Source organism: Brienomyrus brachyistius, unplaced genomic scaffold, assembly GCF_023856365.1.
Source record: "Brienomyrus brachyistius isolate T26 unplaced genomic scaffold, BBRACH_0.4 scaffold59, whole genome shotgun sequence".
Classification (NCBI taxonomy): Eukaryota; Metazoa; Chordata; class Actinopteri; order Osteoglossiformes; family Mormyridae; genus Brienomyrus; species Brienomyrus brachyistius.
The window spans coordinates 451,380-517,508 of record NW_026042334.1 but is presented as its reverse complement, the minus strand read 5'-3'; the positions used below and the strand labels follow the sequence as shown (position 1 = coordinate 517,508).

Here is a 66,129-nt window from a genome sequence, read left to right as displayed (position 1 = left end):
TGGCAGATGGATTGGAGTGCAAGGTGGTGAAGTTACAGGAGTTACAGGACCAGCCAGTACCCATGACCGAGACAACTAGAATGAACCTATCTCCCCCCGGACCCACCCTAACGACATCACCTTTACAGAAGGCCAGAGGGGATTGTGGGAACCGACCGTAGCAAAACAAGTGCATTGGGAGGAAAATTACCATTTTAACAATGTTGGTTCAAGTTCAAGGCGGAGTTCACAAAGAAATTATACTGAACCAGTGTGTGCCACTGTGTAACCATGACGTCCCATTCCCCACCGTCGCCTTTAAGACAAACAGAAGTGAATTCTTTCGATTATACCATTCATCAAATGACAGGGACAAAAACCCTGTTTGAGCAGCCTCAGCCCTTACAGTAACAGGGTCCCATATGCGCCTTCCCTGTGCTTCTCCATTACCAGTGGAAAAAAAATAACTATCCCATCCCTAATGAATAGGATCGTCTCATTAGTGAGTAGGCCATCTACCCAGAATTCCCTGGAGTAACCAGCTGTAAACAGCACATCTTACGGAAGGCTTGGATTGAACAACAGGCTCTTAGGAGACCCTTGGAAGGTGCGGAGAGTGACTCTGTGCAGTAAGGTGATTAATAGCCAGACATCCTTTGAATCAGAAGGAGAAGTCGTCACTGGCCATCGCTCTGGGCGTGTGCTGACTTGAGGGGGATGTGAGAGCCACATCACTCAGCACGGCCTCTAAGAACCCAGCCCGCGAGCATTCATGGTGAGGTGAGGTGTTGTGACCACATTCCCCCCCCCCCCCCCCCATGCTCTTCAGACATGGTTTATTCATTTATGACGGGTATCCTTAAGCCAGCTTATCCTGGGGTTCAGGAGTGGTGGACACAGGGATGCAGAAACGAAGGTTTCCCCTAGTGGATGCAAAAATATGAACAATTTCCCAAATCCCATGCTGTTCCAGGTTAGGCTGCCACTAATGCAATATGGGGAGCTGCACAATTCAGGCCTCTTGGTGTGTGTCAGTTGTTCTCAATCCTGTTTCTGCCCCCCCCCCCGCCAGAATGTTTTCATTCCAACCCTGCCTTAAGTCAGGCTAATAATGAATGCGGCAGGTTGAAAGCAGTGTGGGTTGGAATAAAAACAGGATTGAGAACTATTAGAGTATGTGAACCAAACACTTGGTACAATGCTAACGCAAGCAGGGGGTTACAGATCATACAGTACAAGGCAGTGCTTCTCAACCTAGATCTCAGGGACCCCCAGACTCCCACCTCCCACCGGCACCAAACAAACAAGACCACCTAATGCAGCCACTCCTCACTGCTTCAGTTAGCAAACAGTCACAAAAATAGCAGCAATAACCAAGTTCATTTTCCAACCAAAGCATGCGTTTATGACTACAATCTGTGCAGCTGGCAACAATGCATGAGCGAGACAAACCACTGAAGTGATGGATAGAAGAAATTGAGTATGGTTGCAAGCAGCTGCGGTCATGCTTAGGCAACTGTGATTTTCACCATTCTGCGTAATGACCTGGTTACTGGAACAGAACTCCATTGGTAAATGTGGAGAGGCTTTTCCTGAATTAAACAAAACAGCAAATACCTGAAGCAAACTAACCAGAACAATCCAAACAATCAAGAATACTGAATGCCTGGTTTGCTTTGGGAGCTGGGAGGGAGCACAGATGAGGACCCTCTAAGGCTCCCGAGGACTGAGGTAACAAACACTGATCTAAAAAGTGTCGGAGGACCACAGCTGAGTTTCCGGGCCCCACAGATAGGATGTCGAGCTGCATAAGCTCCCTTATGGTTGCCTCTCAGAGTCAGAGAGCAGTTTGGCATGGCTCTGTAAGTTTCAGAAACTCTGACGGAACACCAGCTTAAAGGAACAGGCCCAGAAATGCAGGTGAGTATTCTGATAACCCTTTATTGCCGCCAGCGTGTGTGTTTGTGACTAAGCTTTGATGCGTGTCCATATAAGCTTATGCGCATGCACAATGCGCATGCACAATGCGCATGCACAATGCGCATGCACAATGCGCATGCACACGTTAATCATGGAAACCGCACCAGCCCCTGGGAGGCTATCCAGTTACCATGCTTTGGCGAGGGGGGCGGGGCCTCGGCACGTTACGGTGCGGAAAAGTAACAGGCGCGTCGGGGGCAGCCACGCATCGCTGGACAGCTGCAGCCTCGCAGACGAAACCTAACCTTTCTGCCCCCTCACTGTGGAAATAACCCACCGTTCATCCCGGACTCATAGCGAGGGACACAGCTGTCGAATGCAGCCTGAACGGGAGTTATCCGGCGATTATTAAAAGGCCAGGAACGAGAGCACTTGCTGTTCTCTCTCTCCACCTAAACCAACTCCCATTTTTAATCATTCAAAAAGTTATGCGACTGATCCTCTGACCTATTTGGTGGAGAATTCCAGAAGACTGAGTAACTAGTTCATCAAAGACTAAACAAGAATGAAAAAAGAAATAATAAAATCAGGCCAGATATAATTAAGCCCGCCGCATACCCATTTTATGAATTTGGTCTTAATATTGCCATTTTGCATTTACTGAACACTGCTTGGGAAATCGCATTTCATTATTTTTTGAAAATATCACAAGGCTCATTTGATTCTAAGATTAAATAAGTTGGTCCCCTTCCTCGGTGAAATACAACATGAAAGAATCACATCCCAAAATTTTGCCTGCACTTAAGTAATATTAAAATGACCTTAAGTTCTGAAGTCGTACTAAAAGCTGCCCTTTGTGTCCTTTCAAAGTCAAAGTCTTTTTACCGTTTAGAGCTTAAAATATAAGCACTGGCCGTAACTTCACCGGATATTATTGACTATAAAAAGGTCATTTGCTCCAAGAAATTATTTTAAAGGGTCTCTCGCCAAAGGGTCATATTTCCATGTAACATACTACAGTGAACATCCACATGACATCATACCAGCCCCAAAGTTGACCCCATTTTTTTCCTTTAATCAAAGTAATACTCGCGATATTTATGAAAGTATCCATTACAGAACCGCAGTCACTGTACAGACCATAACAATGTGGTTGCCGACAGAAACCATACACGTCCACGCTCTGCAACCTCGAAAAGGTGGGTTGGTGTTATAAATAAATCTATTGAAGTTACATTTATAGCATGCATTGTTTTTATATAGTTATCCACAATGATTTCTGCCAGAATAATCCATCAGGGCTCCACATGATTAATATTGCATTTCCTTCAGTGCATAACCCATTCACTGAGCCAAATCAATTGTCTAGTGACTTCTCACATTACCGCACTATAGAGAGAGGGCATAGTTAGTAACCATGCCATTACTCAAACTTCTCAAACCTGAGGGTTTCTGTGACATCACCGCCCATCCATGTTTCTAGAAGCAGATGCCCCAGTGTCTGCAAGCCCTAATTCAAATCGAAAAAGGGATATTTGAAGGACGGGACCAATTTCTATTGTCTCATTTACATAATCTTTCATTGGGGCACATCTTTCATTTCTTTCCTGCCTGTAGGCGACAATGACAAGATGAAAGAACATCCAACAATTCAGGCAGGGTCGTATTCTGCCCACTTTACCTTAAAACCCTGGGTGGGACACTTCTCCTACCTGTGTCATCTCTTTATCGCTACGTTGAAGTGGAATATAGCGTAGGAGGCTTTCATGACCCGCCCATACCAATGGTGAAAATACTATGACATAATGTAATGGCGTGACCTGCAGGGCAGTTAAAATATCACGTTAAAAAAACTGCCCCACCCTCTGTAGTGGAGGATCATATGTTCCATGCATGACGTCTCCCATACTGATGGATAATCTCACTCGCATGCATCCACATCTCACAAAGAAGACACTTAGGAAACCAGACATGAAACGCATCACGTCACCCTGATCTCCGCAGCAGCACTGGGCGATCTGAGAATCCATATGAGATCCTATCGTCAGGATCACAGACGTGTACAGCTTGGCTTCGATTTGGATCTAGTTTGCAAAAGATAACATTCTGCTCCTTATTTCAGCAAGAGAGTCCTCTTCTAATCCTCTGCTAGCACATGTGGAGATACGATGCTGTGGTGAATTTTCGATTATGGGCAAATATGAAATGTGAAAGCATCACGGAAAACGGTCATGTGCATCAAAATGTCACAAGTGCAAAAAAATTAATTTCAAGATTTTATTGTCATGTGACCCGACGGAATTCTTAATCCAACTTGCAAGGGAGGGAACACAAAACGCAATACAGAAGAGAAATTTCAGTGATATAAAAGTTGAGATCATGCAAGACATTTATTGAGCACAAGAGAAAAATCGGTATCTTAAAACATCAAGAAATATTCATCTTGACGCAGATGTGAAACAAGAAGTTGTATTTGGGTGGAAAGAAATTGAACATGAGTAGAATTACGGGACTCCGGCACAATGCTGCATAAAACAAAAAGTAAATTAGTATCATACGAGGACTTTGTTTTAGTGGAAGTTGACTCTTCCACATTTAAAAACCTGCATAATTAAATATACATGCCCATGAATAGCGAGGAAAAATCTATTAGACCCACTGGACATTGTTGTACTGTGACTACAGCTTGAGTTTCTTTGCGTAATAATTTATTAGAGACAACACTATCATGCCCCCCCCCCACACCCCATGGTCATCGCAGAGCGCAAGACAGTGACCGTTTCGAAAACTTTGATTCTTTATTAAATAGTTTTTCCATATTTGTAAACTTCTTAAAAAGTATAAAATGTCCTCAACACCCATGAGGAATGAATCGTTTTGCATCCGGCTTCGTGCAAAATGGAAATAAAGACACGAGCGTAAAAATTGTCGCTTAATTCAATCTTAGACATCGAGATGCAAAATAACATCCCGTATCAGATGTTTTCAGTTAATGTTGTTAGTGTTACAGCCAGAGAACATTAAAAAGCCCCATAACACATAATAATATATAATAATAAGCAGCCATTCAAGTCAACAAAATGACCTGTTGAAAAGAACTGATGTTGTCGTCCTGGGACAGAACACCTGTCTCTACATGACAAGCAGGTTTCATGTCCATAAAAGGAAGTCAGAGGGCTGGTTTACTACCATGTGCCCAACCTGCACCCTCCCAAACAGAGCTAGTGAAACCCTATAGCTCTCTTACAGAGAGCTAACAACATATGCCAAACTTACAAACCAAAAACCCAGGCCAACAGAAACAGGTTTTAACTGCTGCAGCCAGTCAGTTTTCTCTGTATTTAAATGGGATTAAGGGAGGAAGACCTTTGTAAGAGAGAGGGAATAACACAGGGGTAGGGAACCTGATCCATGGAGAGCCGGTGCGGGTTTTTCGGATGGCCTCTCAGTCAGCCAATAATAAAGCAGCGATTCTCAACTCCAGTCCTTGGAATCCACTGTTATTGGCTGACTGAGAGGCCATCATAAAAACCCGCACCGGCTCTCCATGGATCAGGTTCCCTACCCCTGGAATAACATATAGAAAAAGTGAGGGTAAGTATCTAAAATAGAAGGTTGTACAATCTCCAAAATAAATTCCCTTCAGGGGACACATGTCCCAATTTCACTCTCTGAACATGAACAATGGAAATAAAAGCAATCCCCTGAATGTAGAAAGTGCAAACATGGAGGTAGAAGTTAATACAAGCTTGGAGAACAGCCAATCAGTCTGCAGACCAAAAGATGATGTAGTCTGGTAATGAGCCAATCACTAAACATAAATTAGCATGGCGTGCAAGTGAAGTCTATGTTGGCATGTACAGATGTTGCTATTTGAAGGACTACTTAGCATAAACACTAGAAATAATACTAGTAATACTTCAACTGTGCCTCACAGAACAAGGAGGAGGAGTATAGCAAGCGTATCTAATGATTAATAAAGATCTACACAAGCATAGCAGTTGGAAGAAGCAATGACAGGCTTGTACTCATGAGACACTAGTTATCCTTTGATTATTGCAGACAAAAGAAGTTATACCAAGACTCAGATGGATAGCTAGTTCCTGTCTACCTGAACCCTTTGTTTGGTTAACATGTCATGGTTGTGGGGGGGGGGGGGTCCACTCAGACCTCAGCCTACCCTGCAAGACCCCCCTCCCCCCGTAAACTTCCATGCGATCCTTCCCTTAGTTGACAACATTTGCGGTTCATATTAACAGTGACAGGCACTTAAAACAGATTCAAGTACAAGAAGAATCAGTGAGGCCAGCTGCTGAAGCCTTTTTTTCTCCCATGAAAAGCATAAAATCGTTCCTTTCCTCTGAGAAATTAAAAGCCATCAAGCACTTTTGAAATTATCCATCCATTTTCAAATCCTAACTTACCCAGACAGGGTAAAAGTGATCCTGAGGTTATCGCGGGAAGGCACGTCACCCTAACTTGGGATAAATGCCAATCTGTTGCACGCTGCAAAACAGACTAGCTCACACACTTCACAGTCAGCAATTCACCCAGACTGCTCATCCGTGAAGCGTGGGAGGGAGATGGTCTAGTCAGAGCAAACTCTGCACACACTGAGCCAAGTCCGCATTCAAACTAGCAACCCCGGAGGTGCAAGGTGACAAGGCTATCCATCCACATGCTAAAACCACCTTTTAGGTCTGCTTATCTAGTGATGCACGCAAGTAAAAAATACAGCCCTATTTACCGAAGCTATACGTCTCAGCGTTTAGTGACATCAAACCATCAATTTGCAATAAGGCGAATACATTTGCTGAGAATATCAAATATTCAAGAAAGTCAAATGCATTGATACAAATACACTGTACAAGTGCACCCCACGTAAAACCCAAGTTACTTACGAAACAAATGGTATACTTTAAAGAGTTTAAAGTCTGGTTCTGATAAGTGTAGGACTAAACGTCACAAGTAAAACAAATCAGAAACACAGTATTAATGAACAGAAAGCCAACCATGTCACATACTTTATTAAGCCAATTAGTATATCCACGTGATGTCAGCTAGAATTAATTTCAGCACCATCTCTATACTGTTTACGTTTTATATCTTTAATAATTCAGATACTGTTGGTAAAACCTTCTAAGTACGTTCATAGAGAAACTCGAGAACAAATTCATTCAGAATAAAATTGAAAAAGTCCACCTTAATAATGTTTCGATCTGGGATGAAGTGTTAGGAAGCATGCAGGGTAACTGTGACACTTCCAAAGTTCCTACAGCAGCAGACGACTTTGGGCACCAAGTTTTCAAATGCCAGGACTGTTACTGCTATTCATAACCCGTAGCCTTAAATCCCTGTAGTAAAGAATATTCCCTTGTCATTATTATTCCTATCCAAATGAGTGTTTTGCAGAACACTTACCAAACTGCATTGCATATCCTTAGTCCAGGTAGAGCTGTTATTTTCTGGTAGGACTTTTTATTACTACAAACAGCCGTATTGGCATAGGACAGTAAGCAGGTTCTCGCCCTACCTGGCCGGGGAGCCCGACTTGGTCCGCAGCTGCTGCAGAGATCGTATGGAGATGCTCTTCAGCAAACTGTCCGCCGCCGACTGCTCCAGTTTGAGCTGCGGGATGATGTGCCCCGTGTTCGCAAATGCCATTTTCCACTTCAAATATACACGCACACAAGACAAAATAAAAGCTGGAATAACAAAAGAGTGCAGTTCACAACGCGCAAGGTGTGGGGGTTATTACAATATGTTTTATATATGACGTATCCTCTTGCCCTTGCAAACCCCACCGGCGCTCCTAGACTCGCCGTACGGTCTTTACGCTTGGATGCACCGCATCGCGGTTAATGGAGTAACGGCGTCTCACGCCCATCCGTGTGACGGGGAGCGGCGCCTGCACTTCTTTCTGACGGGGCGCGATATATGTCTTATTCAACAACCATGGACCACTCATCAGATACATTTTCGTATAGGTTTTATGCGAGTGTCGAAGGGGCGCTATCGCACCCATACGCCCACCCATAAACACGCATACAGTTTGCTCCTGAATGGGCTCCGTCAGGTTTCGAAACGCCGTCCCATTGGAACAATAAACTACACGATCACCAATGTCAGCAAACATTTTATTTATAGCACATTAAGCAAGCCCCTCTGCAGCTATATAATCCGTGCGCCTATTATTCATCCATAGTCAATGTCAATTATTTAAATGAAAACGGCCCGCGCTTGGTCATCATTTACCGAAGAATCAATTAGCAATCCGCTGATGAACTGGCTGAAGTCAGGATGGCCAAAAGAAATATCTTTGGACATCATAATGATTGGGATAGTAACCTAACGCCTATTTGGAGTTCCCATCAATGGCTTTCCCAATATACAGACTTATTCATTAGTGGGTTTAACTTAAATAGAGTGAGATCAGGTGATTGTAGGAATCGTTTGATGTACCGTAAGATTTCAGATTGGTTCAGTGGGCTTCCTTCCATTTTCGTTTTAATGCAATTTCTGTACATTGTGACAATCGTCTAATAGAGGGTGGCGGTAAAAAGCACTGGCGTTTTCAATGAAAATGTCTTCAGAGCATCTGTAGCACTTTCATGGATAAACGCCTGGATGGAGACCGCTGTGATTATTCAGTTTTAAGGAGCAAAGTGGTTCAGATTCCGGGTCTATGTGAAGTCAACAGCTGAACAACCTAATAATCCTCACGGTAGCTGTGAACGCTTTTGTCTCGACGGGAGCTCGCGGAAATAATGTCAAGTGTTGGCTAAAAATAGCATTCCATTAACCTCCCAGTTTGAATTAATGGCTGTGCATTAATTAGTCTAGTCAGCCGAGAGTGAAATGTAGCCAGTTTATCTATGAGCCACAAGGCAACACTTGTTTTTCTGTGAGAATATCATCCATTGAGGGGGGACGTGAATACCCCCAGCTATGGGTGTCAGATCAGAAATATACGTTAGAGATTAGGAAATTACGATTCTCTACGGCGAATCAATTCTTTTGGCTTTTCCTTGGATATTTTCTATATATTATTTTTGTTTGTGAAATCATAATTTTAATGTTTTACTTTATATATTCATATGTTATACTTAATGTTAATTAAGTTATATATGTCGACTGAACCCTTTAGACCATTGTACATCATTACACCAGAGGGAGGCGAGAGAGAGCGTATGTTCGCTGAACTCGCTTGTGAACGATGAACCGCTCATTTACGGAACTGAAACAACCAGTGAGGCGACTGAGATCATGTCGGGCCCTTAAAAGTTTCGTTAAAAAATAAGTAATGGATCGAGAACAGCTCAAGAAACTATTTACTGCAGTGTGGGGTGCTCATCGCACGATGAATAGTGTTCAATAGTGTTGTTGTTCTAATTATTATTAGAGTCACACCCCGCGGAGTACGGCTGCCCCCTTTTTATATTATCATATTAATGTTAAAGAAAATACTTTACTTACGCGGAATAAGTATATTGACATATCAGGCCTGCTGCAATGATTTATATGTTGTATAAAAGGGATCTGATTGTAAAAGAAACGTTATCAATATGGCGTGAGACTCTTTTCTGTCAACATGCTGAATCTGGGATTTTCATGTATCTTATTTTATTCCGGGTCACATGATTTTTTTTTATTCTGATACCATAAGCTCCCATGTTGCCTGAATTAGGCAATTTGTACTTGTCTTTTTCTATGGTTTTAACCTTACGCATTAAAGGCTTGTGGTCACCACTAGAGGGCAGGATTTCATCACGAATGTATTTAGCCGAATAAATACATTTCCGGAACAGTATTTATTTTTAGTTCAACTCAACTTATATCTGCAGAGCTTAAAAGGGAAATTGTCTACACGGATTCATTGCGTACTTAAAACAAAAGGGAAAAAGCACCATAGTCTTCTTAACGTCAGGCGATGCTTGAGCTTTCTTCTTGCGGGGTCTGTGTTTCTGCGCACCAACCTGCTGGCAGTGCAGAATACGGCAACCCAGTGTTGCTCTGGGTGTTTTCCTCCGTTATTTTGCTGTACTGCCATGCGGCAAATGCTGCTTGTACTCAGCAAATGCGTGCTAAAGGCTGTGCTCTGCGTTATCGATTTTGTTTTTCAAAGGACAGGGCAGAGGAAGGGAGACAGGACTAATGATGCGGAGGGAGCCGGAGGTATAGGCGTTATATACATTATGTGCTTGGGGTTAGGGGGTTTGGGCAGGGGGCAGGCAGTTACTGTACACGGGTTGGTCGACGTGCAACCAAACGGCACGTAATTATGTGGAGCCAGAGAGCTGCAATGTACTAATTGAGGGATGAAAAAAGTTAACATTATATAACGCAGTAGGGAAATGTCATACAACTGGGAGGTCTTTTCATTACAGAATGGTTAAAATATACACTTCCCCCCTCTTAATTACCACTTTGGCATGTTTTAAAATTCACAAGTGCTTTTTTTGTATAAATCTGCGCTAGCATGATGCAAATATTGGTATTTAATGGAAGCCATTACTCTTTGTAATACATCACGCAGTTTGTACCACAAAGATTAAAGTACAAATATTGTACTTCAAATACTTTGTACTACAAAGTTCTGTGTGCCGTTGTGAAAATTTGAAATAAGTTTATCTTACAAAGTTGTAATCCCAACTTCAGGGGTTTAGGAGGCTGTGCCTGTGATCAGAAGGTCACTGGTTCAAATCCTAGGTTTGACAGAGTGATGTAACCTTTGAGGTATTCAACAAAGCCCTTAACCCCCAATTGCTCATGTGGACTGTTTGACTCCGCCTTCTTCTTTGTATAAAATGTAATAGTAATTTATCTTTAAAACAGGACATAAGACCCAATCTTGGTATACACATTCAGGGGCAGCATTATGGACTCAGTAACTAGCTCCAGTGAGAAACCACTGCTATGTGGGGCTGAGGTGCTGCTGGGAAACCTCGGTTCATCATGCCCATAAGACTGGCAAAGCAGTATTTACACAAAGGTTATCCTTTGTCACATGATCAACTTCGAAAAGGCACGTGACTGCAACACCTGCATCAGCCCGACTGAAGCAAGACGACGTCTCATGCTGAGTAACTCATCATTTAATGTTTTATTAGAAATTAAACAATAATAATTCAGAAATCGTAAAAATATACAATTTTACTTGTGAAGGGCATATTTACATGTCTTTCTCCCGTTAAACAAACACACTGGTTTTACAAATAAACAGAATGGATGGACAGCAATGCGACTGGCGAGAAATGAGTAAAAGTAAATGGTGGCTGGTAGTTCCCTTTATTATGCTGTGGCAGACCTCGTCTCTGCTAGCACATCCAGACAGTGTGTCACAGGCAAAACTAGATCAATCCCAATATGAGCGCAGCGTGTGGAAGTGCAAATTACATGTATTTAACACAAAAAAGAAATCAAAATATATGCTGAACGTTTCCATATGTGATATTTACAGTTATTGCCTATATATATACATACACTCAGTGGCCACTTCATTAGGTGTATCTGAATAGTACCGGGTAGGATTAGCAGTGATGGGGCCCCAGAGGTTTGACGCCCCCTGTTGGCCACAAACCATCAGTACACTAGGAGGGAGCAAAATCGCTTTTTTTTAGTGGGGTCCTAGAGAGAAGAAACCTGCCCTTGGGTAGAATCTGCTTCTGCACCCAGAACCGCTTCAAGGGTACATAAGTTGTATATTAAAAGAAGCCTTTCCACACACCACTTTCGTATTGACCTGTTATTTTTGCACTCGTTGCTTTAATGAGGCTGGCTCTTCCTCTCTGACCTCTCTTATTAACGAGGTATTCTCAGCCATAGAAATGCCATTGACTGGACGTTTTAGTTCATCACACCGTTCTCTGCAAACTCTAGATGATGCAGAGTGTGAAAATCACAGGAGGGTGGCTGATTCTGAGATGCTGGAGTCACCTCGACTGGCTACTTGGAAAAACAGGCTGTTTCTCCGCACCTAATAAACCGGTCACTGAATGTATATATTAGCATTGAGGCAAATAATCCCTTTACATAATTATGTGTAGCATGCAAACCGTCCCATCCACCACGTTTCCCTGTTGAGGTGAATTTTCCCTTGCTGTGTAAGTAGTGCTACATAGTGACTGCACAGTGTCAGAGACAAGGTAGCTGATCCGAGGTCAGTCGCTGGTCAAAGCGTCTGCAAGGACATAAACGTAGCTGCATGGATCTGACGTGACGTTTCTTCAGTCTGGAGTGGGCTTGTTCTGAATCCCCAGCTCAGATTTGGAACCCTGTTCAGTCAGAAGACTTCCAAGCAAAAAAAAGGGCCTTTTAAAGATCACTAATATGTTTTTTCCTAAATTTTTTTATAGGGGGAAAAACTGGCAGATGCTGTTACTGGCTCTGAAGAAAAGCAGCGTAGTGGAAGATTTTTAAAATTGGTGGGTATCCCTTTTCTGCTGTTGGAGAGAGCCAAGGTACAGCGTAGCGTGGAATTGGATGGAAGTGGATCTATTGTTCCGTGTTTTTTTTTCTCTTCTTCAAAGGCCAGCTAATGGAAGGGGGGGGGGAGGGGAAGTCTTAAGGTCGCCAGCCGCTTCCGCTTAATAATACCCCTCCTATCTCTAGCCACCCCTTTTTGGCTTCACAAAACTCGCCGGCAAATCAGTTTGGAAAATCTGTCATCCGTATTCAGCTGTTTTCAAAGTGACCTGTGATTTATTCAATCCGTCCGTGACATTTTCCCAGAGCCGGTCGGGTTAACCTGCACGCTCTAGGCTATCGCGGCAGGGCCATTTCCAGTATTTGACCCCGCAGACTTTCGGGGCATAGGGAAGCCGTCCTTAATCGCTTTGTCGTTTGCTGCCCTGTATCTGCTGTCACTCATGGACAAAGCCCGGCAGGGATATAGACGGAGGGGGCGGGGTTACAGGTCAGCCAGAAAGCTGATTCGTTTCTGGAGTGCCCCAGTCATGTCACTCACTGATTCAAAACATATTATTGGCTAATGATAAGCTTGGCCCCTCTAAATAAATTATGCCTCCCACCTTAAAAAAAATCATAGAATTGCCCTTGGAGCCAGACTGCTGGAGTTCTGCTGACAGTCACCTCGCACTCTTTAGAACTGTGATGCTGTCTGATGTTCTTCATTTCACTAGCGTTCTGTTTGTCCTGGGTGTCTATTGGGCGGATTTAGCTTCCAAAGGCCCGTGAGACCAGCCCGCGGAAAAGCACAGGATGTGTGACACCCCCCCAACCCTCTTCCTACCTTTTGTCACCCTCGTGCATCTCCTCGACCTCACCCACGAGCCATGAGCCTCACATGCGCGAGCTCCGCCTGCAAAACTGAATCGATTTATTTATTTTTTTTTTAAAAAAAGGCACATTAGACAGAAAAATGAAAACAGACAGGCCAAACATCGGCCCCCTTGCCATTTCGTAAAGGTTACACCTGGACGTTTTGTTTGTTTTCGTCTGCAGGGAAAGTGCCTTGACAGGCGGGAGTGTAGGCATAGCCTGAAAGTGCTAATGCCGTAGAAACAATATTGGTCTTCTAGGTCATAAGACCAACTCTTTCACTGGATATTGGCTCCATAATCCCTCTGCTACTCTTCCTCTTATGCTAAAAGACATCATTTCAGTATGCCTAGCCTTATGTACAATATTAAACAATGCTAACTACATAATACAGATTTTCCCTGACAGGGTTATTGCATGGATACTCAATCCATCTATCTACGACTTTTCTATTTACAGAGGACCAGCTCGTTCCCGAGCTTCTTCAGGTGTTATTTTTGGAATAAAAGCTCCCAAAGATTTTTCTTTTTTTCCATTGCTGGGCACGGAAAAGGAATCGGTCGAAAGAAAGAGGGACTTCAAAGGCACACGATATGGGCGACTCTTCCTTGTTTATCACTTGCGTCCGTGTAGCTCGTGCTCAGCCTGGGTGAGAAAAACTGAAAACTGTTTCAAAAAACCAACAGGATGAGTAAGAAGTCAACGTGACACGGGATGAATCTGCTCCGTGATTCCCATGCGAGTGAACATTGTCCTTGATCAGGTTTGAATAGCTGTTCAGTCTTGGTTTAAAAACCGACCAATCTCATCTACTGTCCTCCTTTTTCCACTCACAGTCATAGCCTTTTGACACAATTTGGTTTCAATAAAATCACATAAAAAAAGCAGGAAAATAAAGAAACAAAATCAACCGTGGGCCAACGGCAACCTTGAGGTGCTTCTCTGGGCAGCAACAAGTAGCTTCACGGCATCCTGCAGCCTCTAGTGTCAAACGTGACGGCAGAAAAACAACAAGACTCAACAAAAGCAATATAAAGCTCTTGGTTAACTTGATGTTTCCTCGTTAAGGATGATCCACCCTTGGCTTTTCAAATGGCGTTTCAGGGGGTCTTCTGACGACCAGGATGTAACACATGACGTCAGGCGAGCCAAAGGTAGGTTCCGGAACATTCGCCGGTGACACCCGGGAGGAGAGGGACGTCCGTCGAGGTACCATCATGAGTCCTGTGACGGGAGTGTCCATCTCTCCATTTCTGGAGAAACTGTCCTCATGGATGAAATTCCAACGTCAGCTATGAGTCAACTGCTTCCGATGTCGGCGTGATTCATCGCGTACGGGGGCCCTGCAGCCACTGCCAGGTCTCCGCGGGACACTCAAAGTGCTGCCATGCAGCTCGGCTACGGCGGCATGCGAGGCAGCGTTTCCTCCCGGACTCCGTTTTCTGCATAGCAACTCCCTGCCACTGCTGCCGCCCCCCCACCAACTCTTTGATGCGATGCAATGTGGCATCTGTGGTGCATGCTGGGAACTGCCGATTGGGTGTGTGGGTGAGACCGTGGCTGCGGATGACAGAGGATTGCGGTGTAGCTCCCCCCCCTCCCTCGCTGGTCAGTATGAGTTTGACTTCACCCCTGCCACCTCCTCATCCCGCTCCCCAGAATCCCGATTTTCGCCCTTCCGGTGGGATCTGTGTGGATGATTTGCTCAAATATCTGAGTCTCTTTCCTTAAAAAAAAAAAAAAAAAAACCTCGACACTTCCAGCTCGCTGTACACTGTACACTCCATGCCTTCAGAATTAAAATTAGAAAAACATATCGCCTTCGAACGGACATAAAAAGGTGCATTCATCCATTTTCTTTTTTATTTCATTTAAGAGGGGCAAGCACTTCATAGTTATTCCGTTTAGGTAGGCATTCACGAAAACATTTATTAATGTGTTTAAACGATATCTGCTTTTTTTTGTTGCATTCAGTTGTTTCTGTAGAGAAAGTATTTTTTTCCTGGTTTTAGGAGTATAAGGAGTGCTAGGTGGCGCCGTAGAGCAGAATGGGGCTTCTTGAGTGATGTCACTTCCTCCTACACAGTCTGGAAGGCCTTGCTTTGGGCGGGGATCATGACCGGGGTGACGCTCAGATTCCTGGAGGTGAACTTGGGGGTGTCGGGCTCCAGCGTCTTGGTCTCCACCTGTGTGTATGCAGGAGGGGGCTGGCTGAAGCCGGGGGGCTGTCCGTTCTCCTTCAAGGCTGCCACGGCTGGGGGACGGGGGCGGTGCCCGCGGGGGGCGGTGCTGTGCACCATGGACTGCGTGGAGGAGGTCCCAGACCGGGAGCTTCCCGATCGGGAGGAGGACAGCGAGTTGGGCTTCATCAGCTTGGCCTTGGGTGCCTCAGCGTCCTCCCTGCATGAGACATGGAGGACGGACCCTCAGTGTCAAAATTTTACTAAATCCAAAACAGAGAAATGCAACTAATCGATACAAATCTCTAGGTTCACTTAGTCTGCCTGGTCCTCATTTCGACTAAGCTTCTATGCCTGTCCTTAACAGGCGAGATGGACCCTGATGCTATCATGGGTTGGCTTTCCTCTTCCGCAAGACTTCTGGATACTGTAACACTTCCCAGGTTTCCTCAGTGTATCGGCCATCACCACAGTAACCTACATGACCCTCTAGGCTCATCTATTACTTGGCCAGCCCGTCTGGCACACGATCATTTGCTTATTTTTTTCGGTGTCATTTTGCAGGGTTGTGCCTCCCTTTGGTGGTGAGTAGGTATGTGAATGTCCCTTTGCTGCACATGCACTGTACGCCGGAAACAGTGTGTACGCTTTCAGCCAGTTCCCCTAGAATGACTGCACTGTACAAACTCTGCTGAGCTCCAGAGCCAAGATAATTCATCTCGACGCTCACAAACGAGCTGCAGCCCCGCTGCTAAACCGCAGCAAAAACTGTCGATGCTGCAACAAGCGTCCTGGCCAGCCTCGCATGCATAATACAGGAGAGCGCGATCAGCGAAATGGGGAACATACTCAGAGAGAGGGGAAAGACTGCGGGATGCAGGGTCTCGTTGGGGGGGGGGGGGGGGGGGGGGCCTCACCGTATCTCATTGGGGGTCTCCTCCTCCTCATACTTCCTCTTCTCCTTCTTCCGGAAGACAAGCCAGATGATGAGGATGATGAGTAAGACGCCGAAGGACACGCCCACCACTGCGCCGGCCACCACACCCATCCCCCGCACGTCTGTGGACATCAGAAATGGGTGATCAGGGGCGCAACACAAATGTGCGAGCTCAGGAACTCACCCAGATAAGCATAATGCAGGAAGTCAGACACTGCAAGACAGGAAGTCAGAAACTGTGATACAGGAAGTCAGACACAGCAGCACAGGAAGACAGATACTGCAATAGAGGAAGTCAGACACAGCAGCACAGGAAGACAGATACTGCAATACAGGAAGTCAGAAACTGTGATACAGGAAGTCAGACACAGCAGCACAGGAAGTCAGATACTGCAATACAGGAAGTCAGAAACTGTGATACAGGAAGTCAGACACAGCAGCACAGGAAGACAGATACTGCAATACAGGAAGTCAGAAACTGTGATACAGGAAATCAGACACAGAAGCACAGGAAGTCAGATACTGCAATACAGGAAGTCTGAAACTGTGACACAGGAATTCAATACAGGAAGTCAGAAACTGTGGTACAGGAAGTCAGAAACTGATACAGGAAGTCAGACACAGCAACACAGGAAGTCAGATACTGCAATACAAGAAGTCAGACACAGTGACACAGGAATTCAATACAGGAATACAGGAAGTCAGAGTATTTGGAATGTCCACGTGTCCACCCACTCTCTCACTATATGGCATTCGCTACATAGAACACTCGCTAGGGGATAAGGGCAGACGGTGTCTAATACATTTCGGACACAAGGCAGATGTTATGCTGCTACATAATCATGTGCTGGATATTCGTTGTTATGTCTGTCACGTAGACAAGCACCAGAACATGGTCATCAACATTGCTGTTTTTGGATAAGTACATGCTGTAATTGACATGTGTTTTCATGCTGTTGAAATAAGAAATAAAATAAGAATTTACAACACAAATCTGTATGCATGTGACTTAATTTACAACATATTTCACTGTACTCTATTCACCTACACAAGCATGATGGGGACTGCAGGTGTAACTATTGTATTATATAGTCATCTTCAATGCATTTTATAACATTACCAATGTAATGCAGTCAAATACATTAAAACATTCTTTTATTTTTAAAGTCGAGCTAGTAGTGAACCTGACACTGTTGTTATAGCTCATGTGCAAGTTTAAATTAGGAGTAAATACACTATTTTTGCTGTTAATGTCAGTGTTAATGTCAGCATTCATAACTTCTCTCATTATATCACATATTTAGTTAGTTGTTTACTTATTGTCTCAGAATTTATTTAGTTTCTTAGATGCATGTTCTTTATTAGGCTTGAAAACTATGAATCTCTGTAGAGGTAATTGAATAGTTGTCCATAAGCGTTTATTTATTTGAACAGGTTTTTCTGAGTCAGAGTAAATTACATTTTTTTGGTAATACAAAACGCTGGTGTGTCTGTAACATTCGGCTCCTCATCCGTTTCAGAAAACCCAGGGAGAAATTAAATATTGTTTTGTTCTATGTCTCTGGGATTTGTGCTATTTGCAAAAAGGAATAATCACACGAAAACAAAAATTAAATGAAGTTACCGACGCGACTTCTGTGTGCAAAGACACGTGTTTAATGGGCCGTTACCAGACGTTACACACTCTTTTGGGCAGCAAGGCGTTGCCGTGGAAGCGAGCGGGTGTGCTTGTCTGTGTGTTAGATCTGCCAATCACATCCCTGTGCCTTACTGAACATGCGATCTGCGTGAAGTCGGTGGATAATGGACACCATGGGGGGTGGGGGGTGTCGAGACTCCATGTCTAGCCGCCCGGCGATTGTCTAAATGAGGGCCAACTGTACTCACAGTGCATGGTGACCTCAATGATGCAGTTCTCCTCCCCCACGTCGTTGTGCGCGGTACATTTGTACACCCCCGTGTTTTCCAGCGTGAGGTTCCTCAAGGTGATGATCTCTGGATTCTTCAAATCTGCAAAAGAAAAAAAAAAACTTAAACTCAAAACAAAACACACAGCTCTGATTAGGGATGAACCAAAAAATGGCCATTCTGTTCACCGATTTGAGTCGGTATTGTTTTATCGGGGGCCTGATTATCTGTGAACCCCAGCGCTGTGGTTTTTTAACTTTCATAGGATATTCCTTCGGCTATTGCAAAACGAAACTTTATAATGAAGTCTTTATTCGGATATAAACTGGCTCTGAAACTGCCTTTTGCTTGTGCCTTGTTTTCAGGACTAGATTATAAGTAGTCTTCTGGAACGATCCAGCTCAGCTGGCTTTTCTCGAAATGACATCGACGTCTCTAACCTCTCCTTGAATTGTGGCCCTTTCTCACTGGTATGTCGGCCATGTTATCTGGCGGATGAGGGACGACATTTCTGTGCCCTACGACGCAGGCGCTGCAATGGACACCTGCATTTTAAGTGCCGCAACATTACACATCGACTTGACGGATGGGCAAGCATTGCTTGGTTAATGCCAGAGGCCCCTTTCCCTCATCCGATACCTGGCATGGGTTCGCTATTAAAAATCCTGGCTATTTGTTACGGCAAACAGGTCCATTGGGCACAGAAACTGGAGGATGGAACAGGATGAATTTATTTGGCACACTTGTGGTTTGAAGGGTAGGTGAACCAGACATGGAACAAATATATATCTTGCTGTCTAATATAAATGGACAAGATGTAAAAACCCAGTGGGATGATGCTTCTTAACTCTGCTCCTTCATAAATGCAGCATTTTAAGTTTTACATTTATTTGTCAAACACTATTTTTTGTGAAAACAGAGCCATACAGTTCCTGGGGCAATTGAGGTTAAGGAGCCAACAGTGAAATTATTCAGCCAGGCCTGGGATTTGAACCAGTGACCTTCTGAACTCCCAGACAATGTTCTAAAGCACTAAACCACAGAGGTAGGATAGGGGCTTGTTCCCAAACTTGCTCCTTGTTCGAAACCCCTCCGAATCCTGGAGCCCAGTGATTTGTGTCCAAAGGCAGCTTTAAGGAGGGACAAGCTGCCCCCCTGTGGTTGCAGCCTCACGGTGCCACCCACACGCAGTGATAAATGACGCCCCATGATGCCAAGTCGCGTTGACCCTACATGCTCATTTTGGGAGGGTCGTTAATCCTGAACGCCCTCCGCTGGCAATTTGATGGATTCGGAGTGAAGATGTGGACAGAAAAGGAAGCGGTGGTGTGAGAAGTGTGGTGGCACTGCGCCCCCACACGCCAGGGCGGGCATCTGAGAAAATAACACCCCCCCATTATAATACCCTCATTTCAGGGCTAGCTTAAAAAAGTTAGAAGCCTGGAAATGAATTAAACACTTACCAATGGCAAATTGTGCAGATTACAATTGTGCATATTTTACCTGGTTATTAGCAACCAAGTGATCCTGCTAAGAGGAAAGCAGTACAAAGTAAACCAAAGTTCTTATGGAACCATAACTACTGTGCCCCCTAGTGGCAATGCAGGAGTTCTCACCTATGAGGGCCAAAGGTGGCAGCTTCCCCACGCTCTTGCCCTTGTCCAGCACCCTCTCCCACTTGTAGTGGATGGGCTCCGAGCCATCGGCCGACCTGCAGCCCAGCTTGACGTCACTGCCTTCCAGCAGACGGCCGTCCATCCAGCACTGGGGTTTGGAGGGCTTCACTGTGCAAAACGAACAGTGCACCTCGTTAGTCGCCTATCCCCCAGTGCCCCCTCCCCCCACACACATTTTACCCAGAGCAAATAGCATAACTGGAGTACTTTGCGGGAAGACCCCCCTCGTGGGACTTCAACCATCGACCCCTGAAGCACCCGATGTACTGTGAAAAAAAAGAGACGCGTGGAGAAAAGCCAGAACTATCTTAGCAGCGGCACCCCTTCTCGCTCCGTATTGCTCTTTCTGAGCGCTGAGATGCACCCACATCCTGGAGAAAATACCAGAACTAAAACTCCGCCCACATGACTGTTCCTCGGCTGTCCCGAATAGCTTTCATGATTACTCAGGAAGGAGCAGAAACGCTGAATTAAAAGAGCAAAGAGGACCGGGGCGGTTTCGGTGATAACCAGGCAGCTAGTAACCATGCAGGCGTGAGTTGCACCTTCAAACCCCCACCGGTGCTCAGCTACCTACTGCTCTCAGGAAGTTTGAATAGATGAGGCTTCATTTTTACATCTGGTTTCACACATACTGCAAGAGGAAACAAACTGTTACAGCTGTCTGCTTTTGTCTGCGCTGCAGAACTGCCAGTCTTAGCATCCCATTATAAGCTGGGTAACCCCGAATCTTACTGCAGAAATGTGCATCTCAGGATCTCACTGCGGAACCGTGCATCTCAAGATCTCACTGCAGAATTGTGTAGCTCAGAATCTCACTGCAAGACTATGACTCTCACATTCTCACTGTAGAAAGATTCAGAAAAGACTCTTAATATCACTGCCGAACTGCATGTCTCAGAATCTCAGTGCAGAACAGTCCATCTCATTCTCTCACCACAGAACTGGGTATGTCACAATTTCACGGCACAAATGTGCAGCTCAGAATCTCACTGCAGTAGTGTCCCTCAGAATCTCGGCGCAGAACTGCGTATCCCAGTGGAGAACTGTGCATCTCATTATCTCACTGGAGAACCATGCATCTCAGAATCTTACTGCAGTACTGTGTGTCTCAGAATCTCACTGCAAAACTGTGATGCTCACAATCTCACTGTAGAAATATGAGGTTCTGAATATCAGTGCAGAACTGTGCATCTCATAATCTCGCTTTGAAAATCTCACTGTGATCATGTTGCAGTGCTTCCAACAGTGAGGTGAATATGCTGCTTTAAAAAAAAAAAACAGACTGCAGTGCCCCCAAAGTGCACCCTGCAGCTCGGTCCGGAACACGTGTGTCGATCTGCACTCCCAGCCTCTGGGTCGCCTGCCAAGTCAGTACCCTTACATTGAAAAGGAAGGATGCAAATGCTCAGCACTCGGAATTGAAATTTCACGGTGTTGCAGTGGGCAATTTGTACGAGCAAAGGAGCTAACTGGCTGAAGCGTGAGCTGGAAAATAATAAGAGATCTTTCTGCTCCGGAACTATAACTGCCTCACATTGTTCCCACTGTGCTGTCAGCTCAAACATGTGAGCAGATTTGCAGAATTTTCCTTTTTTTTTACAATCAACACTTTGCTTATTCTCGCAAGTTCAACCACACACAATCTCTATAATCTAAGAGGGTAACATGCGTTACCTATCAAAAGCTGAATGAATCTGCCTGTATAAAACATGTGTTTCGATACAGTAAATGTAATTTGTAGGTATCTCCTAATACTGTCTTTCTCTACCCAGTCTTCGGGGATTCCCAGTCTACACATTTGCTCCCTCCCAGCTCCCAGCGCACCTGAACGAGACAATCAAGAACTGGGTGTGAGCAAAAATGTCGACTGTCTAGGGATGCCAAGGACAAGGCTGAAAAACGCACTTGTAGTATAACAGTCAAACTGTAAAGAAAAATGCTAGCTGTAAAAATGGCTGCATTTAGATAAACTATATGGACAAAAGAATTGGGGCACCTGGCCATTACACCCACAGAACCTTTTACGGCATCCCGTCCTAAATCCACAGGCGTCAGTATGGAGCTGGTCCCCCCTTTGCAGCTATAACAGCTGCCACTCTTCTGGGAAGGCTTTCCACAAAATGTTGGAGTGTGATGTGGGAATTTTTGCCCATTCATCCAGAAGAGCATTTGTGAGGCCAGACATTGATGTTGGACATGAAGGTCTGGCTCACAACATTCTATTTCATCCCAAAGGCCTTAGATGGGATTGAGGTCAGGGCTCTGTGTGGACCAGTTAAGGTCTTCCATACCAACCATGTCTCTATGGACCTTGCTTTGTGTACTGGGGCACGGTCATGCCGGAACCTCCCCAAACTGTTCCCACATAGATGGAAGTATGGAATTGTCCAAAATGTCCTGATATGCATACCAAGACATTTTGGACAATTCTAAGCTTCCAACTTAATGGGAACAGTTTGTGGACGGACACTTTCATATAAGTAAGCGCTTTTGAAGCAGTAAATATAAAAATAAAAAATAAAAACTGAAAAGTTACGGGAAAAAAGTTTCCGGTTACGGAAAAAATGATAAAGACTGATTCCGTGTGAAAGAACAGCAGCTGTCCCAACAGATCACATGACCCAGAAACAGCAATTTAATGGGCTGGACATAGACGTCAGGGGTATATAGGGGGGCGGGGCCACAGGAACACTGGCCCCAGCTGAAAGCTGATTGGTCCCTGAAGCATCCCTTCCCCTGTCACTAAGATTCAAAACATATCATTGGGTAATGATTACCCCCCCCCCCCCATGACCCCCACCACAAAGAAGAAAAAAAATCCTAGGCGAGCTTAGAGCTACCCACAGGACTTACCCAGAACGTTCAGGCTGACCGTGCTCCAGTAATACTTGCCGCCATTCTTGACCTTGCAGGTGTACTCCCCAGTGTCACTGAGCGCGAGGTCGCCAATGAGCAGGGAGGCATCGCCCTTCATGTAGTCCCCCGCGAAGGACCAGCGGCCCTGCTCGTTCTCACTGGGATCGTACACTTTGCCCGCAAAGTAGGTGATCACCTGATGGGTGGGGGGGGGGAGGAGTGAGAGAGAGAGTTAGAAAGCCCCATTTTGAAATGCTTCCTTTTTGATTAGTGGTATACAGGGATGAATACAGGGGCGGGACCTCAGGGGCACTGGCCTCAGATGAAAGCTGATTGGCTCGCTGAGTGGCCTCTCCCCTGTCATTCACTATTTCAAAGCTTATCATTGGCCTTTGTATGAATTGTGCCTCTTCTTATGCCCCCACCTTAAAAAAAAAAAAAACATAGAATCGCCCCCCGGTGGTACAACTGTTCTCGCTTCTCGTCTTACTGGTAGAGACCCAGTGATACTAGGCTCAGCTTTGGCATTGGTGCCAGACGGCCCGATGAGACACAGTGGTCGCAGTGCATCTGAGGCTGTTCACCTGCCTGCTTCACTGTGCACACTGCCAGCTGCGCGCTGTGAGGGCGCTGTGCCTGTGCATGCCTGTGTTAGCACGTAATAGTTTCGTAATTTGCCTGTGCATTTACACACAAGAGCACATAGCTGTACATCTCAGCATAAATGAGAACTAGATCCTCCACGGAGTCTGAAAAAAGTGAGAAACAAACATAATGGAAACCATCTTCTCCGAGAAAAGACGTCTAAAGCATTCGATTCCTCATCATCTTTCATGTGTTTTTGTTGCTATGGAGATGGAGAGGCGGAACTAACATGAGTGTGAGTGAGGCCGCACGCGTGTCCGAGAGTGCGCTACCCCTAGCAGTCCTCCCGCACCTGTTCCTGTCTGACACCTGCATAGGGCCCCTGTGGGAGAGTGCCCCCCCTCCCTCGCCACCCCACCCCCGGGGGTCCTAGCTCTGTTACTGACGCGTAGCACAGAGGTTAAGCACCGACAAGCTGTTCCCTTTCCCCTAAACACAGCCTTCCTGAGAACAAGGCCATCATTATTCACTCCACCGAGGGTGCAGTCGCGCCCATAATCAAATTTTCAGATGCTTTACTTTAATTAGTGGCGCTTTCGATGTTATCTTCGGTTTAACGTGAAACTGAACACTTTATCAAAAGAATCGGACAATTAAGTGTTTGTTCGTTCATACTAGAAAAGAATGTCTCGGTGTGATAACAGATTACTGGGACTAAACTGCTTCCTAAAAAGACTCACAAAAGGTTCACTGTAAACTGCAGCGAGTTCACTGGGAAAAAATTGTAAGTGATCTGGAGACAGGGAAAAAGAGAAGCTTTTTTTTTTTTTTGATTTGGCTACAGAAAGAGAAGGGCGTGTCAATCCGGGGGGGATGTAGGGGGACAAGGGGTGCTACTAGCGGAAGGTGGTGGGTAATCATGGGCAGTTCTGTCAGGTGTGCATGCAGCCGGTCGGCGGTAAAGGCCCCCGCCTGGGGCGTCCTCACCACTCCCTGTTTGGAATTGGGCTTCTGCAGGAGCCACTCGATGTCCAGCGTCTGGGCGTCGGCCTGCCAGAACTGGTGGTGGCAGGGCAGCGTGGCGTTGTCCCCAACCACCCTCTTCATGTCCGTCTGGGCGTGCACGGTCAGCAGGCTCAACAGAACTGCAAGGGGAGGCGGGGGACCAGAAGTGTGTCAGTGACGGATGAGAGGCCCAGTCCCCACCGAGGCCTCTGTGAGTCTCTGAATCTGGACGGAGGCCAGTGCCTTGAAGGGCATTAGCAGAACACAGAAAGAAACAGTTTTTTGGGGATCCGGTGTTGGAATATCTTACCCACCTGGTAGGACTAAAACAGTACGATGGCATTGATAGATATTCTGGGCGTTTCGACTTAATACTACGACCACGGATGAAACGGTTACCATCACAGTTTCAAATTAAAATGTTCATTAAAACCGTGGCTGATTTCCACACCTTGAAAAACACACGTTAAATATCACCCAGCATCAACCAAAGCTATTGACAGTCTCCCAGATGCAGGATTGCAGTGTGCAGTGTGCAGTGTGGCTTTGTTTTGTGTCAGTGAAAACATGGCATAGGCAATGACCATTCACAGTGACAGTGCTCTGGGGGGGGTTTAATGTTAATGCACATTTGATGTGGTTTTCGCATGTTTACATAAGGCATTGGCTATGATATTATTTTAATGTTTATGCAAACTGTATATGGCGCTGCTAGTTTTATTTGTGGTTTTCAGTGTGAAACTTGTTGAAATGATTTCAGTTTGTGTATCAGCATTTTTTGAACATTTTCAGCACATTTTAATCATACCGCCATAATGCTGAGAACTGCGATAATTTTGGTCACTACAATCACAATGTTAAATATCCATACCGTTCCATCTCTATCTATGACCACATCATAAGAGAGGCGCTAGCTTCCATATTTATTTTGCACAAAATAGGGAGCTTCGGGAATTCCTAGGCTGCATATCAGTTTTACACATGAGGAACATACATCGTCTCCTGCTTATCCTGGTCAAGGTCATTCAGGGATTTTCCCACGGAACACAAGACACGAGGCTGGGCTACACCCTGCAGAGATCACCAGTCCATCACGGGGCGCATGCACACACCAGGAACACACCAGGTGTGTCAAACACACCAGGAAACTTTCAGACACTAGTCAGCCTCACCGCTTGTCTTTGGGTTGCGACAGGAGTCCTACCATGCACAGGCATAACACAGAGTACACCTGTATTATTGTCACGTGTCTGAACGAACGGTGTGTTTTCTTCGAGTTCATAGGCAGATTTATTTAACAATACCCTCATATGCCCTGTGTAGCTATTTCACCTTTGCTGGATTCTCCATGTTTGACATCTACAGCTTACCCATGCATTTGTTGGCCATTGTTAGTCAACGTCAAAGGCTTATTCACCCAAGAGACCGCTAGGGACAGATGGGTTAGGTGTGTGTACTTGTATTTATTTAATGCATGCTTTTATCCAACGTGAAATACAATTGAGGAAGAAGGGGCAGCCAGTCCTGAGAGCAATTGTGCATTAAGGGACCCAATTGTGAAATTACTCAGCTGACCATGGGATTTGAACCAGCGACCTTCTGGTCACGGACATGAAGTTTTAACAGTCACACAAGACCCTACTTGGTCTCTTCAAAGAGTTCTATAATTGACCCATAATTACAGATTCCTGCTACGAATTGCTGCCTCCAGGTACAAATTCAAAAAATTAACCTCTGAGACAATTGGCTGGCTGCTGAAAAGTCCAAACTTAAACGTTCCCTGAACTTCTACTGCTCTCTGCTCCCTCCGAGGGGAGCGAAGCTCTCTGCCCCGGGGGCAGGAATCCAGTAGAAAAGCCTGCCTCAGCAGTAAAGGAGAGACTTCTCTCCCCAGTAGGTCCCCAGTTCATTACATTTTAATGTAGTATTTGCAGACCCATTTATCCTACCAGTTGCCGATGTCAGTATGCCTGTCACCGCGGCCACCTGGGAGTTGAGTGCCGAGGACCGGTGAGGATTCTCCGCCCATCCCTCATCTCTGCGTTTCCTGATAGCTTGGTGAGGAGCAGCCAACGGACTTTTGAGTTCAAGTGCCGGTCGCAGGGGCCCCCAGACGGGACCCACAGATGGGGCCCATGTGGCCGATAGCCCAGACTGAGTATAACCACTGCCTCTATCTCAATAATGAGTGAAACCCATGTACTGCGTATGATAACGGATTCACTCTTTCATGGAGGGTCTTTACAGGGGACAGGCAGGAGGGGCTGGACAAAAGGGCCTTTGACAAAAGGACTGAAGTTCCAGAGAGGAACGGTCACTGTAATGTGAAAGAAAATGGTGTGTGTGCCTGCGTGACGCGTAACTGTCGAGAAAGGGCATCAAAAAACAGGCTGACCACAGATTTGAATAATAATGTTTTGGCTCCATGGCTCACGTTCGGATTCCTTTCTGGGAGGCCGTGTTAGCGATGGCACATCCGCGCTGGAATTAGCCCCCCTTTTGTGTGGTGCTGGCAGGTGCCAGTTGTTTGGGGGGGGGGTGGGGGGGAGGATTCCCCAGGCCGCAAGAGCAGTGGCAGCAGAATCGGGGCACTAGGCTTACAGTTACGGTCGGCGTCCAAAGGCCGTCCCTGGCTGAGCTCGAGCACTGCGTATGTTCTCCTCTGATTTGCTTTGGAACCCGGTTTTAATCTGCTTTTCTGGTTCCATAATGATGGATTACAGAGTCCGTCCAAGAACCAGGCTCCCGCTCAACCAAAAAAAGAAGAGAATCCTACTTTAGATCATAAATACTAAAGAATGGAGCTGCTGGAAAAGATCTTCCTGGATCTTTCCCTTGGTTTTCACAAGGTGATTTGAAGTGAATGAGAAAGTGGAGTTAAGGGTCCTCTACCCGGAGTGCCGGGAATGGCCACCCGCGATAAGGTGGTTATGCAAATGACCCCAGTCTCCAGTGAGTCCCACCATACAATTAGCCCCCCCACCCCGGGCCTGCCGATTGTGATTAGCCGCTTGTGGTCATATTTGGCTGGGCTCAGTTTCGTCCGGTCCAGGCATGGAGAGCAGTGAAGCGAACGTACCGTTAAGAGGAACTGAGCATCTTGGCTGTGGGAGGCTCGGGCAGGCAGAGGAACCAATTTCTACAGAAGGTGCCTGGAGGGGTTGCTCCAGTACATTCACCTCTCAGCAGAACCCGGCTATCTTATTATAGTACAAGCAGTGGGATGCACCAATGTGCCCCCCCCCCCTACCTCCCCCAAATATCCGTCACATTGCCTGAAGTCGGGACACATGTTCCAACAAGCACGTCGCCAACGCTCAGGCCTGGACACCAGAATAAAAAGTTTTCGGGCAAATCAGACCGTCGCTAGAAGGTTTCAGAAGGTGGAAGATGAAGGGGAAGAAGAAAAGAGAGAAGAGGCTTCATACAACAGCCCCGATTCAGCCTGACGCCTCGACGTCCTTGAAAATTCCCAACGGGACATTCTGGACAAGATGATTCAACTGCCGCTTTGCATCCTTCGGTGATGGAAGGCAGGTGGGGTGAGGATGGCGTGCACAGCCACATGCATGCAGACAGCATCGGCACGCAAACGTGTACAAGTAAGGGCAGTGAAATTTCTGCCCACAGTGAATCACCGTGACCAGGCAGGGAGCAGGTCCTGGGTGAAATATGACACCTATTACACTTTCCCGAGTCAAGCAGTGTGCCGGAGTCAGAACGAGATGCGCCGAGGAATGTACAAGGCCTTGGAGAGGGACGAACGTCACCCAGTGCCAAACTTTATATCTTCGGGAGGTGACAGGTTCATCGAGCAAGCAGGGTGTGCGTTTGGAGGTTGGGGCGCTACTCAAGGTGCCCCGAGACATGGAAATAAATGTTTCCTTGGAAACGGATCTTGTTGCTGTCCGTGTTCTCGCTGCATGGGGATGAAGGAGGGGATGCTGTAGGGGAGGTGGTATTGCAGAATCACCCTGTATAATTTGGCGATGCATGTAGATGTGAAAATCCAGCCAGTTACACCTCTGGGCACTAACATAATAGGTTACCTGAAATGCTGGTGGGGGGCAGACTTGACCATCTGCGTTGGCTTTTTAAGCGGTGTGCGCTTTTCATTTTACCGAGATGAGCAGCCAGCGATGAATGTAAGATAGGAACACATTCGCTTCATATCCACAGCTTTTGGGGAGGGGAGTGGAGATCACATTCTCGAGATTCCGGCAACACATGTATCGTGGAAACAGTAGTGCAGGTTGAGAGAGTCAACAAAGAGAAAAAACAGCCCCCCCCCCACTACCCCTCACTCCCAGTTTCTGGGGCGGGGGGGGGGAGTATTCAAACTTCCTAAACTTCTTTTAAACTGCCGCATCTGATGGAGTAAATCCTTTAAGATGTATTTTTTCCCCTATTTTTTACGGCGGTCACGCCTGGCGCTCGTTCTCTCGTTCGACCCAAAGGCTTGCGGGGGGAGGAAGAGAAAGGCAATAATTATGTGTCGGCCCCCATTAAGACCGAAGCCCCACTGCTGCCCTCATGCGCTGCTCTGGGGGCAGCGATTTGGAGGGATAAGGTCTCTAATCCCATCCCCGTTCGGCAAGTCGGTTCCGCTCGTATGAAATGTCAAGGCAACATCTAGAACGGAGGATAGGCCCAGACAGATACGCAGACATTATGGGAGGAATGTCACGGTCTCTCTCATTGGCTGTTGGATTTGCGAGCAGTTGGGTGGGGAATCCAAGGCCAACCAAAAAGAAGCTCTAGACAAAGACAGGGAATGAAACACAGTTAGAGGGTAAATAACTGCGGGCCTTGCGCTCATATGGCTCTTATACATCCATCATTATTTTGTGAGCCGGGGGGGAGGGGGTCACATGACCAGCAGGGCCGGCTGCTGTGATTTGGACCTGAAAGTTAAATTAATGAATGTTCTGACGGAAAAATCTGTCAACACCCCCACCCAATGCCAACCCCCAGAGGATCCCTCTCAGCAAAATAAGGAGAAACATCATTATGACGTTTTTCCAACAGAATCGAGAATCGGCCAAACCTGCTTATCTTGTGTACGATCGATATCTGCTTGTACCGTTCTATTGGAGTCTTGAGAGAGTCGATGGATGGTTCAATGCTAGGTGGTGCTGTTATCAACCCGGCATTCCTATATTCCTGCAAACATTCCCACCCGATTCCCACCCCTTGCCACCTCCAAGCAGAATTCCAGTTGACGCGTGGAGTCAGCATAACTGCAAACACTCAAAGCCAGCCCCGCCCCCTCTCAATTTTCCAGAAAGCAATGGCTTATTTTTAACCGAAACCGAATGAATCATTTCAAACTTGCAACCCCCATTTACATTTTAATTGAGGCAGAGTTTCTTCCCTGCTGTTATTACAGAATGTAGCCCCCAAACCTGCAATATGAGATGATGCCCAAATGCTGCAAACAAACCCCATCCGCTCTGCGTGTGTCTGGTCAATGCCTGTAATGCATATGGCCGGTAAGGCTCCTTCGCGGCCCCAATGCAGGCGTCTGTGCCAAAACAAACGCTTTGGAGGGGCCCTAGTGCCCAATAACAAGCTGCATATGAGCTAGTTCGGGAATGCATGCTACAGGGCGTCGCTGCTGTGACATTTCTCGCATCGCAGCGAACGGCGCAGGAATGCAGTGAGACCCTCCCAGCTTCTGGGAGAAGTGCCGGTGTTTTCTTTGGAGCACAGTGACCCCCGAGTTCGAGAGGCAGGGGTGTAGCATGCGGCCTGGCGTGCACCACGACCGCCCCACTCGTCTCGGACACCCTCACAATGAGGCCATTTTATACAAAACAGAAAAAAAAATAAACAACGGCAGCAGCCCGAACTGGGCAGCTCCCCCAAGACCGCCTTCAGTTGCGGGAAAGGAAAAGCAAGCAACCAGATCGAAGAAAGACACCGCCCCCTCTCAGCCAGTAACTGGAACTGCATACGTGTGGGTGCCCCTTTCCACGCCAGGAGAGGATTCCAGTGTTCATGCTCAGATCCAGCATGATGGACATCCTCTGCCAACATGTTTCCACGGAAATGGACAGTGGATTTCATTGGACACTGGCAGACGCATCTCGACTTTTCCCAAAATTGGTGCCGGATTGCTGTTACGCAATGGAACTGGGTTCTTTTTTGTTGACCCCCCCCACTAATGGCAGAAGGGAGGTATTTAATGGGAGGGGGGGAGGGGTGTTATATTTCAGCAATCTGGGGTGAGTTGTGTTTCAGTGAGGACACACAGTGCGAGATGAGCTGGCCTGGAGCACTGACCACACCTCCACCGAGGTGGGCGGCTCAGGGTGCGTGAGATGATAGAGAACAGGAGGGGGGGGGGGGGGGGGTGGGGTTGGGGAGGGGAGGGGTGTGTGAATAAACATCGATAAATCAACTCCAGATGGGGTGAGAATCAGAAACGCTGCAGTTGGGCCGATCCAAACGCTGGAGGCATAGAGGAGCCGCAGCCTAACAATGACCCTCCTTGTCCCAATCTCCCCCAAATGGGGATGAGGACCACACGTGCTTTCCAACAATGACTGGCCCCAGCAGAAAGGGGGGTGGGGGGGTTACTAAAGCCGACTTGGGAAACTAGAATGTCTAAATTGACACCCGATGCTCTAGCACAGTGTTTCAAACTGGTAGGTCATGACCCAAAAGATGACCCCTCCCCCGATTGAACAACTTTTAACATGAATTTGGGTGGTGACTTGCTGAGCAAGGAATAATGTGGGTCTGGAGGCTAAGCCAGATGCAAACCACTATTCTAGTTGGCTTTCACTTGTTGCAGCTCAAGAAGTAGAACATTGTGCTAACAATGTGAAGGTCATGGGTTTGAAACCCAGACAGCTCACATAAATTGTTACCCTGTACTGTGAGTAGCTTTGGATAAAAGTGTCAACTAAATGAATGAAAAACGATTGTAGCCTCGCGTCGCTCCTTCTTGTGACATTCTTCACCCCAGGAATTGCGCCGTTGAGTCGAGGAGACAATGGGTGGCGATTTCTCGCGCGTTTATTTATGTGGTCTAATCTCCATTTGCGGCTGGCTGCTGGCGGGCTAAGATCTGAGCATTGACCTCTCAGGATCGATACTTAATAAGCTTTTCTTCTGCCAAGCCCATTTTGCAGCAATCTGCAATTTTTTTATGTCCATTAGGTAGAAAATACAGCTGACTAGGTGCATGAAGAGGGGAAGTGAATTGGATCCCGCTCTCCCACGACCTGGTGATGGATGCACTCCTGTAGCAGATGGCCAATGCTAACATAAAATACTGCCTACCTCCTAAGTATCATCCTGGTAGTTTTTTTTTTTACTAAATGTAATTTAATAACGTGGGGCCTTTCTGAGACGAACGGCTTCCCCGGCGGGCGGCCCGTAAGAGGTGGCGCGAATATGCAGGATAGAGGTGCGTAAAATGTGACTAATTGAAAACGCACCTCCAGGTCCATATTTAACCAAGCAATAAAGCCCAGCGGCGTGCGCTGTTAAATGCCAGTGGTGCGTAGGCGCTGATACTGCCAGGCCTACAGATGTGGACATTGTTCGCGCTACACCAGCCCCCCCCCCCCTCCCACCCCACCACCTCAACACATGAAATTCATGAGGATAAAAGTCAGGGTGTCAACTGGGTCTCTGGAGAACCCTAAGCCATGCCATGTGCAACCTGGGTCTGATTTTTGTGGACGATACGGACGTGGACCCCTCCAAGTAGGACTAACTGAAAACAGCCAGGAAGGATCACCCCCCCCCCCCCCCCCCCCACCCCCACCAGTTTGCTCCTGCTGCTCACCACGGGGCCACGGCTGAAATACAACAGCTGTCACGGGACTCATAATGAACACATAAAGTGCGTTATTCTGCTTGATTGCACGGGGATTGTACGCACACATGAAGTGCGTTATTCTGCTTGATGGCATGGGGCTCGTGCAAACACATAAAGTGCATTATTCCGCTTTATTGCACAGGACTGGTACGCACACACACACACACACACACACACACACACACACACACATATAGTGTGTTACTCTGCACGACGGCACAGGACTCGCACATACACGTATAGTGTGTTACTCTGCTGTCATCTCCAAAACATTGCTGCTCTAATTTCAATTTAAATTTTTAATCTTTAAATATCCGTGGACTTCTTTTCGGCATCTGACGCTTACCACTCTATCTCCCTCTCCAGTATGTGGCCCTCTTGCTGTCCTATTAGCACTCCATGCTGTCATTAATATGCTTATTAATATTAATACTTTACTCGCCATTTACCGATGCCTTTATCTGCATAACTTTAAGAGCAGATGGTTTAAATAGTAGTTTATATTCCTAATTTGAAACGCCATTACCTTCACTAATAAATTTATGTACCCACATATTTTCCAACTGCATATCATGGTCAGAGTTGTAGGACGATAAATGTATGCATACGCATATGATATATAAAGCTAAATATGCATCATAAATATTACGTCATTAATTATGTTTCATTGTGGAAGAATGTGGTGCATGTCTTTGGTTTTGGAATTCCGGTCGGGGGGGGGGGGGGGGGGCGATTTGGGGGGGGGGATTATTTTCTGGTTTATATTAATCAGGCTTGTGAACAGGTACGTCACTGCAATAAACTGCCGTCGCAGGAGATAACAAGCAAGCCGCCCCAGCCACCAGAGCGAAATGACCGCAAGCAACAATGCATGCCAATTACCACGCCAACCTGCTCTTTGTATCCGGGATAGAGCTACCCGGCACGATTTATAACACTCCGGGGAGAAACCCCAACTGTGAAGTTTTATGGTGCAAACACTTAGCCTCGCTTATGGCGTTCCCTGAATGGTTGACCCTGAGATTCAGTGAAGGATAATTTAATTAAGATTTAATTAAGAGCGGGTGTATGTGAGGCATATGGATGTGTGCGCGTTCGCATTTGAAGACCTTCATTTGACTCCTTTTTGGGGGAGGGGGCAGCTACTGAATCAGGAAATGAACAACAGACTCACCACCTGTGCCAATAAATTTGATTTGAGCAACTTTATTATTCTTTCCTGATTATGAGAAACAGACAACACAAACATCGTAAACATCATATAATCAAAACGCAGTTATGAATTAGCTATGCCTGGCTACGCTACACAACGTTAATGAATGTTTAAAGACTGAACTGAACGATAAAAATACGAATGTTGGCATTTTGACAGCATAACTTCATCTTTGTCTAAATCCTTCACGTCACACCAAGGGAAGTGTGGCAGAACGGACAGAACTTTCCAGAAAATGCCAGAAACATGCGAGGATTTTCAAACCTGCCCACTGCTCTCTTCTTGAGGACTGAGGAACAGAAGCGAAAATATTTCTCACAGGAATGGAGGCAACGCTCTGCGGGCCATGAGCTGAGATCCGGAGCCTGCTTTCCGAAAGCCGATGAAGGCAGCGCGGATGCAGTGGGTGCGTGTCAGTTGAGAAGCAACATGAAAGATCCTGCGTGTCTGTGTGAGATAATGAATAACAAAAGAACTTGTGCTGCATATGTTGCTGTGAAGGATTACTGAGTTAAGACACTCGGGGCTCAGACAGACATTAACATCTAATGGTAATGTGATACAGGGGTCCTTAGCCACATCACCCCGGTGTCAGACCTTAGACACATCACATCAGTGCTTCTTAAATTCTTGACCTGCGTGCAGCTGGAGTCCAGCCCCTGCTTGAGGCATGCGGATCCCAGAAATGCCCCCCTTCCGCAGCCTCGGCCCATTAACGCACGAGAAGAAGGAGTGGAAATTGAAACCAGATGAGTGGGGGCCTCTAGTGAGCTTGATTGGAACGAGGTGCTGTGCAGCCGAGCCAAGGTTCAGTCTCAGTGAAGGGCATGTTTTCACAGCCGGGCCCTTGGGAGGGGAGGAGAGGGTCAAAGGTCAAACCTACACGCCGCATTGATTGTCCCCTGCAGACTTTAAGTCTGCGTGCAAAACAAAATAAAAAATTACAGAACCGCCTGGGCCCAGACGTTGCTCTGCAGCTGAGTCACATCCCCCGACGGAAACGTACGAGCGATGAGACGAGATTCCAGAATGAGGGGATTCCACCACGATCTGTCACCTCTTGTTCCGCCCAACGCAGCGGACTTGCACGGAAATGTAGGGCACGGAGTGACAGCAAACAAACGACAGCACTAAGAATGGCTTTCTTCATATCTTACAGGCTAATGCAAAAGTATTCCGGCTTAAATCGCTTAAAATGGCAGCACAGAAAGCCTTTGAAATGAATGCTTGACACAAATCCCTCACTCAAAACAAAATGTAATGGAAAACAAACATGGTGTGGCTCTCCAGAATGAAGAAGCAAGCCATCCAACGCTCATCGAGTGCCTTGAATCTTTGATCTCTCAGCAGTTCTTCATTAAAATGTGTTTTATTCTGTGGAAAAGTATAGCAGGCCTAGGAAATTCCCCGGAGGACTGGTCTTGATAGGAAAAAAAAAATGGAAACTTTCACTGTGTGTTTCTGGAATGACCGCGGAGGGAGGAAGAGAAAACATAGTTTGGAAATGCAATTTCTCAGCGCCGAAGGCGGTTTCCATAGCGCCGTCGCCATTCGGCGTGCCACGTGTCAGCGCCGGCTACCCCACCCCGCTCCACTCGCTCTGAGGGCCTTGAGTGATTACAGGGCTGTTCTCAATGGGCCGTCCCACGGGGATATGGGCATGTGGTCCTTTTTCTACTCCACTGTCCCTCATTCATAGAGCTGCCTGGAAAACATCAGTGCGCCGTCACTTTAAGAGTCAAGGCGACGTTGCCCATTGGTCGTCAAGCCACAGAGGCGGGGCCACACGGTACTTTAGTAAAACACTTCCCCACTGAGCGCGCTTGGCGAATGGAGGTTTTGTCGCAGGACGTTTGCAAGCCTCCCCATAGGTATCTATAATAAATGCCTGCCGCAGCACACCCTTCAGATGTATGAGTTTCTGCAGCATCCATAATGCACGCGTGCTGAACGAAGTTACATCGCAGCGGTGTTCAGGTGGAGATCACAGAAACAGAAACGTAGTACATTACATTAACACACCAGACTAGAAAGCCAGAGGGAGTCTGCAGGGGTGCATTATGGGTTATGTTGTCATAACCTCACTGTTCAGGAATGCTACGAAACACATATGAATAGTGGGGGAGGAGCATGGGAGTCCAAGGATGGGGAAAAGGCAGCCAAATCGTTTATTATACCTGCACCTTTTAACCAGTTAAATAAGACCTTTGAAGTGTTAGTAACCCACTTCACACCCAGTTGTAGCCCTTCACCTGGACCCAAACCTGCTCTCCTGTATTTCCGCTGAAATGGTTTGTGTGCTTGTTCCTTTCTACCATCTCGCTCAACCCATCCCTACTTCCTCCCTCCTCTGATTCCTTGATTACTTTCCATACTGGAGAATGTCCTACAGATATTTACACTAGATATTTTGCATTAAGTGGTTACACCTCACCCACATCAAGATGCATCCAATGCCTATGACAGCATGTGATTGCCCCCCCCCCCCCCGCCCCCCCGGAAATGATGTATCCGCAGGCTTACTGAGCAACACCGAAACAAAGACGTAGCTTCGGTTAGCGTACGGGTACAATTTTGGAAGATGAAGACGTCTACAGTTTGGGCTGATGGCGCTGTCTACCGAGGCCCCTTAGCCGCGTGCATGAACATGAAAGACAATGAGGGCTGTGGCCCATCTGCGGTCATTAATATCAGGAGGTGAGCTGTGGCAAACGGTCAAACCAAGGCCAGAAAAGTGTTAGGACTAAAGCAGTGGTTCTTAAGACGTCACTAAGAAAGCAACAGAATGACATACAGATTAATGATGCTTCATTTATCCCCATGGAGATACTGTCGTTTTGCCTACCCCACCTTGCTCTCCATGAGATACAAAACTCTTAACATATTCAAGTCACTAATATATATAACTGGATACTGTACTCTACTTAAATTTGTACAGAGAAGGCACTTCCTCTGCCATCTTGACAAGAAATGTTGAAGCAAGGACTTAAAGGATACCATAATGTCAATTGTTAGCACACATTGGAATTGCCCAGAATGTAGTATCATTCATCTGCTCTCTCATCCATACTGAAGATTGGGACATAATACTCACTTTGCATACTAGATTTTGTCTACTAGATGGCAAACTGAGATTTCAGATTCACACATATACAGGGGAGAGCAAGCTTGGGAGAGGCAAGGGTTAGAGTACAGGGTCAGGCAATGTGAACCGGCAAATCTTGAGTACGGAGTCCTAACTCATGGAGTGCACATTGTCACCGGCGGGCTAAATGACGATATGTTGAAGGAGGGGGCACACATCCAGCACTCACGCATTCACGAGCTTGATGTCGGGGTTCTTGTTATCGCCGTGTTGATGTGGGAAAACGAACGGCATCTGAGCGTAATCTGGACGGCTCCTGGGGCGATGATTGGCTGATTGACAATTATAACGGTGAGCGGGACAACATGGATTCTCCGCTGCGGTTCTGCGTACTCCGCAGCAAACCATTTGCATAATAATCTGCCTTTTTTACCCCACAGTTGGGCTAATTAATTACAGGGCCTGTTCATCCATCTCGTCCTGCTGAATCACAAGTGAAGTACCTAAGAAGTACCTAAAAATATCACTTTGCCGTGATTTTAAATGTGCCGAAATTTATTTGAAAAAAATCCCCTTTAAAGATTAATTGAAAGTCATTAAGTAGGGCTAGAAGCAGGCACTAATCGGCACTGTAAATGCCCTCCCTGATTCATACCACTTTAGCCTCCCTCGGCTATTTTTATGAGTAATGTGGGATAATTAGCGGCGCGAGCGGCAATAAACGCTGTGATGTCATGGGTGAAGCGCTGGCGTGGTAGACCGTCTCGCGGGTGACTATCGACGTGTACAGGTGATGGACTGACTGCCAAAGCCAAAACATATGGAACTCGTGAGGCTTGGAGTGGTGGGGGGTGTTCTTGAGGTTTACCTGCTACAAGTGTGCCCTGTAAACTCTACATGGATTTCCCACAATGCACATGTGACCTTTATTACCCCTTGACTTCATTAGCTTGCCCTGCCAGGCTCCCAACAAACAGTCCACAGGTACTTTGGCTCCAGACGTGATACGTTTAGCGTAGCAACTGAAGGCACTGCTAAAACAAAAGTGGCTTCATATCTATAGTTTGGGAGCATGCTGCTATGTTAATTACAACCAGCAGTGGCATTTGAGGACAGCTTTTATCCCCAGATAGCATCTCGAGTCCTCCCCCGCCCCTTCATCCCATCTTGGTATGATCCAAAAAAATCTAACTTTCATATTCTTTTGTTTCAAAGAGGCCAGAGAGGCAACTCACTCAAGGCAGCATGTAGCAGTACAGCTGTAATCAACGTACGGCCCTTTTAGTCGCGAGAAGCATTGCCCTGGAGTCCTAAATAAATGGATTTATTTTCGGCAACAGAATGTAAAATCTTATTTAAGGCTAGACCTGCTAAGTGCTTTGTCTTCTGTGAATCAGCCCTTCGGAAAGATTCTCTTCTTAATTAAAAACGGAGCTGTGAGGAGAGCGACTGGATGTGGCTTTGGTGTTGATGGCGTGGGGGGCAGGGCTGCAGAGAGTGTTTCTTTTTTATTTTTGAGTGAAGTTGGGGCACACTCCTCGCGGTCCTTGGAATTTTTTTGCTGACGCGAGTGCTCTGCCTGAAGATTAATGAAGGGCACTTGGCACTCCGGGCTCCGAGCAGAGGCTGGAAAACCGACAGGCATCCCGCAAAGACCCGCGCCGAGCAGTCGCCCCCCTTCGAGACGCTCCCTGTTTTTACCGCATTAGCAAATTGATAAAGGTGTTGGCTTAGTCGATGAGAAAGAGCTCCTGCTTTCTCTCTGCGTGGTCACTGCCCATTTTGGGCACCACCCACCTGCAATGATAATCTTCATATGTTCCGTTTTCCAGTTGAGGTGACCTTATTCCTAGATGTCTATTCCTGGAATTTTGATGACCTCACCTTATGTCTTGCACGTTTCACTAATCTCACACCACAGGAACTTCAACAGATCATCAACATCTAACCACTACTTTGCCATTTCTCTCATATACAAATTAATTTTGCTGACTTATTCCGCATGACCGTCATGAATCTGCTGTTCTGCGAGTCCGACTTTCTCATCCATAATTCCAGGCCACGTTCAGGGCTCCGCAGGTGCGCGGCTGTTTGGAGACACAGTGGCCGCGAGCAGGTGGTGCCTGCAGATGTTTCCTGACCACCCCGCTGTGCCGGGACCACCCACCAAGGCCAAAATCCAAAAATGCATATTTAGAAAATCCAGAACTCGGTTCTCCTGGGTCGACGGTAATAGATCCACAGCATGCAGGCAAGCTTCCTCCTGTACGCACAGAGTATGTTTGAATGTCCCATCGGTAACGCTTGAAAAATGATTTCGAGGGGGGAGGGGCAAGGAATCGAACACTAAAAATCTAGCAGGTCGATCTCCAGCTCCTTAATGTCCCCCCTCCCCACCCTGACCCCAGGTGCTAGCGAAGAGGAACCGCCACTCCTCAGTCAAAAACAGCACCGCATGCACCATGCATGAGCGGCCAGATGCCAGAGCAATGACAACATTTACCCCGGATCCAATAACAAGGACTGATTAAATCAACTCCAGCGCCGTCCCAGATTCCAAGAGCTCCATGTGGATGGAGCAGGGGTCCATCTCGAGGTTCTAGATCTCTTTAGGATGGAACCCGCTTCAAGCCCATTAACCTGGCAGCTCGAGACGGGTATTAACACTCCCTCCTCGTGCCCTTAAAGGAAGTTCATTTCATTTGGCACACCCTGTGCCCCCCCCTCCCCCCCCCACATTCTTAAAATGAACGCTTCTACTATCGCCAGGGGCTGGCTCTACGCTGGAGCCACCAGAGCGACGAGGTCTGTCACAGTCTGTCTGCCTGCTGTTTTATAATCTAGCCAAGACCGTGCCGAAAATAACAGATTTAACAACGTAAATGCATGGATGAAGCAATCAGACTTAAGCTAATATACCAATATATTCATATATTGATGCATCCTCTGTCCTGCTTAGTGCACCGGGCCAGCCAGATTAGCCGAACTGATTATTTATTGATCGATTATTAATGCCTGGAATATATGGACCAGAGAGCCACATGTCCAACGATACGGTCAAAGGCCTCTATCGTTTTCTTCTATCCCCGGGGCACATGGCAAACCACTAGACTGTTATGATAGGATTATCGCAGGAAGGAAAAGCACTTCACACGAAAATAACTTCCATCTGATTGCTCTGACTTCACAGGATCCAGAGCTGCCAGGCCAACTCCAAGGTGATGCTGGAAAACATTCCAGGACGTTCCAGGAACATAGGGTGATGCATAAACGCAAATCAGTGCCGGTAGAACGAGGACGAGAATTAACACTCTAGGGTGACTGTTTGGGTATGTTGAGACATGCTGATGTTTGAGGAGGTGCTATCCTGAGAGGGCAGCCTTCTGACATGAATCAGGGTAAAAGGAACCTCCACCCTCCTTGTGGAACCCAAACGTAACAAATACTGTTTGATAATGCATCCAAAGTTCTCGCCTTTCTTACAACAGCTCCTTCGGCTCCGAATGGCAAGGGATGCACACACCGCCACGGAATTCCGAAAGCCCCCTATGAATCATTATCCCGCAATGATAAAGAAGGAGAAGGAATTCCGACAGTGCAGCTGGAACATTACCATCTAGGCTGATCCTAATTTCCCAGATTAATGTCCAAATGTAGCAATCAGGGCAGAATCATTATACTTCTATTACACTACTATTAAGTTTAAAGTCTGCACGTGTGAAAACAAACTCGTCCGCACTCCCCCCCCCCCCCCTCTCTCACATGCCCTGGAGAGCTTCAAAAGCCGCGCTTCTGCCATCTCCAGCGGGACCGCCGCACATTCCAGCCCTCTGTTTGGATTACTTGAGGAAGACCAGAGAGCGCTCCCAGCGGGCGGCGGGCGGCACGTGTCGGGCGGAGGAGCTGCGCCACGCTCCCGCTGCCCTTTTACAGGCATGCTGGAGGATTTCGCCTTTAATGGGACAGCTCACTTCCTCACTTCACCCCCCCCAGGCCTCAAACTTCCTGAGGTACCCAAACCCGTCCAGAAAAACACTCAGAGCGCACCAGGGGAAGCAGATGGATAAACCCGTGCTGTGCCACTGTTTGGATCTGCCGTTGTTCACAGCAGGATATGAGCCTTTTGTGCTAGATATGCCTTTTCTAACCAGAGAGTGGGGTTCTGTAGAACCCAGAGATACCGCTGTAGATTTCACTGTCAATTTCCAAGCTGCTATTTAAGTGCCCTGAATTGCTTGGTAATAAAAGAGATTTCTTTTGCTTCTCACAAGTTTTACACAAATGCCACATCCCCCCCCGCACTGCCCCCAGAGGTGATTCTAGAATTTTTTTCAGGTGGGGGGGGCTTTACAGGGGCTATAATTCATACAGTCGGGCCAACCTTATCATTAGCCAACCATGTGTTTTGAATCAGTGAGTGACAGCAGTAGGGGCCAATCAGCTTTTAGCTGGGGTCAGAGTCGCTATGGTCCCAGCGCTGTATACGCAGTCAGAATGCCAGGGCAACAGGTGCTAAGAGAATGTTCCAGAATGTTCTAGCAACAACATTTTAGTTACGTGACCCTGAGCCACTTGTGCTGGTGGCTTGAACTGAATTACACTACAGTCTTTTTTTAAGCTTTATTTGGGGCTTTTGTATCCCAATTGCTATTTTAAACTCTTCAGGAGTGAATATGAGAGTTCATTATAGACCATGTCATTGGTAATGTCAAAAAAGGTGCAGGTTTTATAAGGAGCTTAACTCGTAAGGTACATTTCAGTCATCTATACATCATCCATGCTGGGAACAGACTGACCCTTTGTAAGTTCATTAACAATGATAAAACCACAACAGCTAACGATGCCTTGGGCACTGAGGAAAACCGCTCAGTGCTGAGCACCATCAGCTCACGGTCACATGGCTATTTGTTCGATTCCCTTTAGCTACGGTTTTTGGATGGATGGTTACTGGAAACTGCACCGAGTTCTCTAGGAACACCCTACACCTTCAAAAGGAACCCCGCCACACTGACTGAATGATCACGGCTGCATGTGCACATCACAATCGATCATATTTGGCCTTTTTATAAACCGCAAGTTTCCCAGTGTGCGAGGCAATGCGATTGTGGCTGTTACCGATTAGCGCACACAAGGCTGCGCTTTGAGGAATTCATCGAGGCAGGATTTACCCACATTTTAGAACAGAGATTTCCCTTAAAGATATCTAGAAAGGCTCTGAGATACAGCCTCGACTATAGAGCTGGTCTATAAGCTCTCTTGATCCACGTGCTGGAGGGCTTCTGACAGGCATGGCTTTGATTTGGACACTCCCATCACAGAGCCACTGGGAGAGGATGTAAAGTTGGCTTTGAAGCCCAGGCACTCCATCTGGTTCTCCAGACAACATCTACAGTGGTCAGACACGGCCGTTCTTCTGAAGTTCCTGCCAGGTCTTCATGTCGTTTCAAATAGCGTGTTTAAAGGACACACCCTTCAAAGACCTGACAGCAGTGCTAAACCAGAAGGACCTTTGCAGAAATGATGAATGCCAACGTCATCCATAAACAGCTCCTACGTGATGTTTATTCTGAGAATTCCAGCTGTCTCCATGCAGCAGGAACCTATACCTACTGAGCCTAACTAGGCACAATACATAGAAGAGCAAGAAATTTACGATGATGGACGTTCAGGAAGCCAGTGTCTCCTGTGAAGGGTGGCATAGTCCCCAACAGCTGGACTGCTGGTCTTTTCACTCTAAATCATATGGGAGGGAAGTGTCCTTCCTCTAGGTACATGTGGCTCGAGCATGTTGTGTAACATTTCAAGCCTTCAGTGCTATGACTTAACTTCACAGTTAGCATGCGTCACACATTGGCTATGTTGATTCTGCATGACAGCCTAGACCGGCTGCTCCACAGATGCCAGGAGACTGGGACAGGGCTGGGGGGAGGTGCTCCAGCTAACCTTGAGCTTGGCTCTGCTGCATAAAAGTTTCATGTTGAGGAGAAGATGAATGAGGGGAACAATGTAGATTGTCCACAGTAGGGGAGGTATTCTCGTTGCGGCGCCCCCGTCTGGCCCATCGGCCTTAGCTAATGAACCTGACTCTCCACGCTCTAACCAGGCCAGAGCCTAAATGCCACGGATCTCTCTTATTATGGTCTTTCACGGAATCTGATTCCACTTACAAATAACTCCCCAGGGTCCGATCCCGGATCTTATCACCAACTCCCCGGTTTCTTCTGACTGTGTCCCCTGTAACTCTCCTAAAGCCCCCCCTCCCTCCCCCAACACCGAGACAGCCAGCCTGGTGGCGCACTGGACAGTCACTAAGATCTTACGACTGACCCAAAGGTGTCAGCTTTGGCAGCTTGTGATGTCAGAAAGTACGGGAAGGGGAATGTCATGCTAATAATCACGCTAAGCTAACCTACGAACTGGCACCTCTCGGCCCCTCCACTTTGCTTTTGTGTTCATCTTTTTTTTTCATGCTTTCCTCAACCTCATCCCTGCCGTATTGCTGGTGGGATGAAGCTGAGTCAAGGGGAGACAGAAAGTCAGGCATGTGGTGACCTTTAACGATGTGCCAGGGTGCTATCGGTGACAAGCTGACTGTTAGCGGAGCAACAAACTGCAGGTCTCGGCCCTGCAGATAAAAGGCGCCAGCCTGCTAAGTGCGGCTATCCTGTTGCCTCGGCAACGAGGGGGGTGAAGCTGACCCCTGGCGCCACAGACTGGCTAGAATATGTAATGTGTCACCTTGAATCTTAATCGGGTTAAATGTGATCATCCGTCACATCAGAAGACATGGCTGGGGTCACTTCTGAGGGTCAGTTACAAAGGTTATGTTCCAACCCGTGGGATGAGTGACCTTGGAAGCATGATAGATACAGAAATTGATCTGGCAACCCAACGCCAGTGGGGTCCATTAGTCCCCAGGAAGACAAAGTGACATCCCTGCAAGGGTGACGATGACTGAAAACCTGCCTAAGTGGGATCAATGGTTTTGATTACTGGTGCGCCTCGTTCTCGCAAAAGACTGAGCCGGGTTTGGTGCCATCATCATCATGAATCATCACTGTGAAGTTTATAGCGATACTGATAACGATTTTACCCGAAAGGCTGTAAATTTAGACAAACGGTAATCAGGATTATTGCAGTCAGAATAATCGACGCGATTAAATATAACAAGACCAGTTTCTGCTGCTACGGGCAGGTGAGACTGAGCCGAGAGGAGCAAGACAAGATCCTCTGGATGATAAGAACCAAAGGTACAAAGGTTTGGGGGCACAGTGAAGGTGCCGCGGCGGCCATTGGGATTCAGCTCGGGCCCTGCCCACGTCACCACATCCGGCAGGTCGCGCGGGCAGAGGCCCTAGGCTGACAAGGGTACGGCACCCCCCCTTAACTCTATTTTGAGCAGAAAGAGAAATAAGATGAACAATAGCACTATGTGCTTTGGACCCTTAATAATATGAAATTGAAGTTGGGATGCGGGGCGACATGGTGGTGCAGTGGTTAGCACTGTTGCCTCACACCTCTGGGACCCGGGCTCAAGTCTCCGCCTGGGTTACATGTGTGTGGAGTTTGCATGTTCTCCCCATGTCGTCGTGGGGTTTCCTCCGGGTACTCTGGTTTCCCCCTGCTGACAGTAAAATTCAGCAATCTGGGGGAAGGGGTCAAAGCAGATCGAGGAGGCAAATTTAATAAGTTTAACCATTCGCCCTTTTGCTGTGACCCTAGACTGCCTGTACATCACTCCACCCCTGAGGCTGGAGGTTAGTCTTGAATTTTTGCATATGCTCATTTCATAATTTGTCTATCACTCTAGTGGGGTTAGGGTTAGGGTTAAAGAGAAGGGGGTGTAGTGTTAGTCTTGTGTATCTGTGATGTTTTCTTCTTCTGTTTGGCTCTTGTGGTGGTATGCTTGACAGTGAGACAATCGGGAGACTCCAGTGGTGGTGGTATGCTTGACAGTGAGACAATCGGGAGACTCCAGTGGTGGTGGTATGCTTGACAGTGAGACAATCGGGAGACTCCAGTGGTGGTGGTATGCTTGACAGTGAGACAATCGGGAGACTCCAGTGGTGAAATAAATCCAGGAAGCATGAAGTCTCAGAGTAGCAACATTTCATTACAGCTGGAACGGCTGGAACTTTGTCTGTCCTGAAAATTCACCAAAAAATGCAAATAACCGATATAATTTCAAAGATCATATTATGTTATATCCGTAAATATAACTTCTGGAAATTCTGTCTTCATGGGGCCCTTAGTTTTCGGGGTCCCTGGTGGCTGCCTACCCCTGCCTGACGGTCTTGCCCCCACACATGAGAGCGCTTTGTTTCCCGGGCTGAGAAACATCTGGCCCTCAGGCGTTTGCGCCCCGCCCCTGTACAGCACCAATCCCCTTCTCGCTTGTAAAGCTACAACGGAGAATTTCCCGTTTCAGTGACATTTGCTGCTTAATCGCGATTAGCGACGCTTGAAGCGGCAAAGGGGTGACCACACTATTTTGTCCAATTCAATTTAAGCTAATTAGTTTAATTAGTTTGTTAACTATATACATTTATAGCTACCCAAGCACTCAAATTTGTCGCGATTAAATATAACTTAACTTGTAATATTTATGCTATTAAATAGAATGAAATATAACATCGTTTAATTTAATCACTTAAAATATTAAAAGATTTCATAATGATACAGGGTAGCTAAGGCCCAGGAAAAGAATTCAGGAATAATGGTGAAAAAAGCCCCATGAATGTGAACTGGAGGGAATCCAAGCCTGATACTGCAGATGGAAAAGCGCTTCTGATCGGGATGTACAGTAGCTTCACTGGCACAGTGACTGGGCTTCTGCTGCGGAATTATTACAGAATTCCATGCAATAGTGTCCTAGTCATTCTTTGCAGTGTTATTGTTGTTATCTATTATTTATTATTACTGTATATTAATGTTTGCATTTTTTTCTTTACTGTCTAAATGTGTTTATTGGGCTACTGTAAACCTGTAATTTCCATCCATCCATTTTCTGTAACCACATGTCCTATTCAGGGTCGTGGGGGGGGGGGGGGTCCAAAGCCCATCAGAGACTATGGGTGCAAGGCAGGGAACAACCCAGGACTGGGTACCAACCCACTGCATGGTACACACACACACACACACACACACACACACACACACACACACACACACCTATGGGCAATTAACCTCAGAAGCTCTTTTGACGGCGGGGGGAAACCCCTCGATAACACAGGAGAACAAGGTGGATACTGAGACCCTGGTCCCAGGGTGAGGCAACAGTACTAACTACTCCGCCAACATACTGCCTCTACCTATAATTTCCTTCAGGATTAGTAAAATGTTGCGGGGCATCTGTGTCGAGCTCTCCACTCCCCCAGCAGAGCGGTCAGCAAGGCCTCCTTGCTTCCAAATGACAGAGCTTTGTCCTCACTCTCTCTAGGTGTGTTGATGTGCCCTCCACCCCCCCCCACCCACCCACCTACCCTATCCAGCAACTCAATAAAATAAAAGAAATAAAAAAACACTGACATGACACACAGATGCTTGGGTTTCACTCCTTAAGAGGAAATTGATACTCGTAAGATCAATTAATGGACGAAGGGACGCTTCCTCTGTTGTGAATGCAGTAGCCTTAGAGTTGCAAATGGGTCAATACTCGTGTAATAAGCCAGTGACATGAGCTAGGAGGAGCTCGTTGTCCTCACGCCAGCGCAGGGACTGGGGAGGTAATTTGAAGGGACAGCTCTCGTTTCCATAACGGCGGCATGCGGAGGGCTGAAATACGAACATTGCTTTTATTTCCTGAAACACGCGGGAGGAAATGGGCCTCAATTCCCTGTTATATACTTCTGCAAAGCGGGGAGTAAATAGCAGCGATCTTTTCTCACTAATTGAGTACTTTAATAATTCACGCTCACAGTCAAGCCATGGCTAATGCAACTGCAAGAACAGTGATTGCGGGGAAGATCAGCCGAATGAGCAAATACGGCACGGACGGGGTCACATGACTCATTATAACACCTCATGTACCTATTATAACACCATATTAGCACTACTAGGACCCTCGTAATTGAAGAAATTGATCAAATAATGATTGACTGGAAAAGCATGGCCCAAGACTCCACTGCATCACATGACCAACCTTCATGGCCAATCACCTGCCATCTAGGTGGGGCCTACAAGGGCAGTAACAGGGAGCCGTTAGTGGAGATGAATGGTAAGTTGGCTTCCTCCTAATACTGGGAATTGCAATATCTCTATATCACTCCGAACGGTTCTCTGGGAAATAATAAAGGCCGATAGAGGGGCGCAGTTATGTCAGCGCCCGTATCCGTCTTGTCAGGCGAAAAGGGACTGAATACGACATTAAAGCCGTGCCACTGATTCGCCGACCTAGGGGGGATTTTGTGAAAAAAGAAGAGAGACATAACTTTACGGCCCAAGGGGCAGAGATACTTGAATCACAAGATACTTCACTTAATAAGACCCTCCATCCTTTCTTGAGCTTTTCCGCTCCGTTAAGGTTGAAAATAAGGTCGGGAAATCGGGGAAAGTTCAGTCCTGCCAGGAGCCTGGCAGGTAACGTCATGCGATAATGGCGGCGCAGCTGCATGAGGCTTCAGCATGGAGCTTCAAAGCCCACCCCCACACCACCCCCACGCCCTGGCTAGCTTCTCTCCGAAGCCTCAAGAGGCCCCAGGAAAAACAGCACTCTCCACTAAAGCAAGGATCTCAGGTTTCAAGAAGATGGGAAACGAATGAGGCCGCTTCCCAGGCCGGGGCCATCTGACACTTGAATCCATGCTTTGCCTCACACCGACTGCACCGTTACCCAAATGCACTCACAGGACGGCGACAGGCGAAAGCCCAGACTCTGCAGCGGCACCAGAAAACCTGCAATGGGGCAGGCCAACCATCAAAGACGTTCGAAATTAGTCTCTTAAAAGCAGAGGAGGCTGTCGTTTGGGCCGGGCCAGCTGCGAATGATTTTGTAGACTTTCCGTGCGGATGAAGGAGAAAATGAAAAAGGGGGGAAAAGGATAGCAGATAGCAAACAGAAGCAGTTAAAATCAAACGCTTTCATGCCCCCGTCATTAAGGCTGCATTGACTGTTGATTACGACTTTCGCTTAATTGCCATGAAAGTGGAATCAGGTTTGTGGAATTTTTAAAGTGGCTGTGTTTACTTCGACTGCAACAGAAGACACTCAACGGTGATGGAATAATTTCTAGCTCAGAGAAAAGCTTTTCCCATTTTTCACCCCAATTTTCTTTTTTAAAAACAGGCAGAATTGGGGCAAAAATAGATTTGGATTAAACAAAACTGCGATAACACCAACACACCTGTGCGCCTTCCCATAATGCTCGGCTGTACTCAAGAACATCTGCTTCAAGTTTGGCTCATACCTTTGGGGGTGGGGGGCAAAGATAATCAAATGCCCACCTCCGCAGCAAAACCTCTCTCCCTGGCGTGATCCGTGGTGTTTGACAGCGCTCCCTTCTCCTCTGGTGCATTTTAGTGAAGATTTATGCATGAAGATTGAGGAACAGTGTCTTTAAAGGTGCAGGGCTCCCTGCCACCAGAGTGAACGCGAGACAGATCTCTCGATAAAAAAAATCAGCATAAAAATAAACACAGAAAAAAAAAAAACCTACTTCTGACGCGAGCGCATATTTTAACACTTGTCTAGTTTCATCACGGAGGTGAGAAATTATTTCCTCGCTGCATTTATGCATCGCTTACGTCTGACTCCGGAGTAAATAGGATTTCACAAAACAAGTGGATTAACTTAATCACCTTTCACAATGACCGTGAAGAGACCGCCGTAAGCCGTGGCACGTGCCATCTCCGTCGGCCGATTACAACCCATTGCCTGCAGAATCCAAGATTTTCCGCGTCCTGCTACCGGCAGAGATAAAGAACTGAAATACCACTGGCAGAACAACTTGTCTCATTGCTACAAGATTTTAAGCAAAAGACATTTTATTTATGTAGCTGCTCTTCTCCACTGAGCTCTTCCCATTCAGCGGCTTCGGAACAAGGCCAATTGAAATCATCACCAACACAAAGGTTTGTAGCTTCTTACTGATCATGAAGTGGCCTCCGTTTATCCAAGGTTGCACATTCATGGCAGAATAATTGAAGTTTTGTGTGTTTTCTCTTGATTTCCAAAGTAACCTAAATACAAATGAGACATAGAGATGCAATATATATGATAGAGGACATAACAGAAGCAGGATATGCTAACAAAGTGCAATTTACTCTGATTACATACCCTTTGCTTTGAAGCGACCAAGCGAAGCATAATATCTGTCATCTATTGGAGAAAAGGGTGGAGCATGTGCATAAATAAGGAGCCAGTCACAGTGAGCCCAGGCCAGCGAAGTAATCAAACACCCAAAGCTAGAAAGAGATCCACATTGATTACTCATGATGCCCAAACAATCAATCTCTTTACACCAGTACTGCATATCGATGGCCACGGTGGAAACAGATTCATTAAAAAGAAAAACATGCTGACTTGAAGGACATAGCTCCAATGGCAGCAAGGCCTTTAGCATGGCCGTTAGCGCCACCAGTGCTTATCATTGCATCCGTTAGCGCTAGTGCGATTTGTTAGCATTAGCGGAGGCTAATGATATGTGTATCTACGGGTGGGGCCACACCAAGCACCGGCTGCAAGTGTCTGTGAGCCACCTTCAGGGGCAACCAATCAGAGAGAGGAGTTAGCCTTTAAACGCGACAGCGGGTCTTTGAAATGGTGTAAGGACACTAGCGGGCTAGCAGGCCTTGCTCCCTCCTCTAAGCCACCATTCCATTTCCTTCCTTTCAGGGTACGGAGGGACTGGCTGCCTGGTTCCTTTTGCATCAAACCTCGACCGGGTAACCTGAATAGGCGAAACCGCTGAACAGGTGCCAGCTGAATGGGGAGAGCGGACAGGAGATGGACGAGCCTCGCAAACCTTTGAGTGCTGGCTGAGAACAACGGTGCGTTACATGGGGTGGGGGTTGGGGGGGGTTTGAGGAGAGTCGTGCTGGAGTGGCGTTCTCTATTTGTCTTGCCGAAACGAGCACCATGTCCGGGGTGACGGCTTCAGGCTGCTTGGGGAGGGGGGGGACGGCAGGCTGGTGGGGGTGATGGATGTACTGTGCTGCTGGAGACTCGGAGGCAGGCGGCCCGACAGCAGGGGCCTCATTATTGCCGCAGCCACGGAAACGCCGGAGGATCAATGACAGATCCCCAGGCTCCTCCCCACCCTCATGCATCATGTCCCTTGACCCAAGTGTGGCCTCTAACAAGCCTTCCAACACACCCCCACCCCCAATCAGCATCAGCTCTTCCACAAGGCGCCGCAATATCTAGGCCTTCTGTACGAAGGTCGAGAAGCATGGGGGGATGCTTCGGTAAGGGGGGTGGGGGGGTGGACATCAATCACTATTTCATTTCCAACGGCGCCAACCCGATTGAATCGAGTGGAAAAACAACTAGAGGCAGAGCGGTGGGGGGGGGGGGCAGCCCCCCCCCAGGCAAGAAAGAGCTAATGAAATTCCCTGGTTACCCTCTGATGGCATCAGCGGAAAACCCAACCCTTTCTTCCATGATGTGATGGACTATGCGGCCAAAGGGCGACTCTCAAATCAGCGACCAGCAACTCCCTCAAGGGTCGTTAGGAGCTGTCACAGAAGGACAATGTCCTGCCAGTTAAAACTTCTGCGTGTCACCGATGGTCAGGTGAAGACAGCGGGCCCACGGTGAGTCACCCAAATATTTCTCCAGAAACAGAAACAGTACATTGCAGAATGTGACATGGTGGTCAAGCAAAGGCGAAGATTTCAGGGAGTAGCAGGTGGTGCACCTTCTGCTTACATGCAGGTCCAGATTCCCGAAAAAGAGTCACCAAAACATATTTGTTTCTCTATTAAACTGAAAATCTACCAAGCCAGCTTTTGCCAGACAGATATAGTCAACCAGCAAATTTACTTCCGCAGGATAATAGGGAACAGGTGCGTGAGTTTTCGCAAAATGTTACCAATCTTAAAATTCAAGTCCAACAAGCTTCCCAGATAAAAAAAAAACCTATAGTGAAGCGAGCAGAGAGCTTACAAGCCTTGCCACAGACGTTCCAGGTTAATTAATTTAAATGAGGAGGGGTCAAATACAAAGAATTCAGTGAAATGACTTTCCAGATATGATGCAACTCGTGCAATAGTGAGAGAGAAGCAGGGTTGCATGAGCTCAGACATTTTCGCCGAATCAATTAAAAAAAGACAGATAAACCAAAAACATGTGGCTGCTTGTGAGCGAGTGAGGCCTCCCTCTTTCAAAGATTACCAGGCAACATTTAGTGAATTCACAATTTAGAGGTGAAAATGTCCTTCACGCAGTTCAACTTAAAGCTAGTTTACTAGCGTCAACCTGTCCAAGGAGCCTCCTCATATCGTGCCACGCACTTTTCTGGTTAGACTCGTGGCTCACTGCAACACCGTGATGGATAAGGGGTGTAGCAAATAAAAGGATGAATGGATGGATGGAGTTAAGTTGTAAATCCATCAGAGTATGCTTGTGGATGTCTGTCTTATGAGTAGGAAGAATGAGCACGAGCACATCTGCGTAGACGGGACAATCTGTCTGATAATGCTTCAAACAGACGACAAACAAAAAAACAACTTCATGTATCGGAACTGTTTATTGGTGTGGTAGTGTAGTGAGAGGTACTGTTGTTGGTTTGATTCCTGAACCCCAACTCTTCGTATGTGGGGTCACATGGTTAGCACACTGTGCCTGTAATTAGAAAGTCATTGGTTCAAATCCCAGAACCAGCACAGTGATGCCACCATTGCGTTCCCGTGCAAGGCCCATAACCCCAGTTACTCCAGGGACCATATGACCCTGCTCTCTCAATTGTATGTTGCTTTGGATAAGAGAGTAAATTTCCTGTCATATTTTATTGCAAGCATGTGACCTGTGGCGGACTGGCGTCGCATCCAGGGTACTGCCCTGCCCGGTGGCCTATTCTTTCTAAAATAACACCCAGACCCACCAACCAAGACCCTGTATGGACGAGCACTTATGAACGATGAAGTACTGTCCTGCAGGAGTGCCTCTTGTTCCTACTCTGACTCCACAGATCTGGATCCTGTGGAGTGAAGTTCCCGATGACCGGCAAGCGTGACATCCCGCGGTTGGCGAGCGCCTGTTTGCACCGCTGTGTCAACACACCCTCCCTGCAGGCACAGTCGAGAAATCCCGGTGATTCATAACCTATGCTAAAATAAAATGATAAGAAAAAACAGAGGGGTAAGCCCACACTGCGCTGGAAAACAGACGGCCGCATGCCATAATCCCTTCTGGGCACCTGTACACCTGTCGTTATCATTTTCACCCTCGTTTTAATTGTGCATCCCATAGCCACATTAACGCGGGGCTGAATGCACGTCATATTCTGTTACGAGATAGAGTCGCTGGACCCTGTGAAACGCATGGTAATTGATGTCACTCTAATTTAATTGGACCAGCGGAGGTTTTTGTATTCAAATTTTGAATGCCTCTGTGACATAAATAAGAAACACAATGCTGGAATGAAAAAGTGTTAATGAAGTGGAATATTCAGCTAACTCTATTGCCGGCAGTTTGCTCTGGAGTTTCCTGTCTAATAACAAGGTTCAGGAACCACACAGTTAATAAAGAGGGAAAAAAAGTGAGGTAAACTAACTTATTTAGGGACTATCAAAGTAAGATAGACGCAAAGTCGTACAGTGAAACACCCCGAGCTGTAGGAAGCCTAACAGTACCTGCTGATTCTCTTGTCTGAAGGGTTTCTAAACAGCAAAAAGCCTCGGGAGCTGATAAAAACAGAAGATGAAACGAACAGCCAAATCCAGGGGCCGTCAGGCCTTGGTGCGGGGGCACGTTATTACAGCGAGTAACGTTTACTTTAATTGTCTCTAAACTTCAGAGATGTTTTGACACCGTCGGCTGATTGTATGCAAATGAAAGCAGCGTACGAAATGCTAAACAGCTACACAGAGGCAATTATAAATTATGCAAAACACAGTCCTACGGGGAACACATCGCAGTTGCCGCCATACGGGAGACGCTGGAGATGTAGAGGAAAGTCTGCGTGGTGAGTTTTGCACAAAGGTGTTTGCTCATCACCCTCCTCTAGGTCTAGGTAGCTATACTGGGCTGGGCCCCTGAAAAATCTGCAGCGCTTTGCCAGGGGCGGATCAAATTTGCTGAGTAAGGGAGTGGGGGGAGGGCTATCAATCATTTCTATTTTCCCCAACGCCCCCCTCCCTGACCCAGAGGGTCTTCTGCTTTCTCCCCCTTTACGGGCAGTGGCACTGCGATTTGAGGAGCACCTTCCATATTCAGCTGCGATGAAAGGTCCTTAAGTGGCCAGGTCTGACTTACAGGACGAACGGCTCAAATTCATTATCCAATCTGCCACACTGGATCGCAGGCTAACGAGCTAGCTTTTAAGCAAGCCGGAGTCACTTCCAGAAAGCTTCTTTGTCATTTAAATGATTGCCTCAAAGCGATTCGAAAGGGAAAAGATTGACGCTTCTCTTCACCACAACAAAATCAGAAAACAGCAACTCCATACAGTTTATCAGCACAAAAACAGATGTGTGAAAAAAATCACATAATGGAAAAGAGATATTTTATTCCCAGAAATGTGTTATCCGTTCAGAAGCTATTAACTCAATCAGTCCACCGACAATATTTCATATTACTATAATCTTAAACTGTAATTTCTGGAACCATGGAGTCTAGAGTGCAGTAACATCATCCCAAATGTAATTATTTTAAAAGTTTTATTTTGCCAGCGTCGCTGTTTTCCTCCCACAGCAATGCTGGCAGTCAGACAGCAATCCAAGCCAAAGACCAGCACTCCATGCATCCTCTTACAAAGACACGGGGAAACGCCATCATTTGCGCAAGTGGAATCGTGGCCCAAGCTCAGCATTCAAACAGAGGAGATTAAACGGCGATGGTGTAAAAAGGTAGAAGGCAAGAAGTATGATTCACGTCGTCGATAAATCAATGCAAATCTCGTATCTTGCCGCCCACACGTAATCTGAAATAACATGCAAATAATTTAAACCGTTCAGTAACGGGAACTTTGCATTTGTAAAGAATGTCGAGTGTGGAATAAAGAATTGTCCAAACTGTAAATAGCAGAACTCGGAGATTAGCAGGATAGTTGGCTTATATGAACATACATTTACATTATTTATACATTCTTAGCTAAAGTGGTACACATGTTTTCTTTATTTTTAGAAAGCAAAGTCAGAAAACGGTAAAAAAAAACACTCTGTCGGCTGCTGTATTCAAACATGCAACCTGCTAACCACGGCAACAGCATCCAAACCTGCGGAGCGGCAAGCCACTCCCACACGCTTGATGCTGATAGACCATTTTCAGAGCATCTATAAAATGAGCTTGCTGCTTTGGTTTGCGGTAAGATGCCCTTCACATCTAGCCAATCACACTGGTTGAAACCGCAAGACCAGCTCCGCAGTGTCGGCCGCAGGAAGCTGGATGGTTTCAGCACAGAGGACGAGGCCGGCGTGAGGTAGCCGGGCCACATTCTGAGGAACGTAAGGTCGGGCTGTGGTGTGCCAAGCCCCAACCGCACGCCAAGCAGCGGTGGGGAGATGCTGCAGCCACAGCGGCTCTGGTCTGCCGGGCCCGGCCTAGCGGAAAGTCTCGATTCCATCACCGAGCCGAGCTTAACGACTCATAAAAGTCAAAGGTGCCATCTGCTCGCTAACCGTTTCCAGGCCAAAAGCACACAAATAGAGCAGGTAAAAAAAAAACAGGGCGATGCTACATCTACAGCACCGGGTGACGCACCTGAACGAGTCACTTAATCGCTCGTGCAAACAGGTCTCCCGTGCGAAGCGTCTGTCCACCCTCTCTGCAAGCTCGGAGCATGACACGTTACGGCACCGCACGACCCGGAGCATTAGTGAGTCAACGGCGCTCGGCCCTGCACTCAGGCAGCATGCGTTTCTCAGCATTGGCTCTGGTACATAATGACACCCGGACCCGTGGCTCGCTAATGATGTCGTACATCACCTGTGCCTCAATTTTAAGTCCGTGGATGTTGGACATTGCGCTCTCATTTCAGGACCCACACTGCTGATAAATAATACTTTTGTTCTCCTCAGAAATAATACCCGAAATACATTCTTGTACAAATGGTTTTTCTTTCCCCGTTTACAAAATGTAGTGTTACCATACTTATAATACTGCGCAGATGTAAGTGTCCAGAGTGACATAAAAAGGAGAATGAGTCAGCATCCAAAGAGCAATTGGGGTTAAGAGTCTTGCTCAAGGGCCCTAACTCTGGCAGCAGCAGGATTCGAACCCACAACATGCATGCTACTCTCAAAGCTGCACACCAGTCAGTGAGAAGTGACAGAGTTGTTCTCAGGACATCTAAAAAAACTTCCCAATTTCAGAGGAAACAGGAGAATACTTGTTAATGTTTATTGGTTTAATAAATACGTCGGAAGTTGGTGGGTTGCCAGTGGCAGGCTTCGGGAACACCTGGAGCTGGACTGAGACGGGCAGCATGACTCCCGGCCGGGTTTCCGCGCCTCTTTCATTAAAGTGACAGGCTGGGAAGTGAACGGGCGAGGAGACACATGAGGACAAAGCAGTGGCGCGGCCCAGGACCGGTAGGGCTGCGTCGCTGTGCTCCGGCGCCCCCCACAGGCGCTCCGCGGGGAACCACCCAGCTAAAAGAATTAACAAATGCTTGAACCAATAAGTGACCGGAGTTCCCCGCAACTTCTCCAATCTGCCCTGCTGTACAACCACTCATCCACCCCCCCGTGCCCACTGACTACAAGATAAATGCCAGGGAGAGTTCATTTGCACTGAAGTGTGTGTTTGGTGGGGGGAGGAGGGATTTCTGAGTTGGAAATATAAAGCTGAGAGAATTAATCAGTGCGGAGCTGTTCTGTGGGATGGTTTGAGACACCCAGAGGGTGCATCAAAGCAAAGAGGGGACTGTGACGACCCAACCCACCCAGTTTGCCAAACTGAAGTCCAGCCAAAAATATATCAGCAACAGGATGGTCAGTGACCGCTTTGGGAAAAAGTTTCTACCCCCTATGGCTCGACGGCTCAACACAGCAATAAAAGTACAACCTTGTAAACGGTTCACTTTCTTATGTTTAACTTAATGTTCACATACTTTTCAATTATTTAGCTATATCTTCCATTACAGCCACCTCTTTTATTTATTTATCTGGTTATCACTGTCGTCTCACACCTCTGGGACCAGGGTTCGAGTCTCCATCCTAGCTCTAGGTGTGTTGAGCTTGCATGTTCTCCCCGTGTCATTGTGGGATTTCCTCTGGGTCCCCCCACAGTCTGAAAACATGCTAAGATGAATCAGAGTTACCAAATTCTCTAAGGGTGTGAATGGTGTTCGTGCTCTGTGATGGGTTGGCACCCCGCCCTAGGTTATTGCCTCCTTTACGCCTATAGCTTTCAGTATGGGGTCTGGACACCCCCAACCCAGGATTGGATAAATGTGTATAGAAAATGGATAGGAGGATTCCATAAATATGTACCTGTAAGGTACTTAGTCACATGTCTGCTTAGTCACTGTTTCTGAGTGCCTGTTGGATGTTATATGTTACTGACTAGCGGTTCAAATAAAAATTCCTATTTACTGATGAACAAAAATCAAATCAGGAATCTTGATCTCGGTGAGGAAACCCCTCCCTCCAGACTTCTAAAGCAACACCTGGACAATCCAGAACGGTCTCTTGAAGAGAGCAGATGATTTCCTTCAGAAGTTGCTTGAACTGATGGAATCTGCTGACGGTTGAGGTCTTTGCATGAGAAGAATGAGCTGATCCCTTAAGGCCTGGAAAGAGTCATCAATCCAAGGCTCATACATCTGCAAAACCATCTCGCAGATATCACAAATCCCCGTCTGTCCCACAAAGGCGGACTTCTGCTCCACGTTCCCGACTTCTGGGCCTCATTATTTTCCCAATGTGCAGATGTGCTGGGGAGGGACCGCTGACCGTTTCTTCCGGAACAAACGGGAGGCAGTAGTTGACAAGGACACGCCGCCCACCGCTTGCGCGCGGGACGCAGAGTTTGCTAACAGCTCTGAGCCTTGAAGCATATTCTCTACCCACTTAGCAGATGATCTCAGCTGCATCCAGGCTGCCCGGGACAGAGGGTTTCGGATGTCGAGCCGCGGCGATTCGCCCTTCCTCTGGGTTTCCAGCCGCACGGAAGGCTTTACTCTGCTGAACTTGGCATCCGACTCGGGGTCCAGAGACGCTGAACCTTCTACCATAGGACTGTAGTGCTGTGTTAGCAAGCGTGCCAAAACACCTCTAGGCTACCGGCATCAGCTCAAGAATGACAGCAGCGGTATAAATAAACCAAACCATAATGTAACTGCAAACTGTGGTGAGGTGGACATCAGGAGTAGGGTAACTTCAGGTGACCAATACAGTCCTTCACTTCAGCTGCACCACAATGCCAACATCTCGTACCCTGACGTCCTACTGCAATGTTTCCCAGTTCATTTTGATGGTCAGGAACACTTAATACTGGTACAGGTGTGTTGGGAGCTGGATAAGGGGAAGGGATCTAGGGGACGCTGAGGTCTGAGCTGAAATACACTTTCCTACACCTAACTCCTTAATCTCCTCCTCGAACTAAAGCCTATGTCCTTTTCACTGCGCTTCCCTTGTTTGGATGCTGTTCCGTTAAACCCGTCTCCACTTCTAAACCCAAATGAATCCCCTGCTCCCTCCTCCCATCCCTGAATCACTCAGTTTGTTCCTCATCCTGCCTGGAGCGAGTTCTTACACTGTCCATTACAAATATCGAAACAGGCAAACTGGCAGACCGAACCGTCCTAATCACATACAGCTCCCAGGCCTTAAGTCTTTCCAGCGGCACTGAGTCCCGTATATAAATGTGCTGCCGTGGCAACCTGCGCGCCCCGATTGGTGGGACCTGCAAGGCTGTCGTCTCCTCTCTCCCAGGCTCTTAAGATTCCTCATGAACAAACGCCCATTGGAAAAAATCACGTCATAGTGACACAGAGTACTTGTTGCAAAGGTTTCGGGGAAATCAGTCATTAGATATCTTCCGTTAGCTTTCACGCCTCACTCAAACATTGCAGGAATCAGTACGAGGTGACCACTCCCTTGGAGAGTAACAACAATAACAGCTTTATAAAATCCTGTGAGAAGTGCAAGTGCTGAATTGTAGTTCATAAAACCCATGATGGGGTGGGAGGAGTCATCTATGCATGGCGAATAACTTTTAAAGAAGAATTGTGAATCTTAAACAACGAAAACACGCGGCACATGTGGTTTTAATTGCTGCTGGAGCCAAACCGCTGCAGCACATCTGTCAAAGGTTAACTGTAAAGTAAAATAGGCAGTTCCTGTTCCACAACAATCTGGGAGTGATTTAATGAGTCACGGCTCGGGTGGGTGCGTGCAGGCGGGGGTCCTTGTAACGAGGACACAGCGCGTGGTCAGCGGTGTCGCTCAGAACCAGGTGTGCAGTGTTTCAAAGCCCCACGCAAGGATCAAGTTGGCACAACACCTGATAGGATAAAACGAATGCAAAGAAGAACACATTTTCAAATTTCCTCAACACCCACGCGAGCTAAAAACCGAATGTTTAAATAAACTTCGCTCTGACGTCTATTCTTACCAGGGGATTTATATTTGTGTCTGAAAAGCGAGACTGAAAAGTTCTGGCAGGTAAGGAACAAAATAACGCCAAGAAAACCAACACGGGATGCCAAAATATTCCGTTTCTGTTCTCTTAGCTGACCTTCACTCCATACTGGTTAATTCCGTTTTTTTTTTGTTTGTTTAATACACTCTTCTTTTCATGGCAGAAATAGTTTGAGGTGAGAGTGAGGTCAAGTATGAAAAGGGCCCTTTTTTCCAAGGGTTTGTTCATAAATCAAAGGGCACACTGTAAAAGCCGACATTACAGTAGGGGCCTTTCCTCCTATCATCGCGCTACGGAAATGCGATTAATCGAGTATGAACAGTGAGGAATAGGGCTGGAAATGTCACTGCCAATCCCGCCTCGGTTTGTACCGACGTAAGACAGTGGAAAAGTCAGTGTGCCAGGCAGGGAATTCGTGACATCGGTCCACGGAGACAGCAAGGGCATGAAATGTCCTGCTGCTCAGCTCGGGGGGGGCAGTGATTGGGATAGGATGACACGGGTCAGGAACAGAGTAGAGGAGGGGGCGGGGGGGGGGGGTCACTATGATTTCTTTGTGTGCCGGCTGATGCGTCCCGCCGCCCCGCTGGGTAAGGGCGCCCGTGTGCCGCCTCCTCCACATTAAGACTCCTGCCCCGAGTAGAGGGACGACCGACCTCCTATTTGCTGCAGCCGTGAGTGAATGGCAGAAACTGCTGTGAGCAGGCTGCTCAAGGAATGGGCCCAGTCATAAGCCAGGCCAGTACTTATCCCTCTGCTATACGCATTTTCACACATCGACAGCCCAGTAGATTCATCCTACTTAATGACCATTAATTTGACTAATTTCCCATCAGCCTCTCTTACATCAACTAAACAGACACTTTCCCCCTCTGAAAGTCACATATAACTGAGAAACGTGGTCAAACAATCCCTGAAGAAATTGGGGTTAAGGGCCTTGCTCTGGGGCCTAACAATGACATCACAATGCCAACCAAGGGACTTGAACCAACAACCTTCCGATCACAGACACTGAAACCTAAAATAACCATTAGAGTTTTCTCCTTGAAGGACTCTGCTTGGGTTCTTTAAGGATCTACTAGACACTACCGCCAACATACAAGGTTAATCACAGGAGCTTAACCTCCTGACTTTTTGTTTTGTAAGAGTTTGGAGTTTTGTTTGTTTTGTAGGAGTAGGCAGCAAAGCTTCTACTAAGCACTCTGATCGCACCCACAGGAATTTCCAAATTACCGTACGGCCGCTCAAGCCAACCTCTTTAAATGCTGTGGTCAGGCCAAACGACTCCAAACCAACCCAAAAAGTAACCGCCCCAAGTGTCAGAGCAGCACGGAGAGACAAATGCTTGGATCCACTTAGTGTTTACACAGATACTCCATTTATGTCCGGCTGTTCAAACACTGAACCGAGAAAAGGACTGTAACTGGAAAACACGCCTTTCTCAGAAAGGCAAAATTGTTTTATTAGGAAAGAAAAGGTAAAAATGTAAACTGCAAACGTCAGACGTCAGTCTTTCCTTTTTACGTGGCATATGGATCCTAAGTTTACACATAATACACTTCATTATGCATAAGCCCACCGATTACATAAAATCTGTTCTTCTTGATCCAGAGACAATTGAGTTATAAATAAATAAATGAGACTATAAAACTGCTATAAAAGCCAGGGAGGATTATCCCGAGCTATATAATAAGGGGAACATCTGCGAGCAGTCGGTCTGCCAACGTAGACGACAAACCTCGTTAGTGCGATCAGGACACGCTGGCCATCAGGTGGGCGGCGGGAGAAGCCGTCGTGGATGGAACCCGGCACCGACCCGCTGGTTTGTTTACCGAGCCGCAGTTAGGTACCCTATAGGAATGTCCCCGAGTGCTGGTGGGTGCACGCTAGCGGGTGCACGCTCGTTTCCGTTAGCCGTACGGCAATCTTTGACTCTCCCGTCACATGATGAACAATTTAAAAGCACCTGTATACCTTCTTAGGGAGCCCCCCCAATCACCAAAAAAAAAAACATTATCAAATGAAGAGAATTAGTATGAAATAAAAACACACGTGGGAGACACACAGAGAAAAAAAATTGTCAATAAAATAACACCCAGCCTCATGATGGTCATAACATTCCTTTAAATCCAATAACCTAATGAGACCAGAGATGCACTATTTCACTAGGAGCCCCACCCCCCAGGCTCAGGGGGTTACAGTACCCTCATGATTTCCTGGAGAGTGATTCAGAATTTTTATTGCAATTCAACCTCATCGCTCAAGCAATGAAGCCGAGAACTATTCATCAACAGCAGCATTTAGCGCGCGGCGCTCCGGGGCTACGGCGGACGCGCCCGCGGTCGTCGCGAAATCGGAAGGCGGCTGAAGCACCTGACAATGTCTAATTGCCTCGCTCATTTGTAATGTGAGCGCTGAGTATAATTTTTTTTCTCCTCTCGGAAATATGGAAATGTGGACGGCTAGAGACTTCCCGAGTCTTTAAAGAAACGAAGAGGAAATGGCAGTAATTGATCGCTTTTTTCCCTTAAATAAAAAAAAGACGATGCTACGTTTATGAGTGGCGCGGATCCATGTTAAATTGAGTCTATAAATCATTTTGCTCTATCGTACAAGTGATAGAACTTTTTTGCATGTTGTGAAAGTATTTCTGGAATTGCCACGACGATGGCCCAAGCAATGTATTAAACTCTATGAGCTAAAATATACCATGCTGATCATATTGTTTTGTTCGAAATTACAATAGGCCTACAGCCTGGCATAATTATGAAAAACTACATGAACTTATTGTCCAGTTAATATATTGACACATTAAAGACTATTAGGCAAATGTTTACATGCAGTTCGAAGAAAACCGAATGACATGAAAAGGATGGTTCACTTTTGTTTGTTGGGAAGCTTAATTATTACGGTCATGTTCAGGTTCATGTCAGCTCCGGACACCGGTATGGCTGAAGAGATGAAGCCTCCACGCTGCCAGGCTATTTGCGATCACATGCTCCCATGCAATATGTGGGCTGGTGGAGCATCCTGGGTCCTCCGTGAGCTGACACTGCAAACGCTAAACATCCAGGGCTTCAAACCCAAAACTACTCACATGGTGTACACTTTAACGCGCACTAAGATGGACGTCTTATTTCCCGCAGGGCACCCCATAAGAAAATAATGGAAATAAATCTGTGCCTATTTTTTGTTTTAGGCTACTTCAGGGTTGCTGACCCTGTCGAATGACAGAGCGAGAATAAAAAAGGAAATTTAAGAAATCTAAAAATAGGCTGCTTATATGGATCTCAGTTTTAGAGCGCGTCGTGAACAGTGTGGAAGAAGGTCAGAACACGGCATTTTGAACCCCTGCATGTAGGCTACACGTCGTAGACACCATCGCAAAGTTTGGTGCAGTAATTATAATATGCCGGTTTAAAAATCCGGGCACTCGCAGAAAACTACAAAGACGACCATGCAGAAAAATAGCGCTTAAGTAAAGCAATCTGGAATTAAACTGTGAAAGCGTAAACCTCGGTGATTTATCCATCTACCTTTATGTTCGGACCCCGACCCTACCGGCTCCCTCCTGCAGCACCGAATAACTACATAATTCCGATTATTATTTTGCTATTGGGTGTCAAGTTAAAGCAAGTAGTTTATTCATATTCCATTTCTTGCGTTTTCTAAAAAAAAAAAAAAAACACCATACTTCGCACACATCTAAGAATGGACAAAAGAAATGTAAAAAACAACGTTTACGCTGCCAATTAATGACTAATTAATTTCCTCTCCGTGAACTCCAATCAATATCCGTTTCTCTTCGCATTTCCCTGTTCTGGGCACATCCAGCATCTGTTTTCAATTTGCTTTACAGACGCCTGTTGGAAGAGGTTTGTTTCTAATGAAGTAACTTTCGTGCCCTATTATATGTGAATTTATTTTTGAAAACAGAGATTGCCTTACGCCGGGAGCAGAATTAAATATTTTTTCATAAAACATCATCTTTTAATCACTTATTCGCTTTTAAAAAATGAATTTTTGTCTTCGTGAATAACGGCAGGCTTGTGGTTTCTCGTTCAAGACCAACCAACACTATGATACTGGAGATTTAAAAAGAACATTTCTGCAATCAGAAAAAGAACTACAAAATACAATGTTGTACTCTTACAAGCCGATGTACAGATGTTTCGTACATGATTAAATACCTGCTTGCGAAATCCGATACGCGAAACAATAGAAAGTTTGTCTCCCCATTATGTGCTTCATGTAGAGTGAACTTACCTAGAAACAGCGATCGGATTCTTGCAGGCATCGTGACACGGAGATTTACTGAAAATCCACCACTGGAGATCTAAAAAGAAGCTATTCTGCCTTCCTTACTAATCATTTGAGTCACCAAAAGGTACAGTCACATAGGAAAAGTCCAGAAGAAATTTCGGGATAAATGACATACACATCTATATTTAACTGGGTCCCCAACTTGCATATCTCACAAAATTGGAGCGATCGAGCCCTCATGGAGAAAAGTGGCGTCTTGTTGCGATCACTTCAATTCAAATGCCCGGCAGATGGGAGTTTCGCCTGTTTTCACCGAGGATGCATGATTTAGGTGCCTCTGGGCTCCGATCTCTCTTTCTCCACTCCTTGCACACAATGAGACGAGTGAGATAGGTGGATGCTGAAGGATGGAGACCTCTAGAGTCTGAAGTGCTCACATTTCCTTACAGGGATAACAAGAGCGACCACGTTTTAATATGAGCCAGGCAGCGGGGTGCAAGGACGTCGGCGACGCGATCTCAGATAGGAAAAAAATGTTGTTATTGGCCGCGATTATTTCTTGAAGATAGACAAGTAAAATAGCCGAGCTATTAGAAAGCATACAGTACACGAACAGCTCTTTTACCGTGTCATTTAAGCTCCGGAAAGCTCTTCCTCGAAAACAGAGCCCAATGCAGTAACCTGCCACGCCAACGAGCGACAGTACTGCCTTTACTTCGTTTTATGACATCGTTTTATGGCTGCGCACGTAATGCGGTGATGTAATGAATAATATAGCCTATTCACGGCACAAAAATTACACAATGACAGTGATCATAATGGGCGTAGTAATAAGTAGTAGTGATAATACTTTAGTAAGTTTCAAACATCACTTTAAGAATAATATTTTACTTATTTATTACCGGGGATCTGACTCTTTAGCTTGTTGCCGGAGGCTACGACTGGATACAAGGTGGTTTGCGTGTGTAACAGTTCAGACACCGGGGACCAGAGTTGACAAATATTACACAGCTGTAGTTTTGCTAATAATGATGGTAATGCCACTGCTGATAATAATAAAAAATTAATAAATACATTTATCAAAAACCCAATCTAACATTCTTCTCAATAAAAGCAAATTGAGTTCATTTGGTAACAGCATGACTTTTGCATTACGGTTTCCTTTTTAAAGTAAAGCAGAAGAGGTCTTGCAGATATATGCAGTTGCCAACACAATGCGTCAAAATGGTGCGAAAATTGTCAGATGATACAATGAATGATAAAGTACAAACGCGACGCACATACAATTTACACTTTCATTGTTACCGAAGGATGTGTGAAGAACAAAGTGAGCACGAACAACCATCTACCTTTCAAGATCCCTACGGTTTCAGGACTTATGAATATGTAGAGCAGTAAACTTTCTTTGGGGTGACGCTCCAGCTTAGTAAACACTTAGATGTCTTGAATGGCTCTTTTAATCTTTTACAACCGACAAACAGCGGCAGATTATGCAATTGCAGGCTGCAATAATCTTAACCTTGCCAAGCAAGCAGTAATAGAAGCCGCAAATAACCTTAATTGTTGCGGTTGCCCCTAACATAATTTATCGAAGTGAGGCGGAGATTTCCCCAACCGTTAGAAAACCTGTATCTATTAGAAGCTACAAGGGTATCAATAGCGTCTTAATGAAGAGTTTTAGTACAAATAGGGAGTGCAGCAGATCATGCATAACCATGTTGTCATTTGTACTTCAGAGACGTCTCTGCCATTGTACAGACCGCTGTAGCATTGGTCTGGGTGATGATGCTCCATACTGACTCAATTAAGTTACAGATGAACAAAGTCTCTAATTTTAAAACATCCGAGCAGATAACGATTCAGGCCAGGTTAGTTTGCTGCTGTCGTTAAAGCTCTCTATGCAATTATTCACTTATGTAAGTAATATTTTATTAAACACCTAATTTAAATCTATCAGATGATATACATGAATCTTTCTACTCTTAAACAAACGAGTTCTGATCCTCAGGTCTTTTTTTGTTGTTCCCGATTAACGTGGCGACAATAATACGCGACGACCTGTCAGAACTTGACTGATTATGGGAACATGCTTTTTGCTGCAATCGGAGTGCAGCACAGCCACTGAATGCAAACTGTCTCTAAGCGAGACTGGGAAGGAGGGCAAATAATCTCTCTCTCTCTCTCTCTCTCTCTCTCTCTCTCTCTCTCTCTCTCTCAGGAACTTAAATTTCCCAAAAAGATGTAACATCGCTAATGCTTGTGGTCTCTGTGACACAGCATAGGCAGATGTTCCCGATCTGCATTTTCCACATGTACACAAGTGTTTGCCCGACATTATTTTGCTGTTATTTAGTCAGTCTCTGCACTAATTGTATTCATTTGGAACCACGGTCTGCAGGAAGTACTATATCACCTGCACATGGAAATAACATTGAACGGTCTACTTTAAGTGGGTGACGGACGCCTTAAGGTACAACAGAGGCAAGTCATCCTGCTCAAATGGGGGGCGAATCCTGACACAGAGGCGAACCTGCCCAGGTTTCAGGAGGCCTGGCCTTGCCGTGGATATAATGCCCTGATGCAGATGGTCTCACAGATGGCTGATATTTATAACGCTGTCCTGAATGCTCGTATATAAGCCCATGCACTTCACAGTCGGGTACTTGTGTTATCATGCTACGGTCGTTCATAGAACGCGTTTAACTCTTGAGCCCCCTAACGGGTTACCCCGGGACTCGGGAACCTTCGGTAGACCCTCCAGGAGGTGGTCCGCAGCCAGAAGCTCGGCGTAGCTCTGCAGAATGTACAGCTTCCACATGGGGTATGTTTTGCCAGGTAGAAGCAACTCAATAAAAAAAAAAAACAAAACGAAAAAGAAATGCTGGTCGAGTCTGGGGATTTTCTCGTCGCCCGGAAACGTAATCTTCCTAAGTGCAGGACCCTATGATTTTTTTAAAAGCTTCATACCAAGAAACAGCTTCCAATTTCATCCCGAGCAGTTCCAATTGATGCGCTGTAAGCTAATTTGAAATGCAAACGAGAAGGAATGGGCACGGTGTCAAATGACAGAAATCATCCGCCAGCGTGCGTCCAGCCCCTCAATCCAAACTCCCCTCTCCTCAGCATCGCTTGAGGTGGAAATCTTGTTCCAAGTGATACAAATGTACATTTGCTCTGCTGGTTCAGAACCCGTCAGCTCGACCTTAGCAAGGCAATTGGATAAATCAATTCTTTAGTAATAAACGGCTGGAAAAAAAATGAATCCCCCAGTTTGGTCTATTTTTAGGTACTGTTGGTATTCTTTGCCGTGGTTTGTTTCACGGCTCATGGATCACTGATGAATTAACGTGAAAGGAAGGGGCCTTTGGAGATTTACGGTGGGCGGGACAAGGAAGGGGCGCTGGCCACGTGGTGTATTGATCCAAATCGGATGTTTGTTTATTGGTCATTCAGACAGGTCTTATTTCCTAACACAGAAGGGGGCCGTTGAATAGTCCCTCCTGGGGGGGGGGGGGGGGGGGTACTAAGGACAGGTCGTGATTATATTTTCCTCTTGACGGCTTGTCCAATCAGCGTGTAATGAAAACGTATACTTAGACATGGGGCGACACTTGGAAACACTGAGAAGGATCTGGAAAGGATCCACCAGCAGCATCATGG

The 66,129-nt window shown here is 46.5% G+C and overlaps 1 protein-coding gene across 1 annotated transcript; it reads right to left on the bottom strand.

Annotated features, from left to right (window-relative positions):
- Positions 1-10,983: 10,983 nt before the first annotated feature.
- On the bottom strand, positions 10,984-63,177 carry LOC125725010 (CXADR-like membrane protein). Its single transcript, XM_049001549.1, has 7 exons — positions 62,473-63,177; positions 24,312-24,469; positions 22,737-22,935; positions 19,821-19,988; positions 18,184-18,306; positions 16,277-16,418; positions 10,984-15,579 (listed from the first exon to the last, which is right to left on the bottom strand). The coding sequence occupies exons 1-7, from the start codon at positions 62,501-62,503 to the stop codon at positions 15,258-15,260; spliced, it is 1,143 nt and encodes a 380-aa protein (XP_048857506.1). The 5' UTR covers positions 62,504-63,177; the 3' UTR covers positions 10,984-15,257.
- Positions 63,178-66,129: the final 2,952 nt, after the last annotated feature.

Excerpts from the sequence above, each read along its gene's own strand:
- LOC125725010 (XM_049001549.1), bottom strand. The coding sequence starts at position 62,503 with ATGCCTGCAAGAATCCGATCGCTGTTTCTAG. Across the intron at positions 19,989-22,736 it reads GGTCAGCCTGAACGTTCTGG|TGAAGCCCTCCAAACCCCAG; the intron begins GTAAGTCCTGTG and ends CGTTTTGCACAG. Across the intron at positions 15,580-16,276 it reads GAGACCCCCAATGAGATACG|GGAGGACGCTGAGGCACCCA; the intron begins GTGAGGCCCCCC and ends TGTCTCATGCAG.